Source organism: Hypomesus transpacificus, chromosome 7, assembly GCF_021917145.1.
Source record: "Hypomesus transpacificus isolate Combined female chromosome 7, fHypTra1, whole genome shotgun sequence".
Taxonomy (NCBI): Eukaryota; Metazoa; Chordata; class Actinopteri; order Osmeriformes; family Osmeridae; genus Hypomesus; species Hypomesus transpacificus.
The window spans coordinates 1,444,475-1,516,563 of NC_061066.1; the positions used below are offsets into that span (position 1 = coordinate 1,444,475).

The window sequence follows — 72,089 nt, forward strand, 5'->3', positions numbered from 1 at the left end:
CTCCCAGCTCGAGATGGAGAAAAGGGTAACTACTCTCTTTGTTTTTCCCGTAACATTACACGACTTGCTGCCTGTTTTAATTAAAGAGCAACAGTTCTTGTTATATGAAAGTGTTCATTACCTCCTCAAAACAATGTACTTTTTTTGTACTTGAAGCGATACTTTTCAAATCTAAATGAGCAAAGTAGCATTCCCTGCACATGTGCAACGGCAGACTTGGCGTACAGTTGTAGCTAACAAAGTGGTAACACATGCTAACTGGTTTATGTCTGAAGGTTACGAGCAGGCCCCAATTTCAGCTGGGTGGTGGTATGGTCTAACAGAGTCTTCTCCTCCTAGTGCTCTGCCACTGCTGCTGGCTGCTGTCACACGCCCATCTCCTCTAGTTCCCCCCTCTGGGGGTTATGGGGGGGCTCTCCGCCCCTCAAAGCACCAAGCTCTCCTTCTCTCACCCGTTTTTGAACCTTCTAGCCAGCGTGTGGTCACCCCTTATAAAATCTTGTCATGTGTAGGAGTGTGTATTGTGTAGTCTGTATAATCTGTGTGTAAGAGGATGATGGTCTGTGTTTGTCTTGGAAGTTTTTAGTGTGTGTGTGTGTGTGTGTGTGTGTGTGTGTGGGGGGGGGGTTCTTCTGCATGTGCTTGTACATTACATTGCTCACTCGCATTTCGAGGCACCTTCATTGTCATCACGTCGGCAGCCCTTTCGTCAACGTAGCGTCGTTGACCATGGGAAAACGACGCAAACGTCCCAAAGCGAACCTTCTCACCAGGTCGTCTCCTGTAATGATTGGCTCTTCTCCCGTCTGTGGCGATAGCGTGTGGAAATTCCCAGTGTTAACCAAACCGTAGCCCTCCTCCCCCCCGGGTCTGATCCCAGGTCACAGCAAACATTCCCTCCCTGCACGGGGCTCCCTGAGGAGGGCGACTGCTTCTGGTTAACCCCTAGCTGCCCCTCGTTTCCCTTTCAGTGGCGTCATGAACACGTCCCATGAACTTACCTTGCAGACCTTCCAGTTCATTCCACCTCCATTCAACGTTTCATCCCTTTTTTTTTGTTTGTTTTTTTTTTAACGCCCCCATCCCACGCCCCCCCGTCTCTAACAGTAACCCCATCAGGCAGATCTATGTACACGGCTAGGGGCCGTAGGCCGGAAGGTTCCACCGTCCTCTCCCACGGCCGTGGCTTGATGATGCCTCACGGTCACGCGTGTGGTCACGTGTGTGTGTGTGTCTGTGTGTTTGTCCTCCGCTCCATCCTCCACCCTCTCTCTCTCACCCGTCTCTCTCTCTTCTGCGCGGAGCAGAACTGGGGGTTGTGTGTTACACGTGTCTGCTGCGTCTGTTTTTGTTGTTGTTGTTTTGTTTTCTATCTCTCATCAACCTCGCACACACCCCTGGTCTGACTGCTGTATGTCCCTTCTCCCCTCCAGGAAAGAAGAGCTCTAGAAAGGAAGATCTCTGAGATGGAGGAGGAACTCAAGGTACACCAGCCCTCCTCACCCACCCCTCAGGGGGAGACATGAGTTTGGGGCTGTTTGGGGTTGGGAATTGGTGCCTAGTGATTGGAATCTTACCTCAAGGTATCACATTAGTATTGGTCTGACCGGTAGCTAGAGCATGGCATGACGGGTTAGATGGGAGTGTATTTTGTCTTGTCTAGTTAGCGGGTTCTACCATGCTAATCATCCAGTGTACTCATGAAACCAGAGGGCAAAGAGCAGCTGACGAGAATTCACGTGATCGTATAGAGTTTGTTTTACTGAAAGGATCACCTCTGGGTCTATCAATGGCACCAGTCTCATATTCCCCTGGGGTCACGGTTAAGTCTTCTGTGGTCAAGTTTGAATTCCAGGACCAGGTAGCATCTCTCGTTCCAACTCAGTGCAGCGACTCCTGGAGTGACGTCCTGTTCAAACTCTTCTGAGGAGAGTCTTCTCACAGTGGAGGTTGTTGTTCTGTGTGTGGGGGGGGGGGGGGACACAAATCCACCATGTGCTCCTCCCAGCACTGAGCCTGAATGTGGGTGTCTTCTTTCTAGGTCATGGACAGCTGTGTGATCATGTCTCCCTCTCTTGTCTCTCATTGTGCTCCAGTTTGCTACTGTAGATTCCCATCTCGCCCACATGCCGACCTGGAAAGCTTGTGTCATTCCTCCTGTGCTGAAACTCTGTCCCCATTTTCTAACAATCTCCTTTTCCCTCTTTCTTTCTTTCTTTTTTTTCCCACTCTTGTCTATTCATTCCCTCTTACCATGTTGTCCTTTTTATAATTCCTTCTTTCTTTTTTCTGTCCTGGTTCCTTTTCTGGTTCACTTCCATTATCCTGTCTGTCTCCATCCCCTCTGTCTGTCTCCATCCTTCCTGTCCGTCTCCATCCTTCCTGTCTGTCTCCATCCTTCCTGTCTGTCTCCATCCCCTCTGTCTGTCTCCATCCCTTCCGTCTGTCTCCATCCTTCCTGTCTGTCTCCATCCCTTCTGTCTGTCTCCATCCCTTCCCTCTCTCTGTGTTATGGTTTTCCTGCAGAACCTCCCCCAGGTAAAGCAGGTCCAGGCCTTGAGGCAGGTTAAGGAGCGGCTGCAGGCTGAGAACCGGGCCCTGGCCCGCGTGGTTGCCAAGCTGTCTGAGTCCGCCTGCAGCCACCTGCCCGCCGTTGACCTGTAGCGCCCCCCTCTCCTCCCAACACGACCACCACCTCACCACCACCACCACCACTTCCCTCAACCCCTTCTCATGCTCTCCATCCGTGCTCCGCCCCACGCCCATAGACAGGCAGGTGCCCCCACAGCCACCTCGACACCACCAGGTTTTACCACTGTGACGACCGCCCCCCCTCCCCCCCGTTTTTCTGCCTCCCCTGGCCTCACCATTTTTACAATGGGGAGTGTGATTAGTTTGTTTTTTTTGGACCGGGCACTTTCCTTTTTTAGTACACCTTTTTAAGAACAGAAAGATTGAGCCCTCTTTTTCACTTGGGATTTTCATCTAATTTTAAGTCAGGTGAGTACCAGTTGTTTAATAAGCAAGTGGTACTAAACAATAGTCACATCTGTCTTTTTGCAGCTGATTTCCAGCAGTCTGTTATAAATAATTTCCGATGTGCTTTAAAGGAAAGTGTCCCCTTTTCTGTTCTGTCCCCAAAGTGTGCCGTCTTGAAGCGTTGATCCAGGGAGTGCAGTTGTGGAGTTTGGCTTGTCTTGGCTTCTTTGCATGACATGGCTTTTTCTTTTGGCGCCAAAACGGCAGCCATTTTTTCGCGTTTTCTTTCCTCCTCGACTCTTTCCCCCCGTCCCTCCCCTTGGTTTTGATTTCCCCCTTTTTGAGATGACATCAACCCATCCTCGGCTCAATGGCTGTGTGCTTCTACAGTTACACTTACAGGAGCCAGGTACTAGCTACTGGAGTTACTTGTTTGATCGACATGTAGTACAAATACACCGCTTGTCCCAGAAGGCACTTGCTTTCTATTCCGGGGTTCCTATTGGTTCTATTGGGTGATCCTGAAGTGAATTGAGGCCTGGTTGGTTGATTGTCATTCTTATCAGAGTTTTGAATCGTGTTGTTAGTCCCTGGACTGTTATTGTACATGTTAGTGTATCAGAGGGAGATATGTTTATACCATGATAGAGGACATCATGTGTGGTTACTCAGGATAATCCTCATCTGCATGTCTTTACAGAAACCCCCAACTCAATGTGTTAAAACTTTATTACAGAGATCTGTTGTAATATTGTCTCAAAAAGGTAAAGTTCTGGGTTTTTGGTGCTTGTATGTGGGATAATAATTGAGCATTAAACTTTTTAAAAGCAATGTATAAATGCCTCAGTTACAGCTGATTTCAACAAGTTGCTGTGGGTAAATGTTTCACAATGGTTCACTGCAGGCGAACAACAAGAATCAAGCATTTTCACATTAGGCACTGCTTTCAAAGCAAAATGGTAATGAGTTAAAAGTGAACTGCACCCGAAGCTTTGACCAACGTGACAGCCACGTCTGCAAGTCTACCTTCCCGTAGCGTACACAACACCACAGGTGCAGTGTAGGGTACAGCAGTTTGTCCCCCTCTCATGCATTGGAGCCCTGTATGCGTCGGAACAAAGGAAAGCCTGTTTGTTCTGCCGAGTTTGTGCTGTGCTGTATTGGAGAGACTTTGTTTCCTGGCTGCAAGTGTGTAGCCATTCTTGTTCTGCATGGCTAATTTAGCTGAAATTTTGGACTGTGGTGTGTGTGTGTGTGTGGCTGCTCTCGTTCTCGTGTGAGAACATTTACGTGACGAGAAAGAATTGTTACAAATAAATAAGCCAAAATCAAATATGTTTGAGAGAAACTTGTGTGGCTTGTTGGAACAGCTGACATGCATACATGCTGCCATTAACACGTTTGGAGAACCGGACTGACTGGTTCCAACAGCTCCTCCAATGTGTCTGTCGTGACTCGTCTAACCCGACTCTTTCCCTCTTCCCTGTTTCTCTCTCTCTCGTGTTGTTTGTTCTCTCTTCCAGACGCTACCAGACTTGAAAGCAGACAACCAGAGACTAAAGGATGAGAATGGAGCCCTCATTCGCGTCATTAGCAAGCTTTCCAAGTAGAGCCCACCGCCCCACCCCAGCACCGCGCCCCTCCATCCTGTGCCCCGCGCCACCTCCCTCATGGCAGTGACTCATGGAATTGCACATTTAGATATTAATTGCAACAGACATCAGAAACAAGAACTCCTTCCCCCCCCCCCCCATCTCCTTCCTCTATCCCTCCCTCGTCCTCCACTGCCCCTACTCGTTCTCCAGTCATCCATCCACCCCACCATTGTAGACACCTTCAAGGTTATTTTCCACTTGATTCAATGGTTACTGGTCCAGATCCAGGATCACAGTTTACACAGCAGATGAAATGGGGATTGTGAAACGGCATGCCAGTGTTGCGTAATGGACGGGGAAGCCTCGAAATAAAACCCTATTTAACCATAAAGCCTTAGTTTGTACATAAAAAAAAAAAAAACAACACTTGCACCAATCTCTCAGCTGTCACAGGAACAGTTATTATACCAACACCAGATTTTATTTGTGCCACACTCTTATTCAATGTGATTTTTCTTCTCCCCCCCCCTTACACATATCCTCTACCTGCATAGACGTGTGGTGCAATGTGCAGTTTCCTCCTCCCTCTCTAAGTGCCAGAAGTCACCCTCCTTATGAAGGCCCTGTCTCCCAGCAGATGACTTCCCAGCTGTACACCTAGTCGTGGAGGAGAACTCTCCTTTCACACACACATGCTGCCCTAATACTCCCATCCCTTTCACCTTTCAAAGCCCACAGGCACCCCCCCCCCCCCCCCCCTTTTCCTTCCTAACCATGCCACCCAACCTCCCTCCATTTCTGTACCTTTGTGTGTCTTCCTCAAAGAGGGAAATGGAATTCTCGATTTATACGGATCATGGTGGACTTGGTGGAATTTAAGCTTTCACTGTATGTGCAATATGCATTTATTTCTTATAAAAAATAATGCTTTAATGATGAGTCCATCACTAGTAGAACCTATCCATCACCCATCCTTCCTCCTCGCTTTCCCCTTTCCCCCTCTTTTTTAGCTTTCTTTAAGTTTGTAGTGTAGTCAATGGTTTATACTCTGTAATCCTCACTTCGTTTTAGCAGGTACTGAGTGATGCTGTATATACCTGTATGTATTGTTTGAGCCCAGCACATGGCATGCGTTAATGGTTCCCGCCTGTTACTATTAAAAATATACAAACTCCAGAGGACAAAAAAAAAGTGTGTTTTTAGCTATTTTTCTTCTTCCTTTTATAGTCTAAAGACATTGGATGACAGTAGGGCCACTCTTAAAGGAGTTGGCTGGCAGTGTTCAGTGATTCTTTTCTCTCTCCAGTTTTAAGTGTTCACGATAATTGTGAGATAAGAATAATATAATTGCTTCACTACATTTCACACATTGTATTCAGTATCTTTGGAAGAGTGCTGTTCATTTTCTTTTCTTTTTTTTTAAGCTGTAGTATTAGCCAAGATTTTGTCACTAAAATATCTTTAGGTATCGCTAACCCAGTCCTTTTATGATGTCTATATGCACTGTCAATGCCATGTGAGGAGTCTGGATGGCAGGTTCAGCTAACTTGCCACCTTCAAAATAAAAGTCCATGCATCAGAAACAGTTTATGCATTTCAGTGGCCTTTTAAAGAAATACTGTAGGAAAGAGTCACTGTTGTAGATGGACTGTTGGCCATCTCCTCTTTTGGTTTCGATTTTATTTGACTTTTTTTCTTGTTGATTTTTTTTTTAAATGTCCTGTCATCTTGTAAAATAGGTGTGTGTGGCTTCATACATGCAAGCTGTGCTGTGACTACCAACCACTGAAGAGTTCATTAAAAATAAACTTGTACATTGTAAAGACCTTGTTGTTTTTGTATTCATATCGTTTTTATTTGTATTTCCTCAAGTGCGAAGGCCTGGACAAGAAGTATGACTTCTAGGAAGTAACGTACCTGCATTCAGTGTTCTGCCACTAGATGGTGCACATTTTTATTCCATCGTATTTACTAATGATTTCTTTTAACATGCTGAGCATGAATTCTTTATTTCTGTATTTGCAGGCGTCAACTGTGAATTTAAGACTTGTTTCAACACGATGATGCTAGCAGGTATTATGACATTGATGTATTAGTAAGAACAGACCATTAAACCTCCCCTGACTGGTTCTAACCAGTTGTTTTGACCACTATAACGATGAGTAAAACGCATTTTTGTTCTGTATGTATGGCCTAGTTTAGAACAATGACAACTAAATATAAATGCGGTAAATCAATGACAAAAACACACTTTGTAAGACCTGTGGGGCTTGGTGATTGCTGCTGCATGCTGGTAGCAAAACAAGCCTGTGTTTGTTGTTTTCTCTGCTTTCCCATTCCGCTCTGAAATCACCCCAGCGATAACGGTGGGAGACGCAGCGTTTCCCCACCCGTGGTTAGGTACAAAACAGGCTTCAATACACACCTTCTGCTCACAGTCTAACACGGAGAATACCCAAAGCAATGTGGGGAAAGACAAAATCAACTACCACCTGTACCTAAAGTGATTTAAGCTCATACGATCTGTGTGCTACTAAGCTCGATCTCGAGACTGGTTTCATCAAGCTTCATGGCCCATTCCAACCACCTTCTGAGACACTGGGTATAAGTGGTGGTATGTGTTAGAGCTGCAATGGCCCAGAGTAATGCAAAATGGGTTATATTTTCCATATGTGTTTTTTGCTCAATGGTGGCTCACTATAGTAGTCGTACTATCAGTCTGGTTAATGTTTCATGTTGACACGCAAATTCCTGTGCTGCAACCTCAAGCATATTGTCTTCATCAGAGCTTTGACCAGAGTTAATGGGAAAAGGATCAGTTGGACAGCTTCCCAGACACAAAAATGGCTGGTGATGATTATAGAAGCTAATGGATTAAATACTTATATAGGCCTATTCATGGTTTCCCCCTGTATTCTAAGTGGATTTGTTGGGTCTGTTGGTCATAATGTTGCAGAGTGCATGTATTTTGTTTTATAGGTGTATGTATTTTCTTGTTGGAATATAGACATTTGTAGTTTCAATACCTGTGTATCCGTGTGTGAATGCTGATGTGATGCACAATGACCAAGGCCTAGGAGGTCTGAGTTCTGTTTCAACCTCCCCTTCTGACCGTTCCAGCCAAGCCTGGATATTAGTTCAGTGAAGCACAAAGACATGTGGAACATTCCCCCAAATAAGTTTGAACGGGGCTTAAGACTCATGATTGGTGACTGACAACGGTTCTACCCGGAGATGCGCTGCTGCGCTTCTCCGAGTTTTAAATCCTTCAGAGAGGGGGGGAATAAGAGCTCAGCAGCTCCTGTCTCTCTCTCACACACACACACACACACACACAATCCCCTCTCATTCTTTCCACTGCTGTGGCCTAATCTCCCTCTCTTCACTCCTGTCCTACTGTGCTGAAGTTGCAGAGTGTGGTGGGCTAATGGCAGAGCAGCTGACAGCACAAAGCTAGACCCCATTTCATGTCTCTCTCTCGTCACACAAACGTTCTCATTCACACATTTATTCGCATACTAGTTAAACAAAGCACTTTTTGCTTGAAAGAGTTGTTGGGTTTAAATATGAGTTAATATCATTATGACACAATCGGCATGGGTTGAGAAGGCAGGTTATAGGGACGAAAACAGCTCCGCTCTTCTTAAACAGCAGAAAAACAACATTATCATAGAATCCAGTTTTATACACTAGAAGCAATGAACAACTGTGGTTATGTGACCATGGTAGTTGCAAAGCAAGTTAGTCATTCCATATGCCTCCTAGAGGTGTCAGCTGGTGAACAGAATTTTAGCTGGTGCAGTAGACCTCGAAGACTCACCCAATTTACAGTAAGAATATTTGATTCATAAGTTTAACTGTCAGCTTAGGGTTGCTACAGTTGCAGCATCTGACACAACAATTATGTCGTGAAATGTCAGTTACTACATTTTAATCAACCAATCAGCATTCAGAGAGGGAGATGCTGACTCAGGAATGCAGAACAAAGCCTGGGCTTGAGAACAGGTTGGCTTGCTGGCCCATTTAGTCACCCACCATGCCATTCTCACCAGATGGCACCCCACAGATGGCATGGGCAGCCATTGGGTGGCACAGCATGGGTGAGGGACATACCGTGCTGACAGGGAGAGAGGGCTTCATGAAGCTAATGCCCACATCACCAGAGCGGAGCCAGGGTCAAACACTGGATGCCTTTTTTCTTCTTAATGAGCAACAGTCTTTTTTGTCTGTTCTAGCGTGGAAGTAAACAAATCCCACCACGCCTACACAACGGAAACTAGAAAACTCTTCAGGTTGGGACTTCTGGTCTATTATGTCCCCTGCAGAATACAAAAAGTGAACCATATCTGTTTGAATCTCTGACCTTTTTTTCTTGACCTGCTTCTGTCTCTCCCTTTCTCTATCTCTCTCTGGCTCCGGCTAGTCCTCCGTGTCTTTCTCTATCTCTCTCTGGCTCCTGGTAGTCCTCCGTGTTGAAGCCCTCCTGCATCAAGTCTCGTGTTTTCATCCAGTGGCCAAACTCACACAGACATTCCTCTTGGAGACTGAATCCCCCTGTGCCTCAGCCGGTATGTCCAGCACACTCACTGGGCCTCAAGAGGCTGCCTGAGGGATCCTTATCTCACAGTCACCTCACTGTTGGACAAGCAATTGTTAGAAGAAACCAAGCTTAAGCGTAACATTGAAGATAATACATCTGTTTTCAACATCTGGATTAAGCATTTTCCATAGAGATTCTCCATTGAGAGGTATTTTTCATCCAAGACTACAGTTGATTTGTGTTCGAAGACAACAACTCTGACCCAAATGGATAGAAATGTGGTGGGGTGTCGGGGACAATATATACTGAATATATTTTCATGGAGAGTTGAGCACTGCATCAGTTCATATCCATAAAAGGCTGTCTGAGATACAACAACAACAAGATCATTTTATTGGCCACCTTGTTGCTTTTTGGTGGAAGCATACCTGCGGGACGAATGAAAAACTTAACATAAGAGAAAACATGACACAATGTTATGTTTCATAAAGGTTTGAGGCTACTGGGCATGAACATTTTACGGTTGGCTTCTCTTATTTATCTAACCACTTATGTACACTGTGGGCTGTCAGTAAAGAGGAGGAAGAACTGATCGGGGAATTTATTGAAAGAAGCCAGACTGTTTTTAGTGAGGGTGAACCTTGAACCTTTAAAGATAAGACAAGTTTTCAGAAATGGGAGGGAAAGCTTCTCCTGTCTCCCATTGGAAATGTGTCCATGGAATGCTAAGTGGGATTTTGTTGAAAGTAACAGGGAGTTTGTGTTGGCATGGAGACTTGGAGAAAACCCATTGCGTCCTGTCCTTGTGCTTTCTTCCACCCTAAAACTGACGGAAACATGCTAAATATGCAGCAGTTTGACCTCACCCTTAAGATCAGGGGCTATTTTTAGACTGGGCGTTTAAGTCTCCTCCTTGGTATTTTTCTCCTTTATCTCTGACGTTTGACGACGATGAAAAGTGATTTGTAAAGTGCACTTTTGTGCCGATATGAACAATGCATGTTGGAAACCCACCTGATATCTTTACTAGACTGACTAGATATGTGGAGGGCTGAGTAAGAAACTTTACGTTTCAATTGCAGGTCACACTGGTTCTTATGCTAGTCTCTATACCATTGGAGTAATATTGTAGGTTCCTGAAACCAAAGTCTACAGTGAAATGGTACAGAACACACTTGGATGGCAAGCAAGTTATTACATTACATTTACATATAGTCATTTAGCAGACGCTCTTATCCAGAGCGACTTACAGGAAGTACAGGGACATTCCCCCCCGAGGCAAGTAAGGTAAAGTGCCTTGCCCAAGGACCCAACGTCATTTGGCACAGCGGGGAATAGATCGGGCAACCCTCTGATTACTAGCCAGATTCACTAACCGCTCAGCCACCTGACTCTATTACAGTAGAGCTCTGCATCCATGCACAGCAGACAGCAGGATGTTACGTTAAACAGGGTGTAGCCTATGGATCATTAAACATGGAAAGTCTAGAATAACCGTTTGCAAGCTGAAAGTAAAACTGAGATTGGGTTATGCTTCTGACATGTTTTGTGAAACAACAAGCGTGCTAATAAGGATAATGCACGGGTTCTTTCAAGTTTATAATTTGTCAAGGTTTACACGTGAGCTCAGGTGGACATGCCAAACCATGACTATTTTTTTTCCCCCTCATTCATCAAGGGATTTTAACCAGGCTATCATGGAAGGTCATGCCTCTTTCAGTTTCATTTTTGATTTTCGTTTCATCCAGCCATTACAGAAAGCGTTGTAAATGTACACAAAGTCCTAGATCGTGGAGACAGCATTGGTCTGTGCTATTGAAATGAGATAGCTTCTGTTTTCACCTCTAAGCTCCCGTGGGCCGGCCTGGGTGACTCATTCACCGCATAAAGAAGCTCTCCGTGGGAGCTGCGTGGGATTGCGCATGTCATCAACAAACTGTAGCCTACCTCAAAATAAATGTTCGATTTCAACTCAACATAAAACAGATATTGCCTCCGTAAATAAGGCAAAAGGCCTGCAGGAAGCTCAAAAAATGTACAATTGAAAGAAAAGTAGACAAGAGTATGAAACCAAGCAGATATAAACTCGCAGCTAAGAAGTATCTGTAAACAACGCTTGATAAAATATGTTGCAAAAGGTTAAACTTGGATTTAATTTTCATTCCCCTACGCGCTATTATGGACATCGATTGTATTCGTACCTACTCGTGTATCCTCGGAAAGCCCAGAGCGCGAGAAAGTGGGCAGAACGCTGTTCTCTGTTGCGTGTGACTAATCGAGCTTCCCTGTGAAGTAGCATTCTATTCATACCAACCGTCTGTTCACCTGAGAGATCGAAAGCGTTGTAAAAGAGCAGGTGAGTAACTCCAGTGGTAATTTAGATTTAAGTCGACTACTTGTCTGAACGTTAGTTTTAAACAACACAGTAAAACTTCTGGACATCTGAGTGCTGACAGCGCTGAAGTTCCTTTAGATGTGAGTGTTGTAACTTTCTAACGAAGTTCGGTTTTTAATGAGACCTGCTAAATCTTTATATCATATCAGTGTGACTGCAAAACACATTTTGTAAACATTAATACAACATTCGGTACATTTTATGGGAAGTAAACCATTAAGTTAACATTCTGCATTTATCCAATTTAAACGTAATTGTTCTCACCTGTCTAGTGGTGGTGTAGGATAGGCTACTATTGAAAACTGAGTACTATTGAATCAAAAAACAAAAACAACTTTTCCAGGTGAACCCCATTGGTGAGAACAAACGTGCAAAAAAAGGATCATGGCAACGGGGGGATTTAAATCTGCACCGACAGACTTTTTAGAAGAATGGAAGGCTAAACGGGAGAAAATGAGGGCGAAAATGCTTGTGGACATAGCCGCGGCCACTGGCGCGTGTGCTGGTAACGTGGATGCCACTCCATCTCTTGGGACAGGCAACAGCAACAAAAGTGAGACGCGCAGTGCCGCTCAGAGCACCGAACTGAACAACAACGCCAACATTGATCGCGGGGGCTCTGTTCCCGTTAACTGCCTGACATCCTCTCCAATGGCACGCTCATCATCGTCCTCGGCCTTGAAGAGACCCGATGACGACCCGCACCCCACCACACCAGCGCCCAAAGGAGCAGACAACCAGGGAAGTAACTTGAAGAAGACACCTCCGCCGGAGAAAGTTCCTTGTGCCTCTCAAGATTCCAGCCCCACTGCTGTCTCTAATGACAGTGACAAAGAAAGCACGTCACCTGGCAAAGGCAAGGAGAAGAAGAATAGTGGTCCAAGCTCCAGGAAGGGGAAAGGGCAGATCGAGAAGAGGAAGTTGAGAGAGAAGCGCCGATCAACTGGTGTTGTCAGCATACCATCTAACGAGGTAAGTCAGCTGTCAATCAAACTTAAGTTTGTTTGCATGCAGTAAACTCCACATTAAATAAGTACTTTTATGAACAAAGGTTTGGCACATCTGTTAATCATTCTATCGTTATCTTTATTATTATTATTCAAAGGCAATTCGAGCTACATTCCCTTATACTTAATTAAACACGGACTGTATAATGAAGAATAAAAAAAATATATGCCATCACCCCAATTTAAATGAAAACTAACAGTTGGCACACATGAACACAGCCAGCACCACAATTGAATGATTGCAAGTGTTGAGGGAGGTGGTGTTATGTCATTAAAATAATTTCACAGCCAAGGCTGGTTGCAGAATGAAACCAGAACGATGCCAAACATCACCTCCAGACAGGGCCTTGCTGCAGCCTGCTGTGTGCCTTCCACTTCTGCAGTTTGCCAAAGTATTCACACATGAACAGACCTAGTTTTATGATGTGGCTCTGGCTTTTTTTTGCCTTGGGGTCGCCTAGAAAAGGAAACTCGTATACAAACACACTCACACATTCACACACACTGTACGCCAGCCACCCAGATCCTGTGAGTTTCACTTGGAGGTCGACCAGTGTCTGAGTTGGCGTGCACCATCCTGTTATTAAGCTCTCTGCCGTGCCAGAACAAAGTAGTATGAGAACTGGTCGTAAGCCAGGTGGTAATGCTAGGTTTCAGCACGGCGGGAGGCAATTCAAATATGTACGATCATGCCCCATGATCCCCACCCACTGGCTCGTTCGGGGAGGAATGAGGAATGTTAGCAGAACTGGGTAACATATTTATTGCTGTGGGTCATTTCATTCCACTTTCCGCCAGTGTTCCAAACCTACACGAGCAAACAGTATGATGGCTGCCCATGTGATTGGATCCACTTCACACAAGTCCCCTGGCGTCCTGAATGTGGTTGAATAGGTGTGAATAGGTATGCCTGGGTAATCTCTCCTGCTTGTTCTCAGGCTACAATAGCCTGTTGAAGGGGGCTTTTCAGAGAAATGGGGAACCCAATAACCCTGACTGTGGTTACGATGGGCGGATAATGGCTTCACGCTTAACTGGAGACTACACTCCAGGTGGGTCTAGGCTGTGTCAGTCAGGACCACCTCCCTACATTCCAGACAGGTGTCACCTTACGCCCTGCCCTGTGGTAGAGCGAGGGGTGTGTCTGTCACTGATGGACCTGAACTTGCTACGACCGCTACCTGGGAATACGGTGTGTTTGTTTTCAGAGAAATGCTGAGGCTGTTATTTTACACATGCAAGATGCAAAATATCATAGTGTGCACACAGTATGAACCAGTATCTTTCTTTTCAGCGAGAATATTGCCAATTTCTGTGCATTACATGTAAACGACGTGGCACAGAATTCCAGCCACAATAATTGTGAGCCCATTTATTATGGGAGTCAGGTGGCTGAGCGGGTAGAGCATCGGGATAGTAATCTGAAGGTTGCCAGTTCGATTCCCGGCCGGTGCACATGACGTTGTCTCCTTGGGCAAGGCACTTCACCTCGGGGAGAATGTCCCTGTACTAACTGTAAGTCGCTCTGGATAAGAGCGTCTGCTAAATGACTAAATGTAATGTAAATGTAAATTATGATTGTGTTCTTTTCAAGGATTATTTGCCTGACCTTACAATGAATGCATGGTGCTCTGAGCATGTTTCTGTGGAGTGTGTGTGTTTCCTGGTGTATGCATGTGTGCATATTTACAGAACACTCTGAGCTTGTCAGGTGTGTTTTCCTCCGCGTATGTGTGGGGTCAGAGAGGTTGTTGTGTCAGTGGCGGGGGTGAGCCCGTCTGTGCAGTCAGCCACACTGAGGTCCACACCTGATTTAGATCCTGCATTGTTGGGGGGCCAGACACTTTTATGGCCCCCAGTGAGTTATGAGCCCTTACTGGGCACTCAGGAGGTTTCAGGCCAGAGTAGGAACTTTGTTTCAAGTACAGCACTGGACCCCACTGATAACAGCTTCTGATGTTTGCGTGTCCGCAACAGTGTGTGTGTGTGCATGTGTGGACAACACAATCCTCTCTGAAACCTGCCTCAGTTTCAGCAGCAGCAGCAGAACGCCTCAGTGATCTATGATACACATCTGTGCCCAGAGCTCTGATAATTAGTACCCTGGTGATGAGGCCATGTAGCCATGGGGATTTGTTATAGAGTTACAGAAACTAGCATTTATACACTGTGTGTCTGTCATAAGGAAAGTTTAGTTTTTATGCGTGAGAGAGAGTTCACTGATCGATTACTATAAAGACAAAGCAATTTGTGTGTAATGTACTTTTGTTTGTCATCTGGCATAGTCAATTAGTCATTTAGCAGACGCTCTTATCCAGAGCGACTTACAGTAAGTACAGGGACGTTCCCCCTAGGCAAGTAGGGTGAAATGCCTTGCCCAAGGACACAACGTCATATTGCGTGGCTGGGAATCAAACCGGCAACCTTCTGATTAATAGCCCGATTCCCTAACCGCTCAGCCACCTGACTCCCTGTCTCAACCAGTTTATGGCTCATTGGCTGAACCTTCTTCTGATCCTATAAGTTTTTTCCAAGCTCATTTGCCAACAGAAACTGTTTTAGGAGGCAACCAAAGGTTGCATGAGATTGGACTTGACTTTATAAGATTGATGAAACACTAGTAAGCAGGCCATTGGGAATACCAGGACCTGTGTCCTGCTGGGTGGTCTGTCAGGTGCTGTCTGTGGCTACCTCCTCCACACATCTGATCCCAACATTTCTTCACGATCAGCTGACGTTGTTGTGCTGTAAGCAGCAGAATTGTTTAGCACGCCTAGGGTGCCCGATGAGACATGCAGAGATCTGGATGAGCCAATCAGCTCCATCAAGTCACCTGTGCTCCGGAATGAAGCCCTGCAGAAAGCAGTTATTTGACACAACTGTGATAATGAAATAATGCGTACATGGAGGTTTTCATGGTGCCTCCTCCTTGAAACATACCATGTGAGAGAGTGAAAAAGTGAGAGTCTTTCCCAACCTACATTCAGGGGCTTTCTGGGAAATGTGTCATAGTATGTTGCAAGGCCCCCGGTGACGACTGTCTCTTTTCGTCACCTGTTTGTGATATATTATCGGAGAAATTGTTGCTGTCTTGCAACACAGTCTTCCTTGGCATTCACCACTGTATACACTGTTGGAACCCCACACTTAAGTCACCCGATTATCTGCTGCGCTTTTTAGACTTTTGGGTCATTTGCTTTGGATCAAAACGGCGTGCTACGTGAATACATGTTGAGTGTGTGTGGACAGCGCGTCCTCAGGCAGCAGTGTCGGTTATAACACTGCCTCTCTAACCTGTACCAGTGGGGGCTCCATGCCTGCCCCCTCCTCAGTGTTACGTTTCCCCCTCAGAGGAAGCCTCTCTTCCTGCTGCAGCCTCATCATAACTCAGTGTTCTACAGCCCCCCCAGGCTGCATGGATGGGCTTTATTACCCCTCTGCAGGGCTTGCAACTAACTCTTTTTTTCGTCACTGTCTCAGTACCGTCCCGAAGTGCAAACTCAACCATCCCTGAACTTTAAACTGAACGTGAACTGTCCCAAAATGTACATTCTTGTGTTTTTGCATTTTGACATTCTGTCATGGGTGTAGGTTATTTTCAACACTATTTAAGTCATCTATACAGGGGCTCCCCTGTATCCCCTCGTGGTTTCAACACAATTCTTGGCTGTGGCTGTGGTTAAAAAGTTTCTAAAGGTTGAAAATGTATTTGAAAAGACAGTGATCTGGTGATTTATGTTGCTGTGATCATTATGTGGGGAACAGATTTACCTGGAGGGCAGCATCACTGTATTGCTTTATAAATGTAATATACGGGAGGGGAGGGGAGGGGAGGGAACCAATCTCCTCAGGCCTCCAGGGAACTGTTCCCCCAGGGAAATCTGTTCCCCCTGTGTTCTCAAAAGACTGATGTATAGATAAAACTTGTTATACATAATGATCCCAGTAACATACATCACCAGCATCACTGTATTGCTTAATAAATGGCCAGACTGTAATATACAAGGGGGGACCAGGCCTCCAGGGGGGTGAACAGCAGTGGCCAGGAAGACGGAGCTCAGAATGTTCAAAGCTCTGATTGTTTTCACGTTCAGTTTCAGCTGAATCATCATATCTTTTTGGAAACATTTTAGTTTATGTAACATTCCCACAACCCCCCCCCCCCAACCTTCCAATGCTTTTCCATGAACTTTACATTATTAAAAATCCATAAATTGCATAAATATTTCAATTTCACATTGATGTGTTAACTTATTGTACAGAAGCCAAGGTACAGTTTGTCCAGAAAGTGCATTTCACCTATTTCACATCTGTAGAAAGGAATGTCATAATGAAAGTCTTGTTGGGGCGGAGCAAGTTTAACATGCTCTTAAAGCCTTCTCCAAACAAGGTCACATCATCACAGCAAATACCTCAGGGATTTTATCATGGGCTTAGGTAAGCAAGGAATTATTTGGGCAGGGTGGTATGCTTATTTGAGTTGCTTGTTGGTAGAACAACTAGCATATGGGAAACTGTGTTTAACTGCACTGTTGTTCTAAGTAGTTCTTTTGGGGGGGGAGAATCACCGTCACAAGAAAAAGTTTGTGAGAGGTGTGACTAATTGCTAAAGTCCCCAACGGAGTTCTGGGAGAGTCTGGGGAATTCCAGGGGGCGAGCAGAGGAATGGAATGTCGATCTAGTGTTCCCTGGGTTACTTGACATGGTTTCCAGGTAGGCCCCATGTGGTGGGGGCACAGAGGGGTCTTTCTACACCTCATGAAACACCCTGTTTCTCCTAATGGGCTGTGGCACAGGGGAAGGGGCTGGTTTCTCAAACTTTTCATTAAACGTCATCGCTCATTAAGCCCCGACTAGGTGAAGCTCTGTGAATGACCCTCCAATGGGCTGTCAGTGGAAATCACACCACTGGATCAGGAAGGTGGGTGGTGGGGGGGGATGGAGAAACAGTAGGTGGAAACACAGTCTTAGCTGAGTTTGGCCCCCAGAGCGACACATTCCCTGTTTGTCTGAGCCAGCCGCAGGTCAAGAGAATACGTTCTGGCATGACGACCCTCTTGGTTTATGATGAAACATCCCATGAGTCAGGTTATAATGTAGACATTTCAGCAGCTCACAAGGATATATCGTAAAAATATTGTTCTATGTAGGGATGTTGATCAAAACCAGAGCAATGTGGATTTTTTTTCTTCTCGATCTAGGTCAGTGGTCTTTAGTTGTGGCTGTCTCTGACCTCCATACAGCACAGTAGATTATTATGCAGCAGAAACACTCCCCCAGACAGCCTCCTGAGAGGAATGCACAGTCATGCAGACCCGTTTGTCCTAGTCTCTGACGTTCCCAACACGTCTCGTACACGTCTCGTACACGTCTCGTGAACTATGCTCTTTGCACCTCTACACACACACGCTTGGAGCACCACTAGTTAGCCCTGTCACGGTGTAGGTTAATGCATAGTTTGACAATGATGGGGTGAGATCAGTGGAGCTGGTCTTGGGCAGCAAGGCCAACCTACATTATCTCTAAAGGAGGACTGTGCAAATGGACAGCAACAACAACCCATGTTCCTGTTACTAAGGTGTGTGTTTGAACTTTGTGTGTGGGTGCAACATGACATACTTCTATCAGAGCTGGAGTGACGCAGTCCTGGCTGTCTGAACGACCAGTCACCAGCCCAGTCCGCCAAACCAGGAAGTCCAGCGTGACCAGGGAGATGCCTCCTATGTGCGTTATTGTTATGCATCCTGTTCATGAGTTATGTAACGTGACCTTCATTGGAATGATGAATGCAGGAAAACATCAGTGATTCCATTTCAAGATCTCTAACAGATCAGTGTCCCACTTGGAATCATTTATCTTGTCCTTCATTTATAAAGGATGCCTTTGAAATCCATGTACCTAAATGTCTCTTGGCTTTTAGGCTTAGTTGTCCTCTCTGTATCTGACCTCCCTTTACACTAAGAGCATTAACTTGGCATGTTATGATAATTGATGTGCCGGTTGTTGAGACGTCCCAACCTGCATATCCTTATCCTCATGTCTCTCCTGAGGCTGTGCTGTTTGTCCAGGATTCATGGGGCAGTAAGCGTTTTTATGCCTCCCATTTGGAAACAGCTTGCGTGTACTTGAGATGTAGTTTCAACACTTGGCCCTGCTCTTTTTCTCGCACACGCGCACACACACACACACACACACACACAACCAGTGTGTGGAGGGAACCTTAGAGAGTGGAGGATCAGGGTCAGTCTGCTGATGGCTTGCTCTTCCCCTGCTGATCTAGCTGTACTGTGTGTGTGTTTGTGGTGTTTGTTGGACATTCCTACGTGTTGGGCTGCAGTGGAGGATTTGTGAGTCAGCCCTAATCAGGCCACTCTGCGTGATTAGGCATTTAGGAGCCTGTCAGTGTGGATTCACTACAGTAGAATAACAGTCTGCCTCCTTCACCCTTTCCCCCTCACAACATCTCTTGCTTTTTTTCCTCCACATATCTCGTTCTCTTTGAATGTCTGCGACACCGAGAGGTGTCTTGCGCAGTGACAGTTCAGCAGACACTAGCACCTATGTCACCAGGAATATCTCTCAAACTTTGTCCCCTGATAACGATGAGATATGAAGCAGAACCACCGCAGGATATGTTGTGTGTGACGAATGACAAACATTCGTCTCACAGCACCTGCCCTTTTTGCTCTGCTCCACCGTAGACGGGGAGAGCCAGGTGCTATAGCAACACCTAGGCAACTACAAGTATGCAGAGAGGCACAGGTGTGAGGGAGGGAGAGTTTTCTATTAAAAACACGTTTCACAAAATCTCTAACCGATGCATGCAGTCTGCATATTGACGTAGACAATGTTTTGGGGCGATTAACAGAAAATACTATCAGGCACATCGAATGGAAACAAATTAAAATGTGGCAGTCTAAGAATGTTTTCCCTGTGAAACATTAAATCAAATAAAGAATGCGCTTCCAACGGCAATAGGATTGAAGGTAGCCTTGATCTTTAAGTTTTTCACCTAAACCAAGGAATACATAATGTGTTGGAAGAGTCCGGAAAAGCCAGTTTGTCATCCATTAATGCTTGGATGGTGGAGCTGAGTTGGTGTGTGTTGTTTTTGTAGTGGGAGAAACGGGCCCCTCAGCTGTGTTTGTTAGGATCACGTCTCTCTGGCACTGCCCCCAACAGGGTGCCACACTGAGCGATGATTGGCTGTAGCAGCATACCCACTTCACCATGTGACCAATGGGTGACTAGGTAGAGTTTGGTTTAGTTCACAGGTGGTGTAGAGGGGCAAACCCCATGTCAACACCCCTAGGGGTTGGGAACACATCCAAACTAGAGTTGTTTTTGAACGTATTGTCGGTGCTCCCTGAGACTGTATTGTGTGGCTCGTGGCAGCTTATGGGGGGCTTGAGGAAGGCCGGTTTCTCCCCCGAGGCAGATGGAGAGGCACGAGGCACACCAGGCCCAAAGACAACAGCGACACGGAGCAGAACTCTTGGATCAGGGTGCCCATTGTTACAGATTAGCCGCTTCCAGACCTGCTTACACGCTCCGTGACAACTCTCTGGGTCTTGGAGCCCCGGGGAGTTTAGCAGACACCCGCTACCCAGCCAAAGGTTACATTCCTGGGCCATGGCGAAGGAGATAGTGACCCAAGGAGACTGTTGGAGGCTGTTGTGAAAAGTAAATATGATGGTGTAGCAACATGCCTCCACATATAGCGCTAGTCAGCAGCATGCTCAGGAGGTGAGGAATGTGGAGAATGGGGACATCAACAGCTCCTTGTATCAAGAGTTATACTGTCAGCTCTAGTGTTCACATAGTTTGATGTACCACATGAAAAATGTAGTGTAGGAAAGGCTCTGTCAGAAGCTGTTTCACAGCCCATTGGTCAGAGCCCATGGGGAAGCCTGAAGGTCTTGGGTCAAAACGTCTGAAAAAACTAGCCACTAGTTCTGAATGGAAAAATAAAACCTTAGGTAGGGCCAAAAACATACAAGCCTGTCATATAGTGACACCTCAGTTCCTCAAGTGATTAAAAGCAGACCAGGACCAGATCCTAACAGAAACACAACACAGAAGCAATGTACATTTTTTTAAATAAATTCTTCTAAAACTTAAGCATGCAGACAGTGCATGTAATTGGTTGAATTGGTGTCTCTAGGGTGTGTTGGAACGCTTAAACGTTCACTCTTCATTGAAAATGCGATGCATGCATTGAAAAGCTGTCGACTGACCACACTGGCACAGTGAAAGAGCTTTCTCCCCTGCCGAATGAAAGATTAGCTGCACGCCCTGTTATGCATACTGATTTTCATAAGAACACTTTCGCATAATTAATTGAAATGGTGTCTGCCAGTCACAGGCACCCCTTGACACGAACCCGGGTCGGAAATTCAGTTTGAAGAGACAGAGGGAGCCTGCCAAGACGAATCTCTCTCTCTTTTCCTCCCCAGAGAAGTCTGGTGGTAATTTCATTGCTCCACCACATACTGAAGCTTTTCCTGTTCTTTGGGTGTTAGTGTTAGCCTCTGGAACAGTAAAGACCAGCCCTGCCTCCTAAAAGATGCATGGGCCAATGACACGTTCAGTTCTGGCGTGACAGATTGGATTCTCATCCCGAGACACCCTCTCTGATTGTGAAAGCCATGCCCTGAATTTCCACTTCATCCTGTCTCTCCTCCCCCCTGCTAGTAACCCAGACCTGAACCTGATGGTATTTAGCTTGTGGATACATGGTGAATTTATGTTTGTCTGGTTTATTTTGTTATTTTGGGGATTTGTGAATTGTAAAAAAAAAGAAAATGTTGGGTGAATAGGGACGGCCGTGTTGGCTGAGTGGTGAAGCAACTCATTTACATACAAGTGCTTGACTCTAGCGGTGTGGGTGTGTGCTCTTGTTGTTTGTCTGTGTCCAGACTTTCAGTTGACTTTTTTGTGTACTTTAGAGCCAGGCTTTAGTAAACATGAGGGAGGGAGGACCCTTGTGTGGTCTATCTTTCTCTTTTCATCTTTCTTTTTCACTCTGTCACTTTCTCTACCTCCACCTTTCTCTATATCTCTCTGTCTATCTTTCTGTCTCATCTCTTTCTCATCTATCCTTCTTCATACATGTCTGAGCGGTGTGATACAGGGACCTTCCTGAGCAGAGTGAATGGCCTGGTGTTGTCTACTTCATCTGCCCTCAGGTCTGGATTGATCTAGGAGGATAGACAGATCCAGAGCAAACTGTCCTGCTTCCTAGTGAGACTGGGTCTGAGACCGAGAGAGCAACACAAAGAGACTGAGATGGGCAGAGAGCCGGAGAGAAAAAAAGAGGAAGGGAAGGAGGGAGGGAGAAGTAACACAAACATAAACAGGATGTTGCTGGTATTTGGGAATTTTGACTTTGAAAAGAGCTAACCACACACTTTTATGTTTATCATTAGTGTTGTTTTTTCTCCTACACATACATGATTTCATTGGTGTACATGTCATGCTGTTTTTGCAATTGTCACAAAGTGGTAAGCTATTTACCTGTAGCTACGCACATTATTCAGCGTCTTGACTAGAGCCAGCAGAAGGACTACAAGAGGAAGAATAATGTCTTCCTGTTTGCAGAGTTCGAAACACTGAAACAACATGACATGGTCATAAACAAGTAGGCAGTACACACACACACAAGAGAATAAATCAACACAGTCCCCTAGACTTCAGACAAATGTGCACAAGAGATGATACCAAAAACAGATTCAACCTGCAAAATGGAGCACAATAAAAGCGAGGCCTCTGAAAAAAAAAAAAAAAAAAGCTGCTCCCAGCCTTTTTAGATGGACATTTCAACAAACCGTGTTGGACAACAATGGCGGGGCCGGCCTTTTGATGTGCGTTAGCACGACACGTGAAACTGAGCATCCTGTTTCCTGGGCTGTGGCCATTATCCCCTCACCAACACGGTCTTGGCAGGAGAAACGACCCACTCAGCAAATGCTTCTATCAAAAGCCACTCTTTCCAGCTCTCCTTTTCCGTGTCCAGTGCCCTGTGCTATGCTTACACTTTCACGCTGTTCCGGCAAGTCAGGAGGTGGTGTTTCCCCCCCCCCATCCCCTCCCCGGTGACTGCTAGCACTACCACTCAGGGCCTGTTCAGCCTCAGACAGCACTGACCATGACTCACAATCTGGTGGGGTTGTCTGCCAAGCCCCAAACACAATGGTTACTGTAGACAAAGCCCCCTTTCTCAGAAGAATGCCAAACATGTCTTAACGGTTTCCGATACTGTACATTCGTCAGCTTGTGTTACTCGTCAAGCCATGCAAGCTGAAAGGTGCTCTGCGATGGGCCTCCCTCAGCTCCACCGAGTTTACCAGTCCACACCGGTTACGTGAGCCCTTTGGAGATAACAACATATAGAGCTTCTTGATGTACAAAGTGTACTGCGTTCAGATGTATTTGGTCTATCCTAGATGTGACCTACATATGAGTTGTACTTCTCTAAAGTGTCCTGTTTTTTTCCAAGCCACCAAAATGATCTTATCAATCCCCACAGGTGTTCTCAACCTAGAATGGCAGTTGGAACACATAACAGAAGAAATATAGAACTAAGGCCAAGACCTGTTTTTCCAGCACAGGGAGTGTAGAAGGGTTTGAGTGTTCTTGTAGATGTGTGTCTGACTGAGGGGCACTTATGTAAACCTAAATGTCACATTAGACACTTTAAACCGATTGGGATGGCTACAGGAGGTCCTGAGGCCTCCACAGTCACATGTGTAGCCGGTGTGTGGTGAAACTCACTCCTCAAGTATGTAATGGGCCACCAGCGTCTACGAATTGCTAGCTTTTCGTTGGCGTAGTAGGTAGTGTTGGCGCTTGGGAAGTCAGAGGTGGTAAGTTCGACTCTTGATTCGGAGCGGACAGTGCCTCTGACGGAACTTGCAAGATCACATCTGTTACACATGCACTCTCTGGTTTTTGTATTCCTCACCTGCCTTCTATCACTTTCTCTCATTCTACCACTCCCTACGACTCCCACATCACAAGTCAGTCATGTTCCTCTTTTACCTGTATGTTCTGTGTGTCTCTCTCCCGTCTCTCTTGCTTTCTTCCCCCCTTCTATCCAGTAATTAGAATAATTGAAGTGTACGCCTGGTCAAGTCTTTAACCTCCATCTTGTTTTCCTCTCCACTTTTGAAGAATTCTTGGAAAGAAAACTTTCATGCCATCCCATGCTGTTGAGGTGTGTCTGAGAAGGAGAACCACAGAAAGGAGGAGATGCAGTTGACGGCCGTTAGGAAATACGAGACGTAGCTAATCTCTTTCTATTCAAATACAATAGAGAGAGATTTAAAGGGAAGGCGTCATTGCTTCGGGGGAGTGTGATTAGTGTTGTGGATCAATTTGTCCTAGTGAGTACTTACATCATGTTTTGTGGATACATGGGGCTCATTATGTAATCCGATTCCTGTGTTGACAATGGATCCTCTATCACACAGCCGTCCGACGCTGAAGTTGGGCCTCGGCTTCTGGTGCGTCACGCTGTTATGATAGTCATTAGCGGTATTGTTTTCTGCAGGGCTGTTAGGCACCTGTTAATCATTATCGGGCAGGATACAAAAGGGTTTCGATTGAAACTGGTGGACGGATTGACTCGCTGCTTGCGTGGCAAATGTTACCTACACCACAGCATCCATTCGGAATCGGTTGGGTGCCGCAAGCTTTATCTGTTAATTAAATCAGGATTCTGCAGCCTGGCGACTGCCAGAGTACCACATGAATCTGGACATGTTTCCAGTTGGTTTCCCTGATAGCATGTGTAGCAATGTGCTCTTCTGGCGGGTTGGGAAGACAGAGCTGCTGTGGATCGGAAATATTCAAGGACCCCCTATCAGCTATATTATGGGCTGGCAGCTGTAACTGACTATCTCCTTGTGATTTGTCTTTCCCTTTCCTAAACAGTTCTTAATTACAGTGGCAGCCAGGCCATGCAGGTGGTTTGACGTATTGGTCTGTCTAGTAAGCAGAGGCCGTGTGGTTTCAGGTGCACTTGAATCATGCATGAGGAGTGGCAGTAGGCCGATCCTGTCTCCTTGAGTTTTAGACGGTGCCGGCCTCACTTCTCACCTCTCCGCCTCTGACCTTCTGGATCTGTCTATCCTCTTGTTTCTATTCACTGGTTGTCTTTCCTTTGGAACCTCAGCCGTGCCAGATAAGCAGCGCCAGGGTACAAAGGTCACCAGAGACGTGGGAATGGTGGTGTCCATGTTGGTCCAGCTCCAGGAGAGCCTTGGTTCGCCCAGACGGACTGGAACATTCCCAGAGTCCCCAAGGGGGAAGACTGTATGCTCACAAATAACAAACATACCATTTGTCTCTTCTAGGGGAATCTCCCCCTTTCTATATTAATCCCTCTCTCTTCCTTTATCTAGATCCCTCTGTCTCACTCTCTCTATATATTTCAGTTTCTCTCTCTGTGTCTCTCTCCATCTAGCCCTCTTTCTGTTTCTCTCAGTTCTCTATCTTCCGCTTGGGGCCCTCTGGCTCCCTCAGAAGCTCCACAGAGTTGATTGCACATTTCTCAGGTGATCTTCTCTGCAGGCTAGGTTTAAGCACAGGGCACACATGCACCATGTGAAGCGCCCCGCCTCTACGTCACAGAACCTGACACCAGCAGCACAACAGAGCCGGGATTTACCCCTCGGGGGGGGGGGGGGGGCAGGAAGTCAAGATAAAGAAAATCAGCTTCTTATTCCTCACAGGAGGAAACTGCTCGTCTGATGTCAACTGCTGGAATGCAGGAAGGCTTTGTTTAGAAGACTGTAAATCCCCCCCCCCCCCCCCCCCCCCTAACTGTGCCCCATCATACACCTGGTGTCACAGTCCTCAACCACTCTGGGGTCCACTGCTTATGGAAAGTGTGTGTGTGTGTGTACTTTTGGGTGTGCCTTTCACACTATCTCCCAAGTACCTCGACAATCTTGGTCATTTACATGAGCGTTGTGTCCCTTGCTCATTTCTGGGAGGTTAAGGCGAGAGCTGAGATAGGAGGATTTCCAGTAATGACTCTCAGGATTCAGCATCCATTTTTTGTATCTGCTGTCTCCGTGTGGCTCAGAGAGAGAGAGAGAGAGAGAGAGAGAGAGAGAGAGAGAGAGAGGGAGAGAGAGAGAGAGAGAGGGAAGGGAACCGTAGGTTCACCAGCAAATTACTGGCAGTGATCCTCTCTAACAGCCAGTGTGGGAAGCGAGCGATAAGTATCCGCATTCCGTGCACTTATTTGTATGTAAATGCAGTGACGCGGTGACTCACTGCTGCTGAGTGCGTGTGTGCTCGCGCTAGCGTGTGTATGGGCCCTGTCATTGTTGCTCTAAGTCCGCCCCCGCTGTCCCGTCTGAGCTGAACTGCTGCTGGAGCAGAGAGAGAGTTTAGGAATGCACTAATCATGCACCTCTGCCAGCCTGCCCGACCCAACCTAGCCCAGCACAGCCTTGCCTAGTTCATCCCAGCCCAGCACAACCTTTTGTCCAAACTATAACACAACAAAACCCCAGTCCAGCCCCTTTTTAGGTACATCTGCCCCCTATCCTCCAATCAACGAGAAGTGGCAAGTGTCACTTTTGGGAAAAGCGTGTTGTCTCATTCCACCAGGACACCCCCCTAGCCTTCCCAGACATCCCCCCCCCCCCCCCCCCCCCCCCCCCTCCTTGTGCCATGACGGGAATGTTGTGACACAATCCGTAATCCGGGCTGAATCGTATCCCCTCAGCTCTGAAGCCCAGCCAGACAAAAGGCCTCATTCATAATGAATGGTGTCTGATCAGAAGGGCCGTTTCCCACTTTCCATTTTCACTTGCACCTGCTTGACATCCTGCACCTGCTTCACGGAGTTTAAGCAACGTTTACAATGGTTTACCTCAAGAATGACACTAAAGACACACAGATGAAATAAAAATGACGTTCCATACTGTGGTGGAGTAAAAACGACCTGGATTGGTCTCTTCATGAAATTAAATGTCTTTAATTTCATATTCTGAACGATATCTTTGCAGCCGTGAACTTTTAGACCACAGACAAGAGTCAAGCACTCCCTGTAAATATTGTGTGCAAGGGAGAGCATCGTATTGGACGTCTCCGCTTTGGCTTCTTCTCAGCCTCTGAAGTAGGCTTATCTTCTCCCTGAGCAGAAGAACTCGAGACATTCTCAACTTCTTCACTTTGTTTTTCTTTCAGTGCCAAAGGGAGTGTAATTGCTTGGGTATATCCAAGCCAAATATTTTGGATGATAGGTTGTGTGATGTTTAGATTTATATATCTTTTCACACTGCCATCTGCTCTCTGTCTAATTTTTGGAGCGCTTTTTTTTCTTCTTCTTTCACCTGAGGTTAGTTATCCACTTAGCTGTGGACACTCACTAAGACATAGACAGTTCAGTGGTCAATCTCTGCATTAACCGACACTAGTACATTTTACACTACAGTGTACAGGCCACCTGATGTATGCTGCCCGCTCTCCCAGAGTCAGTTTTGATTAGTCATTCCAAATGGTATAAGCGGAGTAATTTGCTGTCTAATGCAATCGTCAGGGACAACTACAGTAAGGACTTGTTGTAAGCGCATCAGCAGGAGTTGTATGATTTTTGGTAGGTGAGAATTTAGGTATGGTGTCACAGGAAGTTTTCAAAATCCAGGAAGTGTTTAAATCCTGAAACGAAATATCCCCTGGCCCAACTGCTTCTGTAAACAACACGTCACAAAGAGAATCTGATGAATGCTTATTTAACCTCATACACTTCGCTCTGTCTCTGGTTTTCATCCTCCCTCTCTCCCTCCCTCTCTCCCTCCCTCTCCTGGCTTCACACCGTCTTGTTATTTATTTGCGAGAAGAGAGAAGAGAGAAGAGTAATCGAGTCATTGGAAAAGTATTATTTTATTTTTTTATGGGGTTGTTTGTTTACCCGTTTTGGGAACAGTCTTGGCTGGAGGCTCTAATGCAGCTGAGCTGAAGCTCTGACAGTGTCATCCAGAATGGAGCTGAGCATCTATCAGATAGACCAATGAGGAATGTGAGGGGCATCGACACCTGCAAATGTCACTTCTGGGGGACAATGGAAATTCAGACTGCTGCACAAGCAATCCCTCGTCCAAGCTTGAGGGGACATCCTTCCAGATTTTATTTTCCTCTTTTTACAAATCCCTTTTATAAAAGAAATGTGTTCCTAACCTGTAATTTTATTTTAATGATGAGCTGTAATTATCCTTTATACCCTTGTGTAGGCCCACATTTTGGTGCTGAGCACTGAGCAAATCGGTAATTACTTAAGTGGCAGGCTCAGCATTAAAATAGAATGTCTCAGATGCAAAAAATATTGATGTTTTTCATGACAAAAATGAGGTCATTGGTTTATCTAAATGCTGTTAAATTAGAAAGTAGTTAGTGCTGTAACCAATTTTTATTCTTGACTAACTAGTAAAGTTGGCACACGACTCAGTAAAGCTCCGTGTTTATGAGGGCTTGGTTCCTGCTACCTCAGACATACTCTGGTATAAGGCCATCAGCATGCTTTGGTTCATTGGTCCAATCAGTTTAATCATTAACAAACTATTGGATCTTGTATGCAGTATAACCAGGAGGAACAGCCATACAGATCATGTTTGTGCTACAGTGCTGAAGGTTATCTAACATGCTTTATTGAAGTCTGTTTTGATAAAGGCTTAACTGTGGGCCCTCTGTCTTCAGCTGAGATCCACACTTTGAAGTTTCTCCCATCGTACCATCGTTCTGGAAGCCAACCTCCCATTCCTCTTAAGCTATTTTCCCAAACAAGCCAATACAGTTATGCAACACACTCGTAAAAAAACAGATGCTTATCCTTTCACCTCAGTTCACCCGCTTTAGTGGTTAAACAGTCAATCAATTAGTCAATCAATCAAAGGCTCCTCTGTATTCTGTATATGTTCAACTAAATAATCTGTTCCCTTATGGGAAAATTGCCATGAAAGTAGTGTGACGCTATGCGGCCATCTCATGATGTTTGGCCCCTTAGAGAAAAGCAGTTGGTGTGTTAGTGACATGCCCTACTGTGAACCAGTTCTTTGAAGTAGTGTTGAGGGAGTCTCCCTGCACAGCAAGTTCTGACAAGAGAGTGGGGTTAGTATTATTAATAGTGCTGTTATTTAAGATCTGCTTCCCATTCATCTTTTGATATATGTATAGATTTTAGGTTTATTAAAACCTTCTGTCCAGACTCCTGCCTCTGGAGACAACCAGGTTTTAAAAGTATAAAATGACTCCAGATATCTGAAGTGATTTGGAATTTCACTCATCCAATTTTCTCAGCATTGTAGAAGAAGTAAATCGCTGGTAAGATGTTGACATCAGTTTCAAATTGCTCATCAGCCCTTAGATCCCATGCCGTAATTACAAACTTCAAATCAAAGAACACGTTTTCATCTCCGCTTACGGGAATTAAACAGCAGTGGTCATGATGCACTGCAAGTCCCAAGACGATACATCGTCGTTCAGTGACGATAGCACTATCAACCTGGCTCATCTGACTGTATTTACCCTCAGAGGGGCTGTTGTTATCTGAAATGAGAGGCTGCAGGGGCCGTTTAAACTGCAGCCTCCCATCCTGGTCTCCCATCCTCACCTAGTGAGCCCCCCCGTCCCCACAGCCAAACTCTCTCTCTCTCTCAGACCTTCACTGTGTCTGTCTCTGTCTTCCTGCCTCTTTTCCCTCCAAAGTGAGTGGAGGTGGGTGGCAGGGGGAGAGGCTGTCACAGATAACAGGAGTCAACTCACATCTAAGAGCTGCTTGATACCTCAGACTGCTGGAATTAGTACTTGCAGCATGTTCTCATTGTCGTTTCTATTTAAAGAGTATCACTTTTAAACTCAGCACCATTGTGTGTGTTTTTTCCCCCCGATGACTTGGTCTACTCTCCTTTTGTTTCTCCTTCCGTTCTTTGGAAGTGCAAAGCATGCAGTGACATAAGCATGCTCAAACCCCCAATCAGTGCTTCGATATTAATGTGCCGTTTTTTTCCCCGTTAGTGAGCTTAATAACCGTGGTTTTAACGGTTTTAATTGCACTTGCTATTGCTCTATATGGCCAAGCCCGGGGAAGGCAGATGGTGTCTTATATCTCCCTGGTGTATTGTTGCCTTTGAGGAACGTAGCAGCAATGGGCAAAGTCACCATGCAGGGAAAATGTCTCTCCTAAAAGGATGAGGACCATTTGACACAGTTGGGTTCAATGCCGGTGGATAATGAAAACCTAATCAGAGCGGAGATAGGGCTGGCCTTTAACCCAAGCCTAAAGCGAAACAGTTCTGGCTGTGAACGTTACACTTCTCTGTTGACTCCAGTGGGGATTACCTAACTTAATTACACTATCTAACCACACATAGAAGTTTCCCTCCAACCAGCCTCCATTTGTTCTACCATGTGATTCCACCCACACACGTGGAGGCAGCCTCCAGTGCCGTGTGCTGCTCGGTTTCTCTACGTGGTGTGTGTGTCACTGTGTGCTAGTTCATAGAGCTTCCTCAATATCAGCCAGCTCCACCTAGCATGACATGAAGCCTACACCTAAAGACAGATCCCCTCCACCCCCTAGATAAGCCATATGACACCAAACATCACTGGTTAAACATTTGGTGGAGTTGCAGAGTGAGGACAGAGAGTTAAGAGCTGTTTCACTGACTTATTTTCTTGTTGGTTTTGGAATCTTATTGTGTGCGGAGTCTGGTGGAGGAGGATAAGAATAGCCCAGCTCTGAGAGAGAAAGAGAGAGAGGGAGCGAGACATCTCTCCGTGGGGTCCCTCGTGCAAGTCCTCTGCTTACAGAGCAGATTGCTTTTTGAAGTTGATCTGTCTTTCCCATCATTCCTGGAGCCCTCAGTCCTCTGTCAGAAGTCAGCAGCAGCTTATTATGGCGGAGCTGGTTTGGCCCACACCCACGCCACGTCTAACTAATGGGCGGGTCTGAAAGCCAAACACGCCCACCCTTCACCGTGTATCACTCAGTTAACACCGCAGAATTAACCGAACCATGACCGAACACTCGCCAGCCACGGCGATCTGGGACGAAGTCAGTCCGCCCTGGCCATCCGCCACATCAGTGTAATCACTCAAGCAGACTACATGTTCATGTTTGTCTGCTATGGAGCTGGGGGGGGGGGGGAAGAGTTGGTTTATTGACTTAAGAGTCTGCCACTCATCCTTCCCTCGTGAGAGATCTCGCTGCAAGAAAGCGAGGGAATGTGGTCCGGTGGGCCAACACAAACCCTCAGAAACCCCATCCACGTCCTTCCTGCTCCGCCATGGCTGCCGCTGTTTCACTGGAGAGCAGTCTGGCGGTTTCATACCCGCTCCTCTGATACTGCAGCCTGGCTGGACGCTCAGTGCTCGCTGCGAAGGCTCATTTAGGACTCATTACACAGCCCACAGAACACAAGGCTGTCTATTGGCTCACACACAGGCGTGCTGTGCGACTCCCTCATTGATAATTTGCATCTGACGGGGGTTATCGATTGAGACTCCCACCTTTCTCATCAGGAGGACATCAAAGTCCATATTTTATCTACCGTCTGTGTCTGGCACACAGAGGACCATTGACGTTAACCATTCACTATCATTAGTTACAAGGAATATTGATACTTTATGCTCCCACTCTGAACACAGTGAATGATCTTTGAGTTTCACCACCAACTCTATAATGTGTTGCAGGCATTCATGTTGCCACAGAGAAACCCAATTGATGTTGGGAAACACTGCCTGAATTCAGAAAGCATGTCAAGACTCCCCAAACTGTGAGGCTCTCTAATAAATTATGACCTGTCCAAAACAAGTTATGTATGTCTTGGAGATGTATGGAAATATATGTATACTTGAAAATCTTTTATTATGTATTCACTTACTCCATACTATCCTCTACTAGCTATACCTATCTTTGTAAATACTGCACCTACTTAGTTTGTTACGATAGATGGGATTAAATCATTCAGTTAGCTTCTCATTAGTTAACCTTCAGAAACGTAGACTCTTCTCCTCCTTCCTGGAAAATAAACTGTAACAAATCTCCCTTCTGGTTGCACTTATTGCCTCCTTGTGTTTTCTGAGACTCCAGTTCCCATATTCCCTTTCGGCATATCTGTTCCCCACCACCCCCACCTCCCTCGAGATCCCGGTGAGGAAATGAAAGGGAAGTCTGACACGTCTTCCCTGCGACCTCCTGTTTTCTTTCTGATGTTCAGAGGGCCGTCAGTCCCAGCTGCAGACATCCCCGAGGTCTGTGTGGTAGGTAGCTAAGCGTGCCAGGCAGGTATGCATCTACAGACATCAGTCTGCCACGTGTTTTAGAAGAACGAAGCGTGGAAGCTTAGCACCGGCTCAACTGCGAAGTTCTCAAGTATAGTTTTCCATGCCGTTTGAATATCGATTTCCATCAGGAGCGACTCCATTGGAAGTCGTGAAGCATTTTGACTCGATGTATGTTTGGGAAACAAGCCTGTTGCAAATTGTTCATCAATTTGAGAGACAAATCGCAAGCAAACCACGGAATCTGGGCGCTAGCCTGTTTGTTCAATGCACTTCTCCAACATTCTGCAAGGAAATTCAGTGACTGATTGCCTGTTATGTAAACAGAGTATCGTAGGTTTTCCCGCACGCCAAGTTCTCCAGAAATAAATAGCTTTTGATGTAATGGATTAGAGCTGATGGATTCAGTGATGTGTGGTAGAGGAGGACTATCTACAGGCTGTTGTTGAGGTGACATATGGTAGCCATTACATACCATTTCCACATAGACCAGCCGGTTTAGAATTGCACCTCTCCACACATGTGGACTAAGATGGGAGAAAACATGGTCAATGTGTGATATTTACATTTATGCATTTAACAGATGCTTTTATCCAAAGCGACTTCCAAGAGAGAGCTTTACAAAAGAACATAGGTCACTGATCATAACAACGAGGTAGTCCCAAACATTGCAAGCAGCCAAAACATGAAGCATACATTGTGAAAAAACTAAACAAGTGCCAAAGGGAAGACCCATAAGAGCATGCAGTTATACAAGTTACAAATTAAAACAACATGAACCACAAAAAGTGCAGGACTGTACCTGTAGAAGAACAATCAACTCGGTCATGTACACAAATGTAAGGTTTCTGGAGGACCTTTAGGACTGTATTCTCTGGCAATACAGCCCACCAATCAGGTGATGATGTTGGGGGCTGAACATTTGTCCTGACTCTGGATGGCTAATGTGTGATCTCTTTTTTTTTCGTGCATCCCTTTTCACGTTGAAGTTTATTTTATTTTTTTCATGATGGGTGAATTGTTCCTTTTTAGATGGAGAAAGCGTCTTTGTCATTTCCAGTTTTGCCTAGGGTTGTTTGCGCTCAGTATGTTTATTTTAAAATCTTGAGTACTGGATAAATACATTTGCATTTCTTCTTTCTTATACATAGGTCCTACTACCCCTGCTAGCTGGCTGCTATGTGCCCGGCTTCACTGCTAGCCAGCATCTCTGTGGTGCTATTGATTGCTCTATGAAAGCAGAGTAGCCCCCGAGTTGATGAAGCTGTGAATGAGAACTCGACCACAGCCAAGAAACCCCAGAGGAAGACGCCAACAAAATGCAAGAGTCCCACAAAGGTAGAGAAAACCTGAATGGTGCTGTGCGAGGCTCAAACTGGCAGAGGCTGGTTTCATTACAAAATAAAACAATCAAAAGGATGTAGAGCAGATGGCTCTCCTCTTTAGTGGTGGAGGGAAGGTTCTAGTTGGCTCCCTGTTCAGTACCGCTCTCCCAATTTTTTTCGCGTCGTGCCCAGCCACAACTATCACAATAACCAACTGTTCAGCTGCTGTGCTCAGAATTCCCCTGGCTGTCAGATGAGCCTGCTTTGTGCCTGGTTGCTAGGTAGCCCCAGGGCCGATGGATTCAAGAGGCTGGGAAAAGGAAATTATGGGATAGCTTGGAGACACTATTGTAAACTGGCACATTTTAGTACTGTAACTGCAGATCGGGGAGGGGGTTGGTCATGCGTTGGATGTGCATGAGAGCAAGATAACAACAGGCATTCCAGGAAAAAGGGCTGTGGAGAATGGGAGTCTGTCTCCCAGGGCTGTGGGGTCAAAGGCCCTGTGACGTGCTGACAGACACAATAGGAGTGGGTCACGAGATAAGCAGCCATTAAAGTCAAGGTTATAAATGTAAACATTATCTTTCTCGCCAGTCCCTCCTGCATCAACCCTGACATGCACTCCAGCAGCGATGCCCCCCCCCCCTCTCCTTCAGCAGGGGGCTAAAAGGCCATGCACGCTTGTCCATTGTACTGGGAAGGGAGTGAGGGGGTGGGGGGGGCGGAGAGGAACACATTTGTGTCAGAGAGAGAGATGGAAGCGTTTCCCTTTTGAGACGGGGTCGTTCTGTCTTTGTCTGCCGGCTCCCAGGCCGCCCTACCCCTCGCGCTTCCCCGGGTCTCGCGTGGCTGTGTGTAGGGCCGCGAGCGTTCAGATGACGCGCTGAACGGCGAAGAACAATAGGTGTTAGCCCATCGGCTCTGCTCCTGCTGGAAAAGTCCACACACCAGGGCTAGCTGGGGGGGCGGGGGGGTCAGGTTGGAGGGTGGCTGTGGAGTAGGGTTTCTAAATGTTGGGCCGTGAGCAGCAATGCTTCTGGCATGTCGGGTTGTTGGATAAACGTTTTTTGTGGTTGGAAGGCTCTGTGCAAACACATTACAAGGGGTAGGAGGTGCATTGGGGGGGGGGGGGAGAGGAAATGTTCGTGCCAGCGCCGGGGCGAAAACAAGATTATGGGGTTAGGCAAAATACAGGGCGGCTAGCTTCCCTGCTGCCCTCATGTACGCCATGCACTGTCACCCCGTTATTAGAGCTTGTTTGCAGGGATAGGTTTCATTACAGGCCTGAACCCCGGAGCAGGGCTGGTTCCACAGCTCCAGCAGGCTCCTTCAGCCCAGTCCCACAGTACCTTCTCTGTTCTCAGTTCCAGGCCCTGACTGTGACTGGGGGGCAGATGGTAAACCATTCATGTATCAACAGACGAGCCTGCTTATGTCTGAGGAGGAAGGTTGTATAAGGGCAACATGGTTCTGTTTGGAAGAAGGATGGGCAGTGACAGTGGGATCTGGCTGTGGGAATGATTTAACATGCAGGTCGCTCTGGGGAGTTTTCACCATTCCGTTTTCAAGTGAAGAGTATCTTCTAGAACCAGCTCTTGCGGTTGCCAAATATGGACCCATAACCCCCCGGTGTGTTTGCAGTTAGCGTGAGCTCCTCCCTGGTCAAACACAAGAGAGAACAAACAGATGACTTACTGATACAACCCTCACTCCATGCTGCTTAAGTCCTGCTTATCAGGACCAGGTCAGCAGTGTTTATGGAGAGTCAACATGCAGAGGTGAAGACCCCCCCCACTCCCCCCCCCCCCCCCCCCCCTTCCCTTAACACATGCACTCCTGACCTGGGGGGATTTAAATGATGATCTCTTGGTTCATTTTGTCACTCTACTGCATATTTGACATTTTACTGGAACATAAATCCATATGTGGCATGTGTGCGTGTGTATTTGTATGTGTCATGGTAACCAGTCTGTAATCTTTTCAAATGCTCAGCCCAACCAAGACAACACAGCTCTAGTTCTTATTTAGTTTTCTTATTTGGATTTGGTTATTCAGAGCCAAGACTCTATCCGTCAGATAATTTCACCCAAGAGCTACATACTCATTAGGAAATTAGAAGCAAAACCATGTAATTAGATAATTCTTCATATGACTGGAAGATTGCACAGACTAAACATGATCAGGAAACATCATGCATTCATAAGTATTGCATGCATGTGTAGACCAGATCATCCCCATAGTTTCAATATGTTTTTTCCCCAATTAAACATTTCTCACTTGAACCTGTCATCCTCCCTCCCCCTCTTTCTCTGTCTTTAGCATACTGATTACACTTCAAATTTAAGGCTTTGAATAAAACATGTTTAGAAGAACTCAGGAGCAGGATACCAATTGAAATGATGAACATGTTTATACCTTTATAAGTTTAAGACCTGTTATGGTGTTTGAAACGGAGCCCAGGTTTCTCACAAACAGACCGGTAGATACGTTGAAAATATTTTATTATTGACAACCTTATTCCCTCAAGGGAGGGGTCATAGAGAGGTCATGGCCACACATCTGCTGTGGTCAAGGTCAGAGGCTGGTCAGAGGCTTTGAGGCAGGGCAAACCATTTGACCCTGCAATAGGACTACCCTTCAGGCCACCAGCAGACAGGATCAGTATGTGGGTGGATGGGTCTGAACAGAGGCCCTGCTTGGAGCCCTGGAGCTCTGTGATGCTGGGCCGGAAGTAGCCATTTTAGGAGACTAGCCCCTGAACCTGTGAATGTCTCCCAAGCCACCCCCCTTAACACAAATCCACACAAACACACACACACAAACACACACACTCATAACATGCCTGGTCAACTGCATGCTCCTGCCAAACTTGCGCTTAACAGCGTGGTATAACGGGCCTGGCACATGGAGTGTTCTCGGACCCAGTGGGTCAGCACAACACGTTAGTGTGTCGCTGATAAAGGCACGGTCCAAACCGTAGTAGATCTCTCTCTTTCCAGCCTGCTCTCTCTGACCAGGTCTGAGGGATGCACAGAGGAGTGCTGAAGCGAGCTGAGCTAGCACTGTACGTTAGTGCTGGATGCTAGACCTAGACTGTAGTGCTGGGTGTGTCAGAAATGATGGACCAGCAGGAACAAACTGAGTTGTGTGGCAGTTGTGTTGCCCTTATGTCGAGCAAACATTATTGGTCATTCTGTTAGTGGGATTTTTAAGATATCTTGTCAAAAATGTATGGTAAAAAGTAATACCATCTTTTTTTATGTGTTTATAGCAATGCTTTTCATCGACCTTGAATGTTATAAATCCCATTTTGGAAAAAAAAGGCAACGGTTTCACAGCCAATACAATCTGTTGTGTATGAGAATGTCCTTCTACGCTGCTTGACTGTCTGTCCCAAAGCAGCCTTGTAAAACCAAAGGTTCATTGGAATTTTGGTCCAGCTGAATTCCGGTGAAAACCCAACACGCATTCAGAGATGGGGGGAGAGAGAGAGAGAGAGAGAGAGCCAGAGTGAGAAGGTTGCAATAGACATGGGTGATAAATCCTGCCTCCTGGGTCCTGAGGAAGCTGGCAGTGACCTGGAGTCTCAGGGATGGTTTATGGTTGTCCAGGTAGTTCACCCGTAGCTCCGTCTGTCTGGGAGCCTGCACAGCAGTGGGAGGGGCTGCGTGTTTGTGCATGGGACGGGAGTGCCAGTGGGGCTGGAGCCAGGCACTGACTCCACCTGCCATCCTTTGCCCATCCTGTGGAGCAGCTGAGGTTGTGGATGTGGACTCCCAGCTTGTCAGACAGCCTGCCCGGTTGGATCGCTGGTCGTTAGACGGTACCTTCACTGTGAAGGATGGAAGCCGGTGCTGGATTATGTATTCTGTTAGGGGGAGAAGTTAGTAGGACCAGGCAGTTCTATCACAGCTTCCAGATCCTGCTAGAGCTTTGTGCATACCTCCAGAGATCTAACCTTCCCAGAGACCCTGTGGACCCTGGCACACTGCTGGCCTGTGGTGTTCCATAACCTCCAGCTCCGGATTGACTGCTTCTGTCTTAATCTCTGGCAATCACACAGAAACACACACACACAGCAGACCCCATAGCCCTGTGTGTGAGCGGACTGTATGACGAGGCACACGGCAGTGGTCAGGCAGGATCACCTCTGGTTCCGCTGCGACCGCATCGCTACATCCCCGTAATGAAGTGGCGGGGTGATCAGTGCACACAAGTCGTTAAGGCCGCAGTACCGCTTGTCCGCCACCGACAGGCAGCACCACGCAGGAGGCGCGCCCTCTGCTTGTTTATTCATAAATCCGAGCGGTAAGTGGACAGGGCGCTGGCACACGGACAGCACCTCCCCGGCCAGGTGGAACGGAACCTTTCTGAGGTGAGAGAAGGGAGGGGAGGGGGGGGGTGGCCGTAATGGCGCAGTGATGAGTGTTGAGGAAGGGCATGCGAGGCATTTGACCCCTCACTTATTAGGCTCGGGCTTGGAGCCGCCCACCGTATCGGTGTTTGTTCTGCCTTGAACATGTCGTCTCATTCAGGACTAGATAAGGAACACTGTGTACGCACACATCATTCCTCAAAAGGTCTCTCACCACAAAGCTAATAACAGGTGTGTTTTTTTTCTCCCTTCCACTGCTCCAGGGATGTTACTTGATAATAAAGTCTCTCTGCTCAGAGCAGGTCAGACGTGTTGCTAATTCCGACTGCCACAGATGAGTTCTTAGAATGATAGATGGAAGGAGGACAACATTTTTCCACACACTGACGCACACATTTGTGCACGCACACACACACACACACACATTGGCGTACACGCGTTGGCGCGCACGCGCGCTCACAGCCGCATTCCTAGTAGACGTGACGCCCCAGATGTTGCTTCTTAAGTTCACTTTCTTCCCCCGTGATGGACGGGCTCCAGTGAGCCCCGCCACGGTTCCCCCTCCCGGAAGCTCTCTCCAGAGGCCCTCGCGCTCCCACCCCGCTCAGCCCACGCTGCCTCCACCGTAAACAGGAAGGGGAGAGGAATTCTGGGAGTCGACCACTTCTCTTCCGACCTCACTCCCCCGTTTCCTCTCCCTGTGTTCAGGCGCGCGTCTTTGTCACTTTGTCCGAGACCCCTCGACCGACGGATACAAACCACTTGCGTCCCGGGGCCAAACGGCAGTTTCCACTTCCATGTTGATGGGCACTGCTTGTCTGGGTGATGGTGACTGATGGATATTAGCTGTGTTGTATCTCCTGGGCTTCAACTTGAAGATGCAGTCAGGTTGTGGCTGAAGGTCATGGTGTTCCTTGCCGACTTACTTCATTAGTCATTGTACCTTGGAGTGGTCCTGCATGAGACGTTTGGACCGCTCCAACGTCCTCATCATTCACTGTTCTCTCAGATTGATTATGGCCAAGCATGGAGACAAACACAGGTTGATCTCTCCCTCTTTAGCCTCTGGAGTGTTTGGAGATTGGCTCCGCAGGAAAACGCAATCTTTTTCTGACGTTTGGGGGAGAAAAACTGCCATATATGGATGCGTTGAAATCTCTGCTACTTTTAAAGGGAATACGAGAAACACATGGCCATGTTCAAACAATAGTGGGTGAGAAGGACCGGCATTCATTTCCAACATAAACACGAGAAGGTCTAATTCCAGATTTGAGAGCCTGCAAAGGACTCTGTTAGGTTAACTGCGTGACTGCATGTCTAGTCATCAAACTTCCTGTTGATACAGACTACTGGGTTCTGTGGGACTCCTGGCCTCTCTTGTCGATTGTTTGTTATCTGTGTTTAGTTCTTCACCCCTGACCTCTCGCCCTGACTTGGCAAGACTGGCCCTCTGGTATGTGGACTGGTCCGCTGGGGTGAATACTGGCACACTGGGTCTAGTATTGTACAGTGGGGTTCGTGCAGAGGAGACATGGTGTTGAACCATGTCAGACATTCCTCTCCACGGGTCAGCTGGATCACTGCAGCGTGTCAGCGCCCAGAGGCACCAGGCTGCAGGGAAACTGACACTGCTCCAATGAGCTGCTCAGTATGGGTGTTTAAAGGGTGTTTTGGTGTGTGGGTGTATGTGTGTGTGTGTGTGTTGGACAGAGAGATGGGTTGAGATGGAGAGAGACTGAGAGGGAGAAATGGAGAGATGGAGAGACTGAAAAAGAGAAATGGAGACAGTGTCAGAGACCAGAGGGTTAGCAGTTACCATGAGCATCAGTCAAAGTTGGAGCAGGGGAGAAAGGAGGTTGACTTTTTTTTTTTTCCCTGGAAAGCTGATAAACTGCTTGGCAGGAAAGTCTTTGTAAATGACTACATTCCTTGTTGGCCCTGTAAGGCTATTTTTACCATTCAAGGGCCTACTCAGCAGCCAGCTTTTGTTCGCCCTGCAGCGCGAGACAGGAAAGACTGGTCTCTGGGCCCTTCCAGTGGGAGCCTGTCTGTCTTCTACACAGACCTGCCACCCATTTCACTGGGGCAAAGTAGAGCCGGCTTTCTAGGAGTGCATCGTATTTTCCCCACTGATATTTCGTACTTTTATTTCTTCACACTCTATTCACTACTTTTACAAGAAAGTAATGAAAGTTTGAAGGCAAAAAAAATTCATTTAGTATTGTATATTTCAAGAGGAGGCTGAGATCAGAGGCATGCCTCATTGAAGTTACAAAATGTCCTGGGTAAAGTGCAACATTTCTCAGTTAGCAAGTAGCTTTAACCAGACATCAACCCATGCACAAATACACACACACACACTCACACACACATATGCAGACCTACGTCACAGCGATGTTTACACAGTTTGCTGGTGAATTCCGCCGTCATCAGGCCTGCTGTGTGTTGACTGGGCAGGGAGGTGAAAGGTCCCTTCCCAGGCTGTCCTCCCTTGCCTGTGCCTCAGTGCGCCACCAGCCTGTGGCGTCAGGGCTCCCCAGGGCTTCTGGGAAATGAGTGCGATCATTTCCTAAGAGGATTAGGAGAGGAGGGTGTGGGCCCTGGATGTGTCTCGACGGAGGTTACCACGGTGACTGTGAGAATGAACCCGGCTGTCACCGGGGCATCAGCTCAATGTCTTATTCTTCATGAATGACCATGTCTCTGCCTTTTCCCCCCTCTCTTTTTCTCTCTCACTCTCTCACTCTTTTTCTCTCAAACTTTTTCTCCCTTTCTTGTCTCTCTCTCTCTCTCTCTCTCTCTCTCTCTCTCTCTCCTATCTATCTATCTAATCTATCTATCTATCTAATCTATCTATCTATCTCTCTATCTCTCTCTCTCTCTATCTATCTATCTATCTATCTATCTATCTATCTATCTATCTATCTATCTATCTATCTATCTATCTATCTATCTATCTATCTATCTCTCTCTCTCTCTCTCTCTCTCTCTCTCTCTCTCTCTCTCTCTCTCTCTCTCTCTCTCTCTCTCTCTCTCTCTCTCTCTCTCTCTCTCTCTCTCTCTCTCTCTCTCTCTCTCTCTCTCTCTCTCTCTCCTCTCTCTCTCTCTCTCTCTCTCTCTCTCTCTCTCTCTCTCTCTCTCTCTCTCTCTCTCTCTCTCTCTCAGAGTTTGGATGAGCTGGATGATGATGACGGAGTGAAGAAGGACGAGGATATCACGCAGCACAACACGGTGCAGAATGAGGCCATGACCGACCCCGGGGCTGCCCACCTATTACAGGTGAGGGTGTGGGTCCCCTGACCTATGACCACCAATGAAGGCTTCTTATCTGGGATAGGTATAGCTCAGTGGTAAAGCATGTACCCAAACATCAAGAGGTCCTAGGTTCAAGTCTCCTATGTACCATGATACTTTGGATGAAAGTTAAGTGAATACACTTGCATTTGAATCTATTATTGATATTGATCCCTATTGGTGATGTCCGTGCATGCCTGGTGCTCAGTCTGGCTCCTGTGTAGCAGGGCCGCAGCTGAGGTACCTCCAAGCTGCCGAGCTGAGGCACTGTTGGCCAGACAGCCAGACATCCTGGAGCAGGGCTGCCCTAAAGACAGGCAGCAGGCACTGAACAACATGACAAATGCAGTCATCACCTACAAAACGATCTATCTCCGTTACTGTTCAACGTGTTGACATTAGCGGCCTTCTAAGCATATGCCCCTGGCGCTTGGCTGGGATCATCACACTCCTCAGTCTGGACCATTTCTTCTTAAAACGACTGCTGTTAAATTTCACACGCATGCACAAAGGATTGTGAGCGCACACACACACACACAATGTGGATGTGCCAGGATTCTGGAGTGCATCACGTCTCTGTTGTCTGCTGTGAGGCTGGAACCATTTATTTAGCCAAAGTGAGCTTTCCTGGATGATGTGTACTCATAAACACCACATGAATAGGAAGGGTCCAACCAGCACCGTGTGAACGTGACAATCAGGTATCTGCTTCGCTGTTGCGATGATCCACCTTCTCTTCTCTGTACTACAGTCAGGCCTAGAATATTGAGTCGTCTTCACCTCCACCACTCCTAGAAAACCTGGTCAGCTGTACATTTCGACCCAGACATGGTGAAGCCCATCCTGGGTAGACTCACTGCAGGGGAGACCTTTCAACTGGAACCAGATGGGGGCCTCACCTCAAGCCACACCACGTCTCCCCCTGATCCAACTGTCGTCACACTGCTGGTGGTGCTCTCTCAGGGGTCAGACGACGGTAGCTGAGAGAGGAGGGGAGAGAAAGATGGATATGGAAAAAGAGAGAGGAGGAGAGAGAAAGATGGGAGATGGAAAAAGAGAGAGGAAGGATGGGAGAGGGGGAAAAAGAGAGAGAGAGCGAGAGGGGTATGGGAAATAGAGAGGGAAGGAGAGTGAGGCGGGGGAAATGGACAGGGTAAAAGAGAGAGAGGGGGAAAGATGGACAAGGAGAGAGGGAAGTTTTTTACCGTGTAGCTGTCAGACAGACATCGGTGGAGACGGAGCATCCCAAAAATGTGCCGTTTTACCCTGGGCCATTCATCAGAGTAGACAAGTGGTTGCTATGTTGGTCTGATGTACAACACTTCTACCCAGAGAAAACCGTGTGAGGCCTGTTAGGTTCTGCCCTGCTATCAAGATGTCTGGAAGACTCCAAATATTGGACTGAAACACCTACATTTTGGGGTGTTCATGTCAGAGAAGGTCTCTGAAGTGTGCCTGTGGACCTGTGTGCCCTCCGGCTAAAAGAGAAGTACTGGAACTGTGGCTGTTTTGATAAGCACCACTGTGTTTTCCTCCTCCCTCTTGTCTCCCTGCGAGCCGAGTGCAATTTGACTCTGCTTCTCGTTTCACTGCTCATGAAGGTACTCGAGTTTTCAGCCTGTCGCAACACCGTGTGACGAGGATGTTTGCTGATTGTGTCGGCTCGCTTGTGTGTGTGTGTGTGTGTGTGAGAACAGTGAGAGGCTTGTCTGACAATGGCTAGCTCTCCAGCATCTCTGTGTACCTGCTCATTTAGACAGCGCACTCTCTCTCTCTCTGTCTCTCTGTCTCTTTCTCTCTCTTTGTCTCTGTCTCTCTCTTTGTCTCTGTCTCTCTCTTTGTCTCTGTCTCTCTCTTTGTCTCTGTCTCTCTCTTTGTCTCTGTCTCTCTCTTTGTCTCTTTGTCTAGTCTCTGTGTCTTTGGAGTTCTCTGGGGGCCCTCATGTGGTCCTGGTTATCAGGCCTTCTCTCAGTCATACTCGCTAGGGTAAGTGGAGCTGTGCAATGAAAACAATTTCCATGATCCTGGAGCTGTATCAGAGACACAGACTGGAACCTTCTGGAACATTCCACCTCATCATCTGCTTTTAATGTGACGCTTGGTCCGCTGATCACTGTGTACAGGGGGGTGGTTCTGGGGCCTCTTGTCTCTGCTCATCCCTGTGTGTTCTTAGTGTGTGTGTGTGTGCACGCCCTTAATAATCTCTCTCTTGCTCCAATGCAAAGATAACATTTGTTACACCTGAGTAAGATCCTCTACTCTCTTTCTGTCCCCCTCTCTCTGCTCTTTATTTCCGTTTTCTCGCTCGCTCACACCCACACACACACGTACACACTTTTGTGGTGACATCCAACACCTCTTGACAACCCTCATTTGCATTTTTAATTTGCACCTTTCAGTCCAAAAGCGTCAGGCGATTGCTTACCAGCCAGGGAATTCTCCTGAATAAACCCTGCTTTCCTCTCAGCTGAGCACTGTTTGCAAAGACTTTCAAAAGTTTAGTAGTTTTACCTGTAAAAATATTTAAACAGTTTCTCACCTATGTTGACCAAAGCTTACAGGCACATAAACCAAGTCACCCAGAATAATATTTGTCCTTTACTAGTTTTCTGTCAGCCAAAGTAGGTCATGTACCGTACTCCGCTGTTCCAGCGGAATTATTTTCCCCCACCTTCTCAAATGTCAATCATAGTCTTGTATATAAAGGACACATCAAGAATGGAGTGTCTCGGGGTATCAGTAAGATAGCAATCTTTTACCGGCCTTGTAGAGCGAGATGGGTTAAAAATTTGCAGAAAAGGTTTTTTGGCAGTGTGTTAGAATCCAGAAGGCATCTATTGTTGGACTTTTATAAGGCATGCCTTTAGAGATTTACAATTTTTTAATGGGCTGTCAAATTCACAAAAGCTGTCAGATCACAAACAACCTTAAATTCCTTTTCAAGAAATGTGCATGTGATTTATGTGAGGGGAACATTGGCATGAATTATGCATTTGCGATGCATTCATCCCCCCCCCCCCCCCCCCCCCCCACACACACACACACACCAGACATGCTCCCCTCAGTCAGATATGGATTGATATGACACAGCTCTTGTTTGTGTCCAGTCAGCAGTGGGCTGAGACCACAGTCTATAGGTCAAACGAGCCCAGCACAGTGGTGAACTACCTCTCCACCAGTCTTAAAAGAACAGCTCCATAGACCAGAACGCACAGCTACTGCAACCCTGCCACAATGTCAACTCAGTTTTCAATGCATTCAAGTCTCTATTCTATTCCAAGGTTCCAGGCTTGGCACTATTGTGATAATGTTTTCCCGATTTTATAGTATTTGATTCAGTTCAGCAGTTCCTAATGAGAGTGGACCCAGTAGTCAGTGTTAGTGTTGTCTATGTTGTGCCATGTGTCCTCTGTAATCGAGGCTGCTACGATGCCTATTATGGGAGCTGTCAGCTGAGCTCAAGCATGATGAATAGTCACGCGTCCTATAATGCACCCCTGCTAAAGAGGCCGCACTCGAATGGTGTTAACCTACACAACAGACCGTCGAACATTCTTAGATGATCTCTCTGAAGCACTTCAGTGTGCTGAAGTTGGAGAGGAAGGATGAGAAGGTATGGTGGTCTCTCTCTCTCCTCTCTTTACAACTGTCAGAGCACCCTTGCATTCTTTAATGTATTGCCCAGAGTTGGTCAGATCAACACAGACGCTGTAAAATAACATGTTTTCTCTTTATATCTCTGTCTGTCTGCCTCTCTCTCTGTTCTCTCTCTATTTTCTCTCTGCCTCTCTCTCTGCCTCTCTGTCTCTCTCTCACACAAACACACACATACTAAAATATACACGTATTAAAAACTCCAGGAACCACCTTTAGCCTTGATTAAATCTCACCAGCAAGGATTTAGCTAATCAAATCTCCACAGCACCTTTATTTCACCAAATAAAACGGGGTTTTGCAGTCAATTCCTAAGAAAGGACTCACCCCCTGATGTATTTGGTCTACGGTGTAGATGAGCTTTAACTACACCTGAAACAAGGACATGACTGTATCTGAGGAGCTAGGCTGAGCATACAGCTGGTGCTGGTATAGGTGAGGGCTTCTTGGTGATGTACCCGCTATCTTTCCAAATATATTATGGTACATATTTGCATTTAGACAGCCAATCTTGTGTGTCCTATACTGTGCTCTATCTTTCTTTATTAAACAGGTTTTGCAGTTTAAATATAGATGGCTTTCTTTTAAGTGTGGAGCTAACAGTGCTGTGGGATCAGATAATGAAGGCCTTAAAGCCTATGAACGTCTTATTACTTTGGTTTTAGGGCTTTTTCTCTAAACTTCCCTTCCTCTATTTCTCGCTCTCTCTCTCTCATCTCCCTCTCTCCCCTCAAATATACTGTCTCCAGTCCTGTCACTTTGCTGCCATTAGCATCCGGCCCTAACACCCAGCACTAAGTCGTCATCCTCATGGACAGTCATGTGAGACATTGTCATCACAGTAAGCCCTAATCCTTTATGAAGTCAGCAAAGCTCTCCTGAAGCGCCACCAACACCACAAAGTTGTCCTCCCCCGTCACTTTGGAGCCAGCCTCACTCTTTTTCATAGTTTATGGAACACATAACCGCTAGCTCAGAGGGTTTTGTATGTTGTGACTCACACCTATGTCTGATAGGGGAGGGGAGTGGTAGTATCCGTGGACTTTGGAACCATATTCAAAGTGGTTATCCCACAGTACAGCCACACAGGGATGAAAGACACCCTGGGCCTGCCCTGTCGTCCATCCCACATGGCCTGTCATCTAGCATCCCTCTATCCTGCATCCCTTGTCCTCTAGCCTACATCCCTTGTCCTCTATCCTACATCCCTTGTCCTCTATCCTACATCCCTTGTCCTCTATCCTACATCCCTTGTCCTCTATCCTACATCCCTTGTCCTCTCTCCTACCTCCGTCTACCAGACATGCCCTGTCCTCTATCTCCCACACACCCCAGTAAAGCTGCTGGTCCCAGAGGCCAGATGAGGATGGAACCCTTTCACACAGAGGGCTCAGGACACACCGGGGTAATGGATGGGATGTCAGGAAGCCAGGCGAGGCTGGTGCATGCTGGGAAGCAGACATGGGGAATGGCCTCCCCTATAGCCCGGCTCAGAGTGAAGGAAGGAAGGAGAGCAGGGGAGCTCCATCAAACTAGAAATGTTCCAGTGTCAGCCCTGAGCGCAGAGTATAGACACACACACACTAGAGCATAGCACCTCTGAGGAACTGACCTGCTTTTCAGATGGTGGTTTCTTCTCAGAGGAAATCTTTGGGGGCATTACCACCTAGGTATACACCTAAGCAACCATTAGATTATTCAATAATGGAGGGGGTTATGATTAACGTCCTCACCTGGGGTTGCAGAAGGAGATTGCGGTGCATCACTCTGGGCTATAAGGGTCTAGCTAAGCTATTAAACTCAGACAGAATACCTATATATCAGCGCTACAGCAGAGACTCAAGCTCAATGTTAATATACAACCTGCAGGCTGGTCCGGAATAGCTATTCCAGGTGTATTTCTGCTAAATCATGTTGCTGGGATGGAATTCAGTTTTTATGGTCCACATGCATGTTTGTTTATATTCTTATTTGATAGAAGTTTTCCACTAACCCTAATCCTATTCTTAGTATCTGATCTGTTAAACATCTTTGTATTGAATTACAAACTGAAAACTTCAGAACATGCCTTCTGTTTGTAAGGTTGTTGTGTTGATGTTGGAGAACATTCTCTCTGGACTGACACAACTCTTCTGCCTTGTTGTTCCAGGATACTCCAAGGTCTGGAAGCGGTCGTCATAAGAGGTAGGAGACTCATCCCTCACAATCACCTTCCACAAAGTGTTGTGTTACGTGCCAAGGGATGAATTACATCAATTTGGGTCATTAATGACTAGTACATCCGCACAAACACATCTGTTCATTTTAGTTTCTTGAAACTGGAATATGTGCACTTATGTCTGCGTGTGTGCATGTGTACCTCGCACTACCAGTCAAGCAGACTGCTCAGAAATGTCATTTCTGACCAATAATGGTCAGAAATGACAAGGCAGCTTAAGTAAGCACGCTCCTCTCTTGGTGTCAGCTGGACGCCAGCAGACGTTTTCCTTAGACTGTCATTCTAGATGTTGGCGGGCGCCCTGGCGAAAATGAAGTGATTTGCTCCAAAAGGTCTGTGGCAGTTCATTTGAAAGGCTGGATCAAAACCAGCCACATATACTGCAGCATCTGACTTTAAGTTCAATCAAAGTCGATATGGTCATAAATATCTCTGATTGCAGCCCATTTTCTCTTCTCACAACTTGTCTGATTGACACGTATTACACAGCACCCCCGAAGCCATTTCGGTCTCTTGTAGATGTGAATTATTTGTGCTCCGATGAAACCGCACTCCCTTCACTGCAACACTTTCAAAGAACAATTTGGAGTTTTGTGCCCCTCTCCTACCCGTCGTCATTAGCATGAGACAATGACCACCAAGCGCTTGTCGAGTCGAGGCGGAATATAGGCCAGGACCACCAGCTGACGCTATCAATCTGGCCAAGCAATTACGCCGGCCTGCGATTGGCTGGCGTGGCCACAGTTGGACAGTCTGGCGAACTGGAGCGGAGAGGATGCCAGGTGGGCACCACAAGGCTGCTGATGAGGGGGGGGGGGGGGGGCTAGCTGGTATAGCGGGTGTGGGCTAGCAGGCATGGGGATGTGCAGGGGCTACCTCTTGTCCCGTCTGAGCTGAAACATCAGGAGAGTGTTGTGGTTTGTCCTCCTTCCTCTCTCGCTTGCCTTGTTTGGTTGGAGTTGTGGTTGCAGGGATTAGATCATTAACATGATCTAGACTGAGTTGGTGGGACATGATTTAGAGCCTAACCAGGCCTGGCGCCTGTGTGCTTCTGCCCAGGATGGTACAGAGTGTACAGTCTGGTGCTGGCTCTGCCTTGTCTGCCCAGGATGGTACAGAGTGTACAGTCTGGTGCTGGCTCTGCCTTGTCTGCCCAGGATGGTACAGAGTGTACAGTCTGGTGCTGGCTCTGCCTTGTCTGCCCACCTGCTGGGGCTCAGCTGATCACGGGCTTCTCATTCGCTCGCTCTCTCTCAGTCTCTCTCGCTCTCTGTCTTTCTGTTCCTGTTTCTCTGTGTCTCTCTCTCTCCCTCCCTTTCTCTGTCTCTCTTTCTCTCTGTCTCTCTGTGTCTGTCTCCCTCTTTTTGCGCTCTGTGTTTCTTATTTTTCTTCCTCTCATTCTCACAGCGGGTTGCTAATTGGCCAGAGTGGGCTGTTTAGCACGGGTGACATGGACACTTAGAGCGGGCTCCCAACAGATGCTGAAAGCCTACAAGAGACTTAAGGTTGGGTGGGTGGGTGTGCGTATGTAAACAGAACATGTGAAGCTGCAGCCTTCCGCTCTGGAGGGGGTTGGGGGGGTTGACAAAGGTCAGCACCAGAGTTGGGGGTCCATGTGCCCCAGCACAGATGTACTGCTGAGTGTGGTGGGTGTGTGTGTGCGTGTGTGTACGTGTGTGTCTATGAGGGAGGTGTGGTCTCCAAGTAGCCTTCACAAGAGAGAGGAAGGAAATGCACTCTTATCTGGGTGTGGGCGAGCACCCTGGGAAGCGTTTCAACCTCTTCCTCTCCATCAGAACCAGCGGGCAGCACTGCACTGTTTAGCACTGAAAAGGAATGAAAGTAGTCTTAATAGGCTTTAGCAAATGTCAAGGAGCCAAAGACTCAGGCTGTCTGTGAGTGTCTGTGTGTGTGTTCCAGTCCGTGCTCATGGGCCTGCTTGAGCGTGCGTGCGTGATGAGTGACAAGTCAGGACTTGTGAAGCGGAGCTGAATGGGGTGATCCACGGGTGGAGGGCTGGAGTGGTTGTCGCCATCCAGGTGGCCATTGTGGGCTTTCACTCGGACTTGTGCTGAAGCAGGCACCCATTTGAGACGTTTTTTCAAAGTCGTCTTCGCTTTCATGAGGGGAAATAGGCGCTTCAGAATGTTCTTTTCAGACACGGGCATAATAGAATGTCATACTTTTCAAAAACTAGAATGAGAAAAACGAACTTCTGTCTCTCTCGCACTCTCTCTCGCACTCTCTCTCGCACTCTTTTTACTGTTGCTTTTTAAGGACTTTTCTGCAGCCCAGAGCCTGCAGCCGAGACAAATACATTCCCAAAGTGAGAGAAAAGGCCCAGCACAATCCTCTTCGGTTCTGAAAAAATTAGTGAGCTGTAAATACTGAAATAAATCAGCTTGGAACATGGGTTGCTCCGGTCCCTGGGTGCCCCTGAGTTGTCTTTAGGACAGAGTGGGACGGGTAGCTGATCAGCGCTGCACACCTCGCCCATTTCTCCTCACCAGCTGACAAACAGGACCACATTGTTTGCTCGTGACATAAAAAGAATGGATGCCAATTCCCGCTCTCTCCAGTCCCTCTGTGTTTGAGATGGACACATATTTTTTAAGCCTTTCATTCCCCCCCCCCCCCCCCCCCCCCCCCCCCCCCCCCCCCCCCATCTCTGCTCAAGTGGCGAGAATAATCTTTTGACAGCTTTTGTGTGCTAATGGAGCTTTGAGGCAGGGGGTGCTGACGAGAACACTGCACAGTGATGAAAAGTTTTTTTTAAATGGATAAAACACTGTTATTTTTGGGCCTAAACAGTCAGTCTATTAGAAGTCCATTGTGTAGACAGGGCTTCAGTCCTAATGGTCAGAAACAGATTTGAGCTTAATGCATTATTTATCGCTATTGACAATCAGTAAGCGTCTTCCTAACTACTTGTGTGTGTGTGTGTGTGTGTATGCCTGCTTGTGTGTGTTTGAATGTGTGCCTGCCTGTGTGTGTGTGTGTGTGCCTGCCTGTGTGTGTGTGCCTGCCTGTGTGTGTGTACCTGCCTGTGTGTGTGTGTGTGTTCAGCTCCTCAGGGCCTGGCTCCGAGGAGGAGTCTGGGGGAAACAGCCGACAGCGCCCCAGCCGCCCCGGGCGAGAGGCTGCAGCCCCCGGAGGCCTGGAGAGAAGGCTGGAGGACCTGGAGAAGGTAGCTGCTGCCTGCTCTGCTGGAGCCTAGCCACCTCACTGTTACTGCTGCTTGCACATAGAAGGGTCCAAACAGACAGCAGCTCTAGCGTGGAGCCCTGTGGGGCGTGCACGTGTTGGTCTGTATGGGTCAGGGTAAGGATCAGATCTGGTCCTTTTTTAGCAGTGTAGTTGACATCTACTGGTGTACTGGCATCTACTAGTGCAGATACACCACTGGTGTCACCTGTCTCCTAAGCTGTCTCCTAGCCCCACACTAGCCTAGCTGTCCAGTTCCTCCAACACTGTAATATCTCCTCATATCTCTTCAACGAGCCAGGATGACCTTAACCATGGAGACATTTTACTTTCCAGCACGGCGTTTATGAACACCCCGGTTCGCTCAGCTCTGCTCCCATCACTTTTCATTGTTAAATGTCAGGGCCGGTCCGGGAGGAAGTGGGAGAGAGGACAGCTGTAACCTGGCCCCCCTACTGGGAGCCAGGTCTCTCTCTCAGCGTGATGGACTGCTATACTGGTCCATCTGTTTATGTTTCCATCTCCAACGTGTTGTGTTACAGGCCTCGTTTACCTGGCTGTTTGTCGTGTTTGACTGATGTTACGGTTTTTATCCAGTTGCAGAGGCATGTGCTGCATGCTTATGTTTCCGTGGTATCCCATTACGGCGGCTTCCATCTTAATAATGCGATTGATGCTTTGAAGCTTGGGTTACTTACGCTTCTCAACATTGGATCAGATAAATACTGCTTTGGACAATCAACCACATCAAGGCTTATTTTTTCTTGTCGTTACAGTCGATGTGTTTCCTTGGAAACCAGTTCTGGCTTATCAACTGTAGAGGGGTGGTTTAGCCAGAAAGGCAGATTAAATAAATAATTCTGTGTACATTACTGCCGCTCCCACCGTTATGCATCCTTTCATTCTGTTTCTCTCCTTCCTCAAGCAGTACTATCACCTGCCCTTTGAGTCTCCTAGTTGACCTTAACGAGTGTTTCTTGTCCTATAAAGTCCTCGGCCTCAACAAAGCCTGTCCTTCTTTCAACACAGGTGTTTGTGTGTGTGTGTGTGTGTGTTCAGGAGCTGGCCATGGAGAGGCAGGAGAATGACAAGCTAGTGAAGGCCCACCAGGACAAAGACGACCTCATCGACAAGCTAAGGGAAGAGATCGACCTGCTCAACAGAGTAAGTCTCACTGCATATTCACCCTTTCTGTCCGCTCGACTCAGACGGTGTGGTGTGTCGGCGCTTTTTCCGTCTCCCCCAGTGAGTCTGTGTTTGAAAACCCAAACTGGCCGTCGGCCGTGCCTGCTCACCTGTCTCTCCCACAGAGGACGCTGCTACTCAGCTGTGGCTGACAGAGCTGGTGTCATGTTGACACAGCGCTGTGCTCCAGCAGAGCACGGAGAGGCCGAGGGGCCCGGGGCAGCGAGTGGCCTCGCAGCTGTGTGTGTAGAACCCACCTCTCCTGTCTGCAGCCAATCAGCTTGATATTGTGAAGCGGCTCTCTCAGATCAGCCGAAGATTACAATTAGCCACTGTCGATGAGAGTAAAACTCTCAACACGCACACACGCCATCACATTCTCCCTCTACCCAAGCTACTTATTTGGCCCTGATAGGTGTTTGATGGACATGAGTTAAACTCATTGTCAGCCATCACCGTGGTACCTCCATCTGGGTTGCTATGCTGGGCTGATCCAGGAAGCCAACAGCCAGTGTGAGGCTCCCCTGCAGCCTGTGGCAGGGTGTGGGCACACTGGTGGGGTTCGCCGTGCGGAGCCCGACTCCGAACAGGCTGGTCTCTTCAACCCTGGGACTTTCCCTGACAGATCTCCTCGTCTTATGTGTTCTCAAAAAGGAATCTAGCCTGGGGTGTCAGTAAAAACAATCCCCATGATGAGCAGTGATCCATAAACCGTGGTGAAGGTGATTCTGTTTGCTGAGGAAGGTTGGATGTGAATGCATTTGGACAATACTTGAAAAGACTCTCATTGTATCAGAGGCAAAGGAAGTCTACTCGTAGAATGGAACAGCTGTCACCTTGGCAACCATATGTATTACCCTGGCACATAGTTTTCCCAGTGGTACCAAGAAATCTGGCCCGAGAACAGTCAGATACTGATCTGACCTGTAATAGATCTCCTAGTGGAGCTCTAAGCCTAGTCAGACGTTATTGTTGGTTGAAAATGTTTTTGGGGTTTGACGGCTCAAAAACATAATTCGCTCCTGGCATAAAAAAATGACCAGACTCGGCCAGCCAGGGTTTTCCTTTTTTTGCTATTTGTCTGCCTTCTGAGGTCAAAGCCGTGTTTCCCCCAGACTGCAAGCAGGGTTCAAAGGTCAGGGATGCTCATGTAGCAGGCGCCTCACCCTCTTCCCTGAACCCTGAGCTCATTCAGAAGCCCTCGCCGCTGGGAGACGCTCCACCAACACTCCGTCTCACGACCTCCCGCTCCACTTTTCTGGGTCACGGTTCTGGCAGACGGAAAACACGGTTCTGTTTTTTTGGGGGGGCATTTGAAAAAGGAGAAGCAGCGGGGTGGTGGGGGGGGGGGGGTGCTGACAGCCTTTCATGTCTCAGATATACTGCAAGAAGAGATGGCCGCCGTCCTCCTACAAAGCATTCCAACACAAACAAGTTGTGAGCCTACGAACACACAGGGCCGAGTGTTGTGTTTCACAGGAGCTACCGCGTGTTCTCCCTGGGCCTGACTGGTTTCATGACCTTGATATTTCTTCATTACAATACTACCCACAAGCTATATGGCTGTATAGGGACGTAGGGGGGGACGGGGGGTGCTTCCAGACGTGGGGGCCATCACATACAGAAAGTGTGTCATTTAAAGTCTGGTCCTGGGAACGCCAGCCGTGGTTGATAACCATCGGACAGCCTGATGGGATAAAGGGAGATAAGTATAGATCCAGTCTGGCATCTTCTGTCGGGGTTCCAGATAGAAGGTTGTCTCCCAAAGAGATGTTCCTCTAGCGGAGGGGGGGGGGGTGTGGGTTCTTCCACTGGCTCACTGAACACCCCCCTGCTGGGAATCTGCCTCTGGATGTCCCTGAAGAGTCCAGGCTGTCTGCTGCTGAGCTCCGGTGCATGATGGAGGCCGCTCCATCTAGATCTTATCTCTAATCTTATTTTGGTTCTCATTTCGGGGAAACTCCTCTGTGGTTCGTAACAGTTGACTACGTCCCTGTCATTAGAGAGCGGTATCCTCCTCTGAGATGGGCCTGGTGTCTGTCCTCCTTTGAGGTGGGCCTGGTGTCTGTCCTCCTCTGAGATGGGCCTGGTGTCTGTCCTCCTCTGAGATGGGCCTGGTGTCTGTCCCTCTCTAAGATGGGCCTGGTGTCTGTCCTCCTCTGAGATGGGCCTGGTGTCTGTCCCTCTCTAAGATGGGCCTGGTGTCTGTCCTCCTCTGAGATGGGCCTGGTGTCTGTCCCTCTCTAAGATGGGCCTGGTGTCTGTCCTCCTCTGAGATGGGCCTGGTGTCTGTCCCTCTCTAAGATGGGCCTGGTGTCTGTCCTCCTCTGAGATGGGCCTGGTGTCTGTCCCTCTCTAAGATGGGCCTGGTGTCTGTCCTCCTCTGAGATGGGCCTGGTGTCTGTCCCTCTCTAAGATGGGCCTGGTGTCTGTCCTCCTCTGAGATGGGCCTGGTGTCTGTCCCTCTCTAAGATGGGCCTGGTGTCTGTCCTCCTCTGAGATGGGCCTGGTGTCTGTCCCTCTCTAAGATGGGCCTGGTGTCTGTCCTCCTCTGAGATGGGCCTGGTGTCTGTCCCTCTCTAAGATGGGCCTGGTGTCTGTCTCTCTCTAAGATGGGCCTGGTGTCTGTCCTCCTCTGAGGTGGGCCTGGTGTCTGTCCCTCTCTAAGATGGGCCTGGTGTCTGTCCCTCTCTAAGATGGGCCTGGTGTCTGTCCCTCTCTAAGATGGGCCTGGTGTCTGTCTCTGTCCACGGCACTCCAGTGTCAAGCTGCTCTGTGGCTGCTCTGAGTCCGGGTTACCCTCCCGTCCTCCTCTCCTGTACCTTCACGCGTTTTAAAGTTTGCAGAGAAGTGTGACTGCGCTCACTCCTCTCCCCCCAACCCCACCTCCTCCCCCCCCCAATCAAACGGTCGCCGCCGGTGATGGAGGAAGCTGAAAATGAAAAGTGTCACTTTGGAATGGCGAGGGTGAGGACTTTGAGGAGCCGTTGGCAGCTCCTCGTCTGCGGCTAATTGAAGCTGTTGATGTTTAATTTGTTATTATCGAAGGCGAGGTGGCTGAAGGGTAGACCTAGGAGTTCCGACTCCCTGGCTCCTCCGCCTCAGCCTCCCCCCCCCCCCCCCCTCCTCCTGGCAGGCTGGCTGAATGTGGCGACCAGATGGCACGTCTTTGCAGAGGGACAGTGTGTGCTCTTGTCCAGGTGTCTGACCGCTCGGTGTCTCTTGCAGGACCTCGACGACATCGAGGACGAGAACGAGCAGCTCAAGCAGGAGAACAAGACTCTGCTGAAGGTGGTGGGTCAGCTGACCAGGTAGAACCTCCAGCAGGTAGAACCAACAACAGGTAGAACCTCCAGCAGGTAGAACCTCCAACAGGTAGAACCAACAACATGGACATGTCCTTTCCCCAAAATGAACAACAAACCCTTTACAGTGTCCTCGGACCGCCATGTCTCACTTTCCTGTCATTCCTGAAAAAAAAAAAAAATAAAAATAAAATAAAATATATATATATATATATATATATGAGAGAGAAACCGATTTTAGAACCTCCCAGCCTTAAATTCTACTTGAGTGTTCCCCCTGAGGATGGGATTCTGACTTCAGTGGATTCTAAAGGAAGTGAGTGTTCCTGTTCCTGGTCTGTTTGTGTCTCTGCGGAGGTCCTGATGTGTCTATGGTGGCATATTTAATGTAAATGTGTTGTAAATACTCCATTTGGATTTTGTTTGTTTGATAAAACCTTTAATAAGGAAAACATTGAATGTACCCAGTTTATCACAGAGCACACATGGTTCTGCTCTAGGTGGTTTAAGTGAGCTGACAATGCCCTCTCCACATTCATAAACTCACGGTCTGTTCACCGGGGGGGGGGGGGGGGGGGGGGGGTCTTCTGACACAGGACACATTCCCAGATCCAGGTCATCCTTATGTATAATGACATATTTGCATTACATAGCAAATATACTCTGTGGATCATCTCTACATCCATGTCTATTAGACCGTCAATAAATCCTGTGCGATTCAGACCACATTTCAGACAAAACCACTACTGTCAGCCAAAGTGGGCTCTGTGCCTCGCCGCGCCCTTTTAGGGACACATCCAGGAGCGCCACAAGCTTGAAGGAACAAGAGCATTCGACCTGCTCGTGCCCATGGTTACCTTGCCATTCATATGTGGTACATTTGAACCCGGGTTGTATAGACACAACCCGGGCTCATTAAAGATATACAGTATATACCCATGCTTTAGCTATTTCAAGTGTCGACAGTTTAGTATTACGCTGTAGTATGTTGGTGGTGAGGTTTTGTTTCGGGGTTTAACCCTGTAGGAATCAATGTGGAATCTTTGTGTATGCATATTTTGGCGTCTTTAATTCAAGCGTTTACAACTTTCCTTTTTTTTTTTTTTCTTGCAAATGTTCTTGGCTGTGTTAGCTGCTCGTGGTATACAGTGAGCGAGATATTTACAGTAAGCTACAGCTCTCCTTTTGTCCTATGATAACCAAATCAAATGAAGGAACATGCTGTTTGAAATGGCTCTCAACTGTTTACTCTGAGCAATGATGAGGCTGAGACAGCATATTCCTCTTACCTAATCTGTACTCAGACCATGCATTCCTGTGGGGGCAGGGAGGGGGTGCAGAGGGGCTGGGGAGGGGGTCAGTTAATTGTGATGAAGTGCAGCTTTCTATATCTCTCCCTCTTGTCTTGTACTTGTCAAGCCCACTGGGTGGCAAAGAATATATTTAAACTGTACAGAGGGGATTCTGAACATAAGCACTTTCTCACACACACACACACACACAGTCCATCTCTCCCACACACGCACACAATCCATCTCGCACACACAAACCGACACGCGTCCTACTCCTCTGTCGTTCTCCACTACATCATGCATGTACAGAAGATGAAGTCATTTAATAAATGTTGATTATCTCTCTCCTCAGTCGACTCGTTCTTGTTCTTGAAGTCTAAGTTGATGTGACAGTGCCGTGTGTCTGGCCAGGTAATGTACTCTGACAGGACTGGGGTGGCAGGGAAGGCTTACTCCTCCATCGCTCTAAACCACGTTCTCAGTCATCATACCGGTCACTTGTAAGCCTAGCTGGTAGACCACCCTCTCCCTATATAACTCTATATCTCTCTTTCCCTGGCTAACCTCTCTCTCTTTCCTCTCAGCCCCCCCTCCCCCTCTCTAGCTCGAGTCATTAGTCCTCTCACCTTGAGAGAGGAAGGAGAGAGGAGGGCTCCACAGGAAGCACATCACCACTGATGTCAAGGTAATTGCCTGGTCTCCTCAGGTCTCCTGGCCAGCCCCCGTAATACCTATTAGCATTTTCATGGAAATAAAGGTTTTGCTTCAGTATGCTTGTGTAAAGGACTGAAACTATTCCATCTGTTGGGAGGACTGTTCTCAGGGAGGCTCCTTGGACTCTCCATGGTTCCCAGGTCCTTCAGTCACCTCACCCATCCCACGTTTCAGCTTCCGGCTCCCACCCAGAACAGCTGCCTAAACCGCTCAACCTGGTTGATGGTCCAGTGTCATCATTCATTCTCCCCAATCCACCGTGGTGATGTAGAGATCCAAATGCAAGATGCATGCCAGGATCTCACCGGTACTGAACGCCACAAAGCTCAGATTTGTAATCCAAGTCTGAAGTCACAGATGAGGAACTATCAAAGGTTATTACCCCAATCCCTCATTAAGTTGGTTCAGTAGCTGTGCCACAGAACAGAAGGGACACTTTGTATTCATTGTTTTTAAGCAGACTTTAAAGATGTACTTGGAGATGATGCAGCTGGTATGGTCTGTCTTGTAGAATGGCCCTCACTGTGTACACACCCAGATGCATTTGATCCTGTGGAGCTGATAGCGGTCTGGGGAGGGTGGCTGTGTCTCCTTATCTTGTTCTTGAAGGAGCCCATATTTCATTATCAGTGGTTTCATGGCTGCTGGTCCTCCGAGTCTATCTCTCCTCCATCTCCCATCCAATGTGCACGGAGCCACTCGCCCATCTAGAGACGGGTCACAGAGACGGAGAGAGGAAGGGATTGAGGGAGGACAATAGACGGAGAGAGGGAGAAAGGGAGAGAGGGGGAGGGGAAGGGGGGGGATGAAAAAGAAGGAAATTCAATTTGGTTGTTTTTTTGTCAGGTCCATTTTGACCAGAAATACAGTTTTGGTGTATTACAGTATATCTTTTGAAAATCTCCCCACCCGTTCATTTGTCTCCCTTTTACCCACTTCCATGTTCTAGAACTCTGATCCTCGCACAGACATTGCACCAAGCACATCGTCTTTGGTCTTTTCCAACCGCACATGGATGACCTTGGTGTTTCTGAGAGCCGTTCTGTGGTTGACCGCCAGCCAGGCGTTCCCCTGGTCACTCTCTTCCACGGTTGTCTGGAAGCAGCCAGCTCTGAGTCGGAGCCTGTTAGATGAGAGCTTGGCGACGATATCACCCCGACACTGACTCTTCTCCCCAGCTTCCATCGACACGACGCGTCGCGGCCACGTCGCAATGTTGAAACGCCCTTTTCAAGTCAATAGAGGAGCGTGGTTTGCCATGTCGGTCGTCTCTGCAGAGTGAAGACTGTGTGAATAACTCATGGAATGGATTCTCATAATTTCGATCTCCTTACACTGTTACCATAGCAATGGTGGTGATATGTATTAGTGTAAACACCCAGGCCTGATTATGATGGCATACTACACTCTGATAGCATGTTTTGTTTTTCCTTTTGTCTGCTTAATTAAATGTTTTGTATCAGATGAACATGTATGATTGTTATACTATCTAATAATAATATACCCATGTAAATAGATATGAATCAGCATTTCATTTTGCGCCTGTCCTTCTGGAGACACTGCAGGCTACTGACTGGGTACTGTACTAGCAAGGGTTAGAGGCAGCGCCCGCAGCAAAGCAGCTTTTTACAGTGCTAAGCCCAGCGCTGGACGACCAGAGGGTGACTTCCCTCCCTCCTCCTCCTCTTCCTCTGTTGAGAATAAAAGTAATCTCTTCCAGAGATCCTCTGGGCCGGTAGCCATGGCAACGAGGTATGATGCGGATCCCGATCAATCATTCCCCAACTGTGTCTGAGGACACCCGCACACACACACACACACACTCTCTGTTAACTACAGATATTCTCCACAGCCTGGTTATGGAAGAATAATGGAGCGCTAATGACCAGTAACACCAAAAACATGGCAATTCTACATTTTCTTTGGGAACATCCAGGGGGATTTGGATGAGGCAGGAGATTGGGAATTGAGAACGTTGAGTGTGTTTTTACCTAGAAGACACTGGCTATTGGCACTCCTGCTCCTCTGATGTAGAGTGTACTGGTTGTGTCTGCCTGAAGGGCTCCCTCTGTGCCACATTGACTTTGCTTCACCAGTAGGTGGTGGTGTTCCCATCAAATGCCTGCTACACACCAACCAGCATTCCCATCACCACTGCACTCCACAGATTCAACGCTCTGATATGTTTTGCATATGCCCTTGACCCCAATGTCCTCCATCTCAGTCCATGGGTGGAATTTCATATGATGTTTTGTAATGCCGTTTGGTGATATCCATCATCAAGTGACCATTTGAATTCAGCCAAGTGAATCCATTTGCTGGTAAATGTAGCCAAATCACCTTTGCATAAAATTCTCCCTTTTTTGTGAACATTATAAATGTTGCTATGCTATTTTCCATTGCTCGACTTTGCAAATAAAAACCATTCATGATAAATTCTGGGTTACTCAGTAGACCTTTTGCTACACAAACACAAGTCACAGATATGAAACAAAGTCAGATGATCATCATTATTGACGCCTTGACAGTGGAAAAGGTGGTTTCTCCAAAATCTATCAATATCCTAGTTTAAAACCCATTACCCTTGTAATATAGCAGCTTGGCATTTTAAGTCTGTTTGGTGTAAAAGAGCTATATTCCGGCATTGCACGATAAACTGTTTCTAATACAGGGCTTACTAAGTTTGATTGTTTTGCTGATGAGTCATAAACCGGAAAATGGAAGCTCTCTGGGGACTGTCGATAGTCTGGGAAGGTCACTCTATACAGTTTCCATGACAGCGAGGTGCCCCCTGGAGGGACTAGTGGCTGTTGTGTTCCTGTTGTTTCGGTGGTTGATGTGGAGGGCTGCACCTCGGGGTCCACGCCAACCTGAAGCCCCCGCTGTCGTGTCCTCTCCTCAGCAGGGCTGCCAGCAGGGGAGAGGCACAGGGCCATGTGGGCATGTTCTGCTCAGAGCACAGGCTCATTCTGAGCTGTTCCCCTGGGGACAGTCACGCACACACAATAGACCCCCTTCCCTGCACACACAAACACACACACACACACACGCACCCACAGCAAAGGCACTGTCTTAAAAACTCCACACAGACAAACTCAAGCACACATACTTTACACAAAGCATTTGCTGCTGGAATGATGGAGACAGCAGAACCCCCCCAGGGGCTTGTCTTTGTGCAGTAAGTCAGATGCCTGCAGTTTATCTTCCTCCCATGTTTGTGTGCAAACAGCGCGTGATGAGAATGTCAACACATCAATCAAACTACACAGGACAAAATATATCCTAAAAAGGCGTCTCTTAATATATCATATCAATAGTATATCCACAACCTCACCCACCTGCTTTCTATACCTACATCCATACGCTAAGCTCACCTTTTTCTCCTTCCTCAATTTCTTCAGCCACATGCCCCCCCCCCCCCCCCCCCCCCCCTCCATTATTTACGTATCTCTAGCACACAGGTGGTTTTCTAGCAAAGTATGGCTCCTGGCTGGCTTGTAAGGGAGAATCTAACGAGCCAATGATCCCCCGGGGTCGCCTCAGACTGACACACAGGCAAGGCGTGCTCATGCTCAGTGGTTTGGACGCAGACCAGGCCAACTCTCGAGTCAAGATGATAGGTCCACTGATACAGAAGAGACTAACATTCATATTTAACGCCGACAAATGTTCCCAGAATGAATCATGGAAATTCCTTGTCGAGAAACAATCGCACGCCACTGGTTTTTAATGAATTGAGCAATTTCACGGCCACACATCCCACAAATAAACAAACATGATAGTAACATGTTCTTACAAACCTACTGTCTCTTTCTTTTTTGTCCTATTTCTCTGTTCCCCTCTCTGTCCCGGTAACTCTGGAACAAACTTACCAGTGCTCTTGCTGGAGTGACATATTCCTACAGACAGACTGTCCCCAAGCCAGTAGACGCTAACCTGGTGAAACCATGTGACGTGACATTCAGAGCAACTGTGGAGCTGTGACGGGCCAGTGTGGTCCCCTGAGTAGGTGACAGATGACTGGAAAGGTCACCCAGCTCCTGGGTCTGTACATGGTCCCCAGCCATGACATTTCAGCCACATTTGCCCTGCCCCCACAGGACAAGGGTATCCTATGGATCCAGGGTCTCTTACTGAGTCTATGTATTTAGACTGTTCCTTGACTCTGACCACTGAAAAACCCTAGCACTATGCACGTCTGATCACTGATCTTCTGCAATATTTATAAATGTTTACGTCACCTTGGATACAAGCATACGCTGAATTAATTGAATGTAAATGTCCTGAGGGGTCTCCATGCATAGATAGTCTTTCATTACATTCAGCCTGGACACAGTGATGCCTCTGGGGCATCATGTTGAACATGGTGGACCTCAATCACCGTGCGATGTAGTTGAGCAGACGAAAAAGATTGGTAACAACAAACTCCCCAAAAAGCTTATTCTGAGGCCTCGCAAAGAAAATGATGTTTCGGGTCGCTGATGTGTCAAACAATGACTAGGTGGTGCTCTTTGTAAGATGGCAACAAGATGACTTTGTTGTGATGTTTCTGAGTACTTTCCGGAAGATGAAAGCAGAGAGAAAATATATTGTTTGTTGTGTGCATTCTTTTACTTCCACAGGCAATATGTTGGGAGCTTCTAACACCTGTAATTTGATGCTGGAAACTTTGATCTGTGATTTCACTTTATGTATGGTGCCATGCCAGTGCCTTATATTTTGCTTCCTCTTTATTGGACAGAAAATGTTAAAGATGTGGTTTGCAATGCACGTTGGTAGGGAGATGGGTGCTTGACTGATTCTCAAGGGGAAATTGCAGCGGGCAAGAAAAAAAAAAAAGAGGAAACAGGAATAAGAAATGCAAATTTAAAACTGTTTACAAATTCAAAATATTTCAAAAATAAACTATTATAACATAAAAATAATACCAAATTCGAGAGTACACAGGGCTGTACAAAACATACATATCCCAGACAGATGCACATTCCAGTCTCAAAAATCTGCAACTTCCTTGAAAATAATTGACCAAATGACAGCAAACATGAGGGAACTGGTGAAGTGACATCTCTGCTGTGAATGGTAAACATGTTTGTCTTGTTCACGTCTGTAAACAAGCTTGAATCATGTATTTTTCTCGCTAAGAAAATCTAAAAAAGAAGATAATAGTCAGATGATAACAGTAATCATATTACTTCATGCATGTCGCAGTTTTGCCTCAACAGAAAGAACAATTAATTCATTTTTTAAAGTAGCTCCACTAATTTCTAAAATCATTCTGCGCTGGGCGCTGAACAGTGGGGCTTCTCATGTCCTTGTATGTCAATCAGAGCCAAGTAAGACTTGAAAAGGACAGAAGATGATAAACAGCCTGAGGCAAACTATGTTTAATAGATACTTTCCACATTGTATACTAAAGACATATCAAGTAATTCCAGAGAATCTTACCGTGTATATTGCTGTACAGTCTAATGGTGGTAATGTATGTTAATACACATACCATGTGAATATGGTTAAACACTTAATGCACACATTGATGGTCCAGTAATATCCACTTGCTGGGTCACAATCCATATGAATGGTGACATTTTCCCTAAATGTGTATCAGAACATTAAAAAAGCATTACATGTTTTGGTACTTAAACAAATAACATGGTAGTTATAGCTAACAAGGCCCCTTTATTTTCCAGCTTGAATAATTGATGTGTGAAAAAATGACATTCCTGCTCTAATTAACATGCTTCGGGAACACAGCTAAACAACGCTCACAATTTTGTGGTTATTTGCAACACAGGATAAAGATGGTAATTAATGGAGAAAAAGAGAAATCCGAATGGCTCATAAGGTGATGGATGTGACGTTAATTATCCCAAGCTGTTCCATTCATTAGTGAGCCACCTCACTGTCTTCCAACAGGTATTTTCTGGACTAATTTTCCATCTCTCAATCACACAGTCTTTCCTGCTTTGCCATCAAAGAAGGCCTTGAGCTGGACTGCCACTTGTCTGCCAACCTGCAAGAGCTGGATTGGCAGTGCATGGCGTGAAAGCATCGTATCTAAGGAGGGCTTGACAACGGAGAACCAGCCCTGCCCTCTGAGCTGAGGAGGGTTAATGCTTCCCCTGGTCTATTGTGTGGCCGAGAGGAGAGGATAGTCAGCTGATCATGTGACGGACTTGGCTTAAGTCTATCCACACATTCCTTTTTGCCTTTCCATGCTACACCCCCCACAGTCCCACAGCCTCCTCCCCCCCCCCCCCCCCCATGCTATGGTACCAGGGAGACGGAACGCTTTGTTGTGGCCAGGAGGGAAACATGCTTCAATTTCTCTCTTCTGTCGTTTTCTTGTCCTCTGGCACCACTTATGAGTCCATGTCATGTGAGCTTCTTAAATGGCTAACCGCTGGCTAATTTCATTTTAGTCACTCATCGATTTATGTGACTTAGCCCAGAGTAATTGGGATACACACTATCCAAAAAGTTGTTAGCCCAAAGGCCTTTGTGTAGTGCCATTTACTGTCATTAACATGATATAGTTATTTTTCTGCAGAGATGTATGTCTAAGTGTTGTAAGTGTAGTCTGCCAGCTGGAGAACCATTATGGTAATGTACAGAGGTTTCACATCTTATCATGGTTTGAAGTCCATTTAGAGGTTCCACTTTCTCTCATGGCTGAGGACCGACTGCTGAGAGAGGCCTTGTTGCTAAATGGAGAGTGTGTGTGCGTTTTTTGTGTTAAGAGTAACTATTGTTGCACTAAAAGCCTTACTAGATGCTGTATAAATGGTCAATGTATTGTCTCTAATGACGTTCAGTGCTGCAGGTGAGAGCAAGGGCCAAATAAATGACTGTAAACCACTGCTTCATCTTAATGGTTAAATGAAATGGGGTTCCTGAAAGTCTTCTGTGTGTGAATGTGAGAGAGTGATAGAGAGTTAGATCTTGTTTACATCCATTTTAGCATGAGCCAGACCAGTTGTCAGGAAGCAAGTTCTCCTCCAAAGTCATCGTGGCTCCTTTGTCACAGATCTATGATTCAGATAATACAGCTGACCTCGCTAGATACTTTCCAGTGCCCCGTAAAACTTTCATAACAGCAAGTTTATGATTATACCTCTAAGAGACAATGATAGGTTTGACCCTAAATGACAGCTCCAGAGGAGGGGCACACCCCACCCACACTGTTAACCAGAGGAGCAAGCCCGGCAGTCAGATCGTCTGCTTTTCAGGTGTCGTCGTGGGCGAACTAGTTGACCACGTTTGTGATAACCTCAGATAATTTGAAGAGAAAATTACAGAGTGTAACTGCCAAGTCTCCGGAGCATGCCATGCATGACAAAGCCGACTCTCTCATAAAGAAAATAAAGAATGTATTCAGTTGGGTGCATTTTAGTAGCGATAGAACCTCTTTGTGTTAGGTAATGAGGTAAATTATAGACTGGGCTGCGTCAGTAAATTACAGGGCGCCAATCATCCATGTCACTCAGATTTAAACAGCCGTTTTAATTGTTCTGGCCTCAGTCTCGGTCCCCTCAGGAGTGAGATTGAAAATATCTTGAGAAACTTCTGTTTCGTGTTCAAAAGAATAGCTTGTTTATTCACTTGTGTTTTTTACTCAGGTGAGACAACCTGAACAGTCATTTAGATGTGATTACGGATCATGACAATCACAGTTTACTTAGTTTTCCCAATGAAGCAGAACCAGTGTTTGTCTATACCATCATGAAGGAAACAAAGTTAGATTGTGGAAAGACTGTCCTTGCAATGTGTTGAAACGTGATGAATCATAAGTGTCAGTACACTCTGGTCATACTTAGTCGATGGAATTTGGTCATGTAGTTGGCCATGCTCCTAAGATTAAGTATATTATAAATGATAAATACATATCATAACGTGTTAACTGGAGTAAATATAGTATGCATAGAGCAGTATGCATGTAGCTTGCTGTACATGTTAATTTGATCAGATCATTCCTGTTCCCAAGGAGACCAGTCTATACAGTACACAAACAGACAAAGCAAACACGCTCCCAGAGCCTATTGGAGAGTATCTCACAGTGTATTAGACGTGATCAGCTTTCAGTGACTGAGCCTGTTGGTGTACTGTAGGACATGTTCTGAGATGCATAGTGGTCAGTTGCTGCCTGACGCACCAGATGTAACATGCAAACATGCTAGTAGTTCAGTGGTAGAACATTTCACTGCAGATCCAATGGGTTGCAGGGTCGGCTTCCCCTGTGTACATCTGTATGTTTGTTAAAAAGGGTCTACCAAAAACATTGAGCACATTACAATAACATGCAACCTGAGCTGTTGTCATCTGTGTAGCCCCACTTGTGAAGACATCACATGACTGCCTCATAAAAAATAACCATCCATCTCTGTGTAAGACCTAGAACCTAAAACACCTTCACGCTTATTTCTACTGGAGATGGTACTGTATGGTCATTCGTCAGCTAGATTCATCAGCCCAATAGCAGGAGGAAGAGGCCCAGTTACAAAGCCAACAGCTTAATGATAATGGTGTTTTCACAGACATCTGCTTGTCGTGGCTATTACTGTGTAGCTCACAGGTAGAGTAGGGCACATCTATTACTGTGTAGCTCACAGGTAGAGTAAGGCACATCTATTACTGTGTAGCTCACAGGTAGAGTAGGGCACATCTATTACTGTGTAGCTCACAGGTAGAGGAAGGCACATCTATTTCCATAACTGCTGCAATGTACACACAAGGGACCTAATCACCTTGGGATGCGGAACTCACCAAAAAAAAAAGAAGGATTTCCCCCATAAATTAGGCGCACACAATGTCATTGTCGATGTGGTTTCCCCCCAGCGTACATATCGGTAAGGTTAAAGCAATTAATAACAATAGACGTATGCCTGTAAGACATTCACCCGTGTGCTGTAGAATTGGTTTGGCCATCCAGCTGTTCCTGCGGCTCTCATTGGGCTCCCCGCCCCCCTCCCTCTGTGTGGATGCAGATGAGGTCACCCCCAGCCACGCTGGGGGACTGATAAGACTCAGCTGAGACTGCTAAGCTGAGACACTCCACATTGAATCGAGTTTACAGAAATGCAGCGTGTACTCTACTCCCACCCAGCCCTTGCTAAGCCCTCATTATTATTTCATGAGCGCTAAGCATGGTAAAGATCTCGCTAGTTGGCTGGAGGTAAGGGGGGGTGCCGGGGGGAACATATGGGGGTTGGGAGCAAGGGGTTGGTGGGGGGTGTTATACCTCATAAACCAGGTCTGCTTCGGGCCAATCGGCGGCCATCTTGGTTCCTATATGGTGAGTGAGCCAGCACCCTCAAACAGACTTCAGCCTCCTCTTATGCCCATACTGGAGAGGGCTGGGTAGACTGGCAGGTCGATTTTTTTTGATCCATGACATCTCTGGTGTAATCACATGCCCGCTGGGGCATGCAGGAGAGCAGGTGAATGTGGAGATAAGGTTGGCCCCAGGTCTGGACTCACAGATAACTGTGGAAGTGTCTTCCCTTTCGAGCAAAGAGAAAGGGTTCAGTTCAGGACCTATCTGCACTTAGTCACCTCATCAGAGGATCACGTTTCACAAAGCAAGCTGTTCTTTCCCCTACTAAGAACAGGCCCAATTAGGAATGAACAAGGACAATATTTTTGGTTGGATATTACTGTAAAATCTGAATTAGATATAGCAAATAAGCTTTTATTCGATGCTTCTGCCGTCAGTGGGGTTAGTTCATTTATTTCGATTGCGATCGTTTTGTTTAAAGACTTCAGTGGCCATGCCTTCTCACTGCAGTCTGAGGCAGTCTCACACCTCTTGATCTGCATCCTGTTTACTTGACAGACAAGATATTATCGCAGAGTTCCCATTTAACTGGTGGAGCATGCTGTGTATGCAGAGATTGGCTTGCTACATCTAGGCTTAAGGCTCATCTCCTGAACTCAATTTCCATATAACAAAGGAAACTATTAGTGTGAGAAATTTGCCAATAAGAAGAAGCAGAGAGAGAGCCTCAGCAACACGCAACTCCCTAGATGAGAAAAGAGAAAGAAAATGAGAGAGAGGGAGAGAGGGAGAGAGGGAGGGAGGGATGGAGGGAGAGAAATGGTAGCATGGGAATATAAAAAATGTGAAAGAGCAAGCCAGTGTTTGTAACAGTATGGTGCATAAAAATACATGCCATGCTGAATAACTTCCCCATTATCTCTTTAATTTGACCCCTAATGGCGTCTCTTTCTATTTAGCTTTTCTGTATTCTGTGGAAACCTGGCTTTATTGTGTGAGCTGACTCGCATCCCTGGCAAAACAGATCAATGTAAAGGCAGATGGATGCGGCCTGGAGCATGCCAAGCATTGCTTATCGTTGTTGTCCTATTATCAGAATTGGAGTTACTTATCAATTTCAAATGTATCGTTTCATATCGATCCTGAAGTTGCGGCAAATCCAATTTCAATGTTGACGTTACTGTGTGACTGACGCAGCCTGTTCTCAATTTGCAACAGGGAACAACATTGCAATGAGGTGAATAATCAGCAGGTTCGGTGTGAGATGTATAATAGGTCAGAAACAGTCACCTCTCCCGCATTCCGACTAACGAAGCTTTAATACAAAGACGACCTTTAGATTAGCAACGCATGACATTTAACACTGTGTCCGGCGATGAGATTACAGTCACATTTTCCTCTCCTGATTGCAGACTCAATTAAAAGCCCTGTTGTTGATTTGGCTTTTTCGGTGAAGACACAGTCATGTCTACTCCGATCCATGACGAGAGCCTCTCCTCCGTCCCCCTCGTGCAGGGGGAGAAGGCCGGGGGACACTGCCAGGGACCACACTGTCACGTCGTCCATCAGGCTGTCACAAGCCGGTGGCTGCCCTCTCCCAGAGATGCTACCTATCTGTAAACAACGGCCAGAAATGCCCTGACCCCCCCTGGGGGGGGACGTGCTGCTCTGAACCCCCCCCCCCCCCTCCCCCTCCTACCCCCACCACTCTTGTAGTGAGTCACTGCTCAGACGAGGGCGTGGAGTCAGCTGGAGACGATGACTCACGTCTCTGATGGTGGTTGTTTATGTGCAGACTCCATCGGAAACATTACAACTATTGATCTGTTGTGTTGTTTTGTAATGAAGGTAATGCTGCCATTCCATCGGAAGGATGAGGGGCTGACAGGGTTAGGAGTAGTCTTGAAGGGGCAACGTGGGGAGTCAGATGGTTGAGCGGTTAGGGAATCGGGCTACTAATCTAAAGGTTGCCAGTTCGATTCCCGGCTGTGCCAAATGACGTGTCCTTGGGCAAGGCACTTCACCCTACTTGCCTCGGGAGAATGTCCCTGTACTTACTGTAAGACGCTCTGGATAAGAGCGTCTGCTAAATGACGACATGTAAATGTAAACACAGGATCTCTGTGGGACAGTCATTCTCACCACATCATTAGGAGCAGCTGTAAAAAAAATTCCAACAGTGTAATATGTTACATGTAGGTAATGTAAGCCTTCCGTGGTTTCTGAGATGATGGTATCGAAGCGTCCTTCTCCCAAGGTCAGGTGAGGGGATTTTGTGAGTCCATTGGCGTAGCGAGGCTTCAGTAGCTAGTAATGGATTGGTTGCTGTTGGCTACATGTCCATCACGTCGCCAAACAGTCAAATGGTGACAGACCTTGACACATATCTGGACGACATTCTCTCTTTTATTACTCCCCAATCAGTACCCCACGCCCCCTCACACAATTAATATTGTCACTATGGTTTTCTCATCAGGGCATTAGCTTACCGTATCTGTGTGACAATGGACTGTGGAGACGACCAGCGTCAATGTCATTAGCTCAACCACCCATGTCATCCCCTTCCATCCTCCTGTATCTGGGCCTTCAGAGACAGCTCCAGCTAGTCTGGCAGAGCCCCCGTGTCGGGCTAGCCAGTTGGAGCTGGTGGGGCTGTTTGCTGGGACTGGCCAGGGCAGCTGCTGGGCAGGGCTATTTCTGAAGGGTACCAGTGAGGATACAGCTGGTGTGCTCGCTGTTGACAGCCTAGCATGGGCAGCTCTGCTGACAGGGCTCCAGGCCAGAACCACTGAGCTGCCTTATGTCCTCCTAGGGGGTGGGGCAACCCCCCTACCATCCATCAGCATACTGCAACTGCTGCCAGGCACATTAATATTCACAGTTTGGCAAACATAGGAGGAGTCTCGGAATACCAGCGGCCATCTTGGCTGCAAAATTACATTTAGAACACTCTGTGTGTAAGAGTGCAATAGGAGGTTATTGAGTCGGATCTTTCAGAGCCAAAATGGCTGACCATGTGATGAATTAGGTATGTATGTCTAATGTGTCTGACATTATACTGTGAAAGAGAGACCTTTAGAGCGACGCAATGACACCTGTCACACTTCTGTACCACGTGCCTTGCTCCAAATGTCTATACTATACAATCCATTTATACTGTATACTGTACTTATCCATGTTGTGGTTTGCGATACAAACTAAATGTCACAGGGAAAGAGATAAGCCATACAGTTACTGCTTGATTGTGGATTTTGTCCTGTCTACTATATGGCAAGGTCATCCATACCAATAATCTTACCAGCTAAAATGGCTATTGACCTTTAAATGCTTACAAACAACGACCATCCAGAAGATGCTAGAGTAACCTTATCATTATGTGCAGCCACTGGTCGAGTGAAATATGTTACATGTTATTGACAGAACTCCATGATACCTGGGTTACATTAGGGTCACATCTTATCCAGAGCAACTTGCAGTAAGTACAGGGACATTATCCCCGAGGCAAGTAGGGTGAAGTGCCTTGACCAAGGACACAACGTAATTTTGCATGGCCAGGAATCGAACCAACAACCTTCTAATTAATAGTCCGACTCCCTAACCGCTCAGCCATCTTACCCCCATAACCATAAAACAAAGCCAAGCAAGATACCTGTCGACAAAGCAAGAACTGAGCCCCCTTCATTGCATACAAACATTTGTAATTGCTTACAATCATATGTTAACAGCAATGTAGAAAGCTATTGTAATGTAGTGACGGGGGGTAAATCATAATGGCATTATACAGTTCAGATCTCCCTCATGCTGTTTGAATACCATGAAAATTATGTCATTTATTTTATATGTTTGTATAGAGAAGGTTTCTATAGAGCTAGCCCACTCATTTTCTGTTTGTACACACACATACACACACCTTTGTGTGGAAAGCACAGTGTGTGTGTGTCTGTGTGTGTGTGTGTGTGCATGTCTACAGTATGTATGTGTGTGAACATGAAAGGAAAAGGCTTGCTCTACTGTGTTCTCCAGCTTAGCCCTCTACGTGACCTCTCACTGACCCCTCATCCCAGCCAGACACTGTTCTCATCCTCTATTGACTCCATCCTGACTCTAACAACGCTCCATCCTCACCTGTGGGAGGCCAGGAATGAAGGTATTTTCACAGAAGGGCACACAGTAGGAAAGGCCACATGATAAGGTGGTCAGTAAGCCTTTTCCACAGACGACAACAAAGATTTTTGATTAGGATGTATTGTTCCTGACACAAGTTCCACGTAAAATTGAATCTTTTCAAACAGTACAGTACAGATTTTCCACAATAGCCACCACCCCACCCACACACAAAGTATATTAAAGATTAATAAAAATAAAAATTAAATAAAATAATAATACTAGTTTGAGATTCCAACTTGAGGATTCGTAGGTGTCCCATTTTTATACAAATTCCTGAATTCCAAAATATAAATAAATACACTCCATTAAAGACAGTTAGAGACCGTTTAGAACGATATGCTGAGGGTAACTGGTTGGATACTGTTCTTAATCTCATTTCAGGGTGTTTTAATATTAATTAAGTGATGCTGCATGAGCCAGTACAGTCAGTAAGCATTTAACTGCCTGGTTTGGAGTTCAAAGCCATGACACATTTCTTTCTCTTAATTAAAGATTGCCCTTGCAGTTGTTTGTGTCTCTCCTCTATTGACAAGCCCTCCCCCATCCTCGGGGAAATCATGTCTCCTTCATGGGTAAGATATAAATTGTGTGTGTTTGAGAGAGAGAGACAAATATAGATAGATAGAGAGAGAGAGAGAGCATGTTTGTGTTTGTGAATGACAAGCTCTGACTTGCCCCTGCTTAACTTGTCATCACTCAAATTGCTTACACACACACTCAGACACACACGGATGGGGTGAGTGTTCGGATTGTCCTTGACTGTCTTTGGAAGTGATGCCCTGGGGTCTCGTACACAGGGAGAAGGGTGCACTGCCCTGTTGAAAGGCTGGCTGACTGGGTCAGTTTACAGCAGTCTGCGATAACCCAGCATCCATAGAATGTCCCCTTGGCTCAGCCAATCACCATCCAGGACTTTGTGATGCAGCGTCACTTACTGGAGGGATTCCGAAGGAACTGCTGTGTGACGATGCCCAGCCCAGAGTCTCTCCCCCTCTCCCCCCCCCCCTTCTCTCCACCACACTTCCTCTCTCTCTCCAACGCTTTTTACCGCCATCCCTCTCTCTGTCTCTCCGTTTCTCCCAGACTGCTCCTCGATACGTCCACTGTGTCTTTCCTAACGGGGGAAATTACAACTCTGTGCACACGGTTCCCTCAGTGCTGGCCTCTGAATCCAGAGATAGCAGGCAAGCAGGCAAGCAGGCAGGCAGGCAGGCAGGCAGGCAGGCAGGCAGGCAGGCAGGCAGGCAGGCAGGCAGGCAGACACAGGCAGTAGCATCAGTGCCATCCACGCCTCTCCTCTTCCTCTCCTGCTGAGCAGACTCCTCCTCTTTCTCTATCTCCCCCCTCTCTCCCTCTCTCTCTCTCTCTCTCTCTCTCTCTCTCTCTCTCTCTCTCTCTCTCTCTCTCTCTCTCTCTCTCTCTCTATCTCCCTCTCTCTCCCTCTCTCTCCAAGTCTCCCTCCTTACACCAGCTGAGCTCTGTCCTCAGCCAGACACGTTTGGAGCTCACAGCTTCTAGTTCCAGGTAGGAAGCTTTCTATTAGGGATTACCCTCAAAGTTGTTTGTGTTTGCAGTGTCTGTTTGATATGGAGGAGAGATAAGGCAGGTGTGTGTCTGTGTGTGGGGGGGGGGGGGGCAGGGGAAGTCCACTTCTTTGCAATGCCCACCCCCTTCATGTGACACCATTTTTTGGCGCCCATTTTTTGCATGTCTTTGTATGAGAGTGGCAAGGCTGTTTGGGTGGATGGTGAATGGTTGCTCACAGACTGGTTCGGAGGTGATCTGGGCAGAAAGGTGGGCTCCAACAAAACATGCCTGCATGGGTTAGGGAGACCACGGTGTGTGCATGCGTGGGCGGATGGAGAGGCGAGGAGAGACGAGGAGAGGAGGGAGGGGGATGGAAGACAAGCAGCTGCTTTCATTCCAGGGAGGCTAATCCCCCCTCCTCCATTCACCCCTCACCATCAGATAAAAAGGACCGGCTGTGGCTTTCTGTCTCTGCCTATCCGTCTTTTATCCTCCATCCCTCAAATGTGATGGGTTTATCTTTGGCATGACTTGCTTAGGGAGGAAAAGGAGGCTCTCTATTGATTCGGAAATGAGCTGTAATGCCATTTGGAGAAGGAAGCCACACAATTGAACCCTGATTTTGCACAGCGCTTTACCAGCTGCACACTTGAACCATATCTCTATCATGAGAGAATGTATTTCAGACTGCTCTTTGTTGTCGACTTTACCGTGTCAATAAAGTTTGACCACAAACACACAAT

General features: G+C 47.0%; 1 protein-coding gene across 2 annotated transcripts; it reads left to right on the plus strand.

Moving 5' to 3' along the window:
- The first annotated feature begins 11,361 nt into the window (after window positions 1–11,361).
- On the plus strand, window positions 11,362–57,845 carry pawr (PRKC, apoptosis, WT1, regulator). Of its 2 annotated transcripts, none has more exons than XM_047023209.1 (7): window positions 11,362–11,470; window positions 11,853–12,481; window positions 40,681–40,794; window positions 46,613–46,647; window positions 49,748–49,868; window positions 50,945–51,049; window positions 54,299–57,845. In XM_047023209.1, exons 2-7 carry the CDS (start codon window positions 11,894–11,896, stop codon window positions 54,383–54,385), a joined length of 1,050 nt encoding a protein of 349 aa, XP_046879165.1. In that variant the 5' UTR covers window positions 11,362–11,470; window positions 11,853–11,893; the 3' UTR covers window positions 54,386–57,845. The 2 variants fall into 2 exon arrangements, with proteins under 2 accessions (XP_046879165.1, XP_046879164.1); XM_047023208.1 differs by having other exon boundaries at window positions 11,370–11,589; window positions 54,299–56,014.
- Window positions 57,846–72,089: the final 14,244 nt, after the last annotated feature.

Excerpts from the sequence above, each read along its gene's own strand:
- pawr (XM_047023209.1), top strand. The coding sequence starts at position 11,894 with ATGGCAACGGGGGGATTTAAATCTGCACCGACAGACTTTTTAGAAGAA. Across the intron at positions 12,482-40,680 it reads TCAGCATACCATCTAACGAG|AGTTTGGATGAGCTGGATGA; the intron begins GTAAGTCAGCTG and ends TCTCTCTCTCAG. Across the intron at positions 51,050-54,298 it reads AGATCGACCTGCTCAACAGA|GACCTCGACGACATCGAGGA; the intron begins GTAAGTCTCACT and ends TGTCTCTTGCAG.